Source organism: Drosophila gunungcola, chromosome 3R (assembly GCF_025200985.1).
Source record: "Drosophila gunungcola strain Sukarami chromosome 3R, Dgunungcola_SK_2, whole genome shotgun sequence".
Taxonomy (NCBI): Eukaryota; Metazoa; Arthropoda; class Insecta; order Diptera; family Drosophilidae; genus Drosophila; species Drosophila gunungcola.
This window is the reverse complement of record NC_069139.1, coordinates 4296604-4347924: the sequence shown is the minus strand read 5'-3', so window position 1 is coordinate 4347924 and position 51321 is coordinate 4296604. Positions and strand designations below refer to the sequence as shown.

The 51321-nt window shown below is 39.1% G+C and overlaps 7 protein-coding genes across 11 annotated transcripts; 3 read left to right on the top strand and 4 right to left on the bottom strand.

The window, feature by feature from the left end:
* Window positions 1–1955: 1955 nt before the first annotated feature.
* LOC128266323 (uncharacterized) lies at window positions 1956–19027 on the bottom strand. 5 transcript variants are annotated; one of them, XM_053002768.1, is made up of 8 exons: window positions 18612–19027; window positions 17750–17992; window positions 11600–12223; window positions 7619–7873; window positions 6945–7122; window positions 6614–6720; window positions 2842–2919; window positions 1956–2780 (listed from the first exon to the last, which is right to left on the bottom strand). In XM_053002768.1, exons 3-8 carry the CDS (start codon window positions 11969–11971, stop codon window positions 2646–2648), a joined length of 1125 nt encoding a protein of 374 aa, XP_052858728.1. In that variant the 5' UTR covers window positions 11972–12223; window positions 17750–17992; window positions 18612–19027; the 3' UTR covers window positions 1956–2645. The 5 variants fall into 5 exon arrangements, with proteins under 5 accessions (XP_052858728.1, XP_052858730.1, XP_052858729.1 ...); XM_053002770.1 differs by having other exon boundaries at window positions 17750–18077; window positions 18656–19027; XM_053002769.1 differs by having other exon boundaries at window positions 18656–19027.
* A 6401-nt stretch (window positions 19028–25428) lies between these two features.
* LOC128258153 (uncharacterized) lies at window positions 25429–26717 on the top strand. The gene is given in 3 exon segments (XM_052989615.1): window positions 25429–25537; window positions 25606–26145; window positions 26147–26717. Coding segments are annotated over 3 exon segments (1017 nt in total). The 5' UTR covers window positions 25429–25507; the 3' UTR covers window positions 26594–26717.
* A 663-nt stretch (window positions 26718–27380) lies between these two features.
* Window positions 27381–28412, top strand: LOC128251824 (uncharacterized). The gene is made up of 5 exons (XM_052979016.1): window positions 27381–27440; window positions 27497–27652; window positions 27707–27880; window positions 27941–28093; window positions 28332–28412. Exons 1-5 carry the CDS (start codon window positions 27381–27383, stop codon window positions 28410–28412), a joined length of 624 nt encoding a protein of 207 aa, XP_052834976.1.
* On the top strand, window positions 28353–28949 carry LOC128263758 (uncharacterized). The gene is made up of 2 exons (XM_052998928.1): window positions 28353–28460; window positions 28539–28949. Exons 1-2 carry the CDS (start codon window positions 28431–28433, stop codon window positions 28875–28877), a joined length of 369 nt encoding a protein of 122 aa, XP_052854888.1. The 5' UTR covers window positions 28353–28430; the 3' UTR covers window positions 28878–28949.
* Window positions 28950–30002: 1053 nt separating this feature from the next.
* Window positions 30003–31244, bottom strand: LOC128266483 (uncharacterized). Its single transcript, XM_053003032.1, has 2 exons — window positions 31043–31244; window positions 30003–30599 (listed from the first exon to the last, which is right to left on the bottom strand). Exons 1-2 carry the CDS (start codon window positions 31067–31069, stop codon window positions 30093–30095), a joined length of 534 nt encoding a protein of 177 aa, XP_052858992.1. The 5' UTR covers window positions 31070–31244; the 3' UTR covers window positions 30003–30092.
* Window positions 31245–34486: 3242 nt separating this feature from the next.
* LOC128260073 (uncharacterized) lies at window positions 34487–38734 on the bottom strand. The gene is made up of 2 exons (XM_052992776.1): window positions 38543–38734; window positions 34487–35088 (listed from the first exon to the last, which is right to left on the bottom strand). Exon 2 carries the CDS (start codon window positions 35075–35077, stop codon window positions 34580–34582), a length of 498 nt encoding a protein of 165 aa, XP_052848736.1. The 5' UTR covers window positions 35078–35088; window positions 38543–38734; the 3' UTR covers window positions 34487–34579.
* A 1425-nt stretch (window positions 38735–40159) lies between these two features.
* On the bottom strand, window positions 40160–41178 carry LOC128264967 (putative mediator of RNA polymerase II transcription subunit 26). The gene is made up of 3 exons (XM_053000718.1): window positions 41065–41178; window positions 40448–40984; window positions 40160–40367 (listed from the first exon to the last, which is right to left on the bottom strand). Exons 1-3 carry the CDS (start codon window positions 41148–41150, stop codon window positions 40193–40195), a joined length of 798 nt encoding a protein of 265 aa, XP_052856678.1. The 5' UTR covers window positions 41151–41178; the 3' UTR covers window positions 40160–40192.
* Window positions 41179–51321: the final 10143 nt, after the last annotated feature.

Sequence of the window (51321 nt, the reverse complement as noted above, 5' to 3'; positions counted from 1 at the left end):
CTCTGCTGTGCTGCATTTAATTAAATTTAAATAAAATGATCACCGAGGCCTGGCCGGGTTAATTGCACGTTAACACTCGCTAGAACAGAATCGAATAAAAAAATGAAATATTAAATGGCTGCCATGGCAGCCGGAAAACTTCGTCGAAAGTGGCATGGTATTTTGGCATTGGGACAAAGTGCTTAAGCTAATTGCAGTTTTCGGCAACAGGCGACAGACGGAACCGGAAACGGGCCTCCAAATGGCCGCGGATCCCTTGGCAAACGCACTCACGTAGCCGCTAAATGTTTCAATTTTCTGGCAGCTCAACGCAATGCCGCAGACATTTAATAATAAACGCAGCTGCAGCAAACGAAATGGCCAGCATTTTCCCGAATATCTCCCTGTTTTTTCGGGGTGTTGATGCTGGCTGGGAAGGTTGAGTGGGTTTAAATTGGTGGAGTGACAAAGACAACCGCGAGCAAATGGCCATCGACCATTTTGATGCCTTTTGGCCAGAGAGCAAACAAAATTAAAAACGAATTTCAAATGCCTTTGCCTGGCTCAAAAATGCAAATCGCATTCTCTGTCTAAAAAATAGTGATGGGAAGTAGTGATGGGAAGTTCTATAAGGGAAGAAGGTCCTTATGGGAAAACAGTTCTAGATCCTCCTACATTAACCAAAGTTAAAAGTTTTCAAAATTTTTTTTAAAACAGTAAATAATGCAAATCACATCTCAAATATAACGATGAGAATTGCACTATTTTTAAGATAGCTTACAAACAACAGAAGGTAGTTTTAAAAAAAAGTTTAAGGTACGACCAAACTTAAAGTGTACATGTTTTTTAAATGATTTAGAATATTTAATAACGCAAATGGAGTAAAAAGTGTTTTAAGAAAAAAAAATAAAGATATACATATTTTTAAAATATGTTTTAAAAGAGTAAATATTTAATAATTTTTTTTAGCCACGAGAAGAAAAGCAATGTACAAAATACATTGTAGGGTAGATACGAATTACAAAATTAAGAAATTAAGGACTTTAAATTAAGCACTTCTATAAAGACTCCCCGTCTCTATCAACACACACATGGCAAGAAAGAAAAACCATTCCACCTACACACACACACACTGGCACAAGCTAGACAAGTTGCATACTTTCAGGCGCAACATGCAATTAAAATGCAAAAAAGGCAAATGGCAGAGCGTCCATTTCGGCTTCAGGTTGGTTTTGCTGCTTTCGATGCTTTTGGTGCTTTTGCAGCCTGTAGCTGCAGTCCGAAAAACCAATGACCAAAATCGATGCACTGCCAAGTTGAAACGGAAATGCCAGAGCCGCATCCGCTCGTCTGGCAGTCCGTCGGTCCGTCTGAAAATGTCCAAATGTCCTTGTGTCTGTGCAACGTCTGCGGTTAGAACAAGTTTGCCATTCTGCCCCTGCATGTGGGTCCAAATGTGCGAGTGTGCGTGTTGATTTAGCGTTAAGCTTGTTGGATTTTTGCGTTTTGTCAACATTTCCCCCGGCCAGTTGTCGATTCGCATTCGCAATCGCATTCGCATTCCCATTCGCAGACTGCTGCTGCGGCGGCTTTCTCGGTGTGTTTAAATAATTGCCGATATACTTCGGGGCAAGAGCATTTCGAGAATGAATCTGGTTTGGGTGGGAGTACGCACACAGAGAAAAAAACCTCACCAAATAATATTGGTGTTGTTATGGAAAAATTCTTTTTTGGATTTTCTAGAAATTTCTTTCAAAATAAAATTATTACTAAAAGTGCACGCCAAGATTCTAAAATAACTTTAAACGATTTTTAATATTTGAGAATGCCCATTAACTAATTTAAGAATTTAACAAATATTTTAAAAATAAGTGTAGGAAAAAATCAAATAAAATTTATATTCTGGTTAATAACAACAATATTAAAATTTAAATTTGAGCATTTTAGTAATATACAATCCGGAATAAATATCACCATAAAATGATGACGTCTTTGTCAATATTAAAAGTGCACACAAAGACTCTAAAATAATTTAAAACCTTTTTTAATGTTTGAAAATGACCGTTAATAAATGTAAGTGCTTTATAAATATTAAGATAAGGTGTGCACTTCCAAAAAAAATATATAAATATTTATCATATTCTGCATATTAAAAACAATATTCAAATTTAAATTTGACCATTTTATCAGCAATATACAGTTTGGAGTGACTTTTTTTTTGTTTGGTAGTATAGTATTTTTCTCTGTGTAGTATATATAAGTAGTAGCGGGTCAAAGGAGAGGTGAAGCGCTGCTTAAACTAGGCTTACTGTTCATTAATGGACAGGTGTCTATACAGTGGGTTCGGGTGCTGATCAGGTTGGGTCTGTCAATTAGTCCTATAGGTAAGTTAAACTCAACGCTTGTAAATATTATCCCTATGGCTAATTGTCTTCCTATTTGTAAGTTATGAGTGCACTGCTATTGTTTCGTTGGCCTGATATAATTCATTTCCTATTTATTAGCCTCATCCTTTAGATTATGATCCTGTCGTTCTTAAGATTGTGTATCACCTGATTGAGAATAATGATTGATTCAACAATTTATGTAAGTGAGAGTGTGTTCTTTGTGTTTGCTGGTTATCCTGGATGAAGGATCTAAGCAGCTGCGCTGCCTAGGGCCGAATCCTAGGGATGCTTCGTGTAGTTATTGAGCGGCATCTCGTTCACAAGGGTGTGGGCCACCTCTTTGTTCCTTTCGTGCAAGGCCATTTCCAAGGGGGCACTGGCTGGCTTCTTTTGGGCCGCCTTCTGTGTCTTTAGCTGAGGGAAAAAGGCCAGTTAATATGCGTGTATTTTGGATAAAGAAAGGTCTCAAATTTACTCTCTGTATGGTCTTTTCAAAGTCCTGATGCGGCTCTGGTCGCTTCATTGTGCTGCAATTTCTCAGGCGCTCGTTTGTCTGTTAGATATAAAAAACCACAAGAAAATAGTCATCCCAGCTGCTTATCATTGTTTGTTCAATTTCTATCATTAGCTTATTTCTTAAAGGAAATATATAGCCTTTTTTAAGAAATATCTACATATGTATGTAAGAGGGACATTTAAATTAACTTATCCTACAATTAAGATAACCCTTATAGATATATTATAGATATAATACATACAAAAGTTTTCCAAAATATAGAAATAGAAGTCTAAAATATAGAAATGTTTTACAGAACATAGAAATCAAAAATATAAAGAAACTCATTTTCATAGCCTAACTAAACCTAAAAAATATAAATGTTAAAAAAAAAACAAAACTATATTTTCTAATCACTATTGCTTTATTATTCTATATATTTATTTATTCATTTGCAGATGTAAATCTTCCACTTTAGCTTTTGCAACTATTAACACGGCAAAGTGAATTCGTTCTCTACAAACCAGAATAAATGGTACTTTCTGCTTCACTGTGGTTAAGCAACTGCAGCCATATTGCCCACCCATGATTACTTCATTAACTTGAACCAGACACAACAAATCGACACCTCAAAACGACCGCAGTCAGAACTTCAAGTGGAAATGGGAATGTCAAATGAAAAGCGGCGGGCAGTAAGTGTAATGAAAGGCCAGCGCTGGATGTTTCTGTTTCTGTTTCTGTTCCTGTTTCTATTCCTGTTTTTGTCCCGGGAGCAGCATTTCCGCAGCAGACCGCATAATGAGTGCCGTTGAGGAGCTGAAACACACGCTCTCCGGGTGACCTTTGACCGGGACAAAAAAGCATAGCCAAAGCGGTCGAATCGGGAGATTCGGGAAATTCAGGAGCCGTGGAAACGGGAAGGTAATGAGTGCCAGAGGACACGCCGCGCACACACAAAAGAAGTTGTCCCCAACACGGAGCACAATTGTCGCCAGTGCTTTGCCCAAGTCATTTTCAAAATTGACCGCAAAACTCGGGAGGAACCGGAGTGGACAATCTGCAGTCCTCGGCAGCGGCAAATTGTGCTTAAATATTAAATGAACAGCCGGCGAAGGAGCGGGCATATACACAAAAGAAAAACCGGACAACAACCGTAAAACACGAAAAGTTATAAACTCTCACCGGACCGAAGGACCCCGAAAATACAGAAAAACCAAAATAAAAAGACACAAAAATGGCAAAAAAAAAAAAAAATGAAGGGAGATGGAATGGAAAAGTGCACGGCGAGGACACACAAAACAAAACACTTTGGCACGCCTGAAATAATAAAAACAAATGCGAATGGAAAAAGGACAATTCGTATGTAGGGAGCCCCGCCTGAGTCACCTGAACCCCGCCAACATCCTCCGCAGCCTCCGCATCCTTCGCATCCGGCATAACAACCGCAGCAAAGCCGAATCACGCCAAGGTGCAAATGACCAGGTAACGTGGAGTTGCCGGAACGTGCTCCCCAGATCCTTAACAGCGCCCCCGACAATGCGATTGGCGCCCTCGTTCCCAGTTTTTGTCCTTGGCGACTCCAGTTTTTGATGCACTTAGGAAAAAACATGTTAAGTAAAAAGAACCATCGTCTCATATAGTTTCTGACCAGAATAAATGATAAATACTTTCTAAATACTTGATAAAACATTTTGTTAGCTTTGTAACACAAAAAATTGTTTCCCGTTTTCATAAGTTAGCTTTTATTTAAAATATCAAATTTGCAAAGATCAAATCCTGGTTTTGGATAGTTAATTTCTTAAAATTATATATAAGTACTCATAAGGTATAAAGAAAAATATAAGCCTATTCATTATTAAAATTCAACTGTGAAACGATAAGTAAATTTATTTTGTTATATAATAGGTATGTAGATATAAAAGTGCTCATCTAAAATAAGGTGCATATATATTATTTACAATTAAGGGAGCAACGGTTATATTATTTTTTAAATTGGCTATAACCTCTAATTCTTAAGCTAAAAAATCATTTTATTAGAAACCAAAACTCGAAACTTTTTAAATAGAAGTGATCTACTTTTATTTTTGTAGTGCATGCCGCATTTGCCATCTGTATCTGGCACTTGCACTTGCAGGACCCGGGACACCACCGCCCTCATTGACAGTTCATATCACGGAGTCTCTGCCATTTGCAACCGGCACATGTCCTGCTCCATCCTGACCCCTGACCCCTCACCCCCGACCCCCGACCCCCGATCCCTGATCCCCATTCCGCCGTGCTCTTTTCGCTACGGCTGTGTTGTCATTGTCTGGTCTCGACCGCTCGCTCGCCCGGCGCAAGTCAACGCAATTAACGGTAATTGCCTTTTATCGGCTTAGCCTTGATAAAGTTTTCCACCGCCTCCGGGCTTTTCCGACCCGCCGTGCCCCGCCTTGCCCCGCCTCCATTTTTGCCGAGAACGCGAACTTTCCTAGTTATTGCTGCCATTGTTGTTGTTGCTGCGGCCATCGTTGTTATTTGTAGGTTTACGCGGTTTTTATATTTTAATTTAATTTTATAAGTAGTCCCAGGCGCTCCGCCTTTTGCCTCGCCCACCCCCTCTCAAGCCAGCAAACTTGTCCATGGCAAAAATTCGACATTAAACAGAGAGCGGGAAAAGTTTTTGTTTTGAATGCGGCAAGGAAATGCTTTGAAGTTGGCTCCGAATTATGGAACTTTTCATGGCTTTCCACAGAGATTGGAAGCGAGGGAGGAGTAGGGCGAGGACATTCCCGGTCCTGAATTAAGGAGCCGGGAATTAAATTGCGACCGAAATGCGAAAACTCTTTCCATTTTCATAATTCTGGAGCAGCTTAGGGAGTGTCTAATGCTCAACTAATGAAAATGTCACTGGCTATATGGCGCTGAACTGAAGTGCCGAATGGAAACTTCACATTAAATAGTTTATTAATGCTCTTTATCACTTTGGTCATACAAATGAAACAGAGCAGGTTTAAAATTTACGTTGAAAATTATTTATAAACTGATAAATAGTTTAGGTTCCTTGCAAATTATTATGTTTCTTAAATGCAATTAAATGAATATTTACTTAATTATATATATTACACAAAATAAAATAACAATTTTTGCCATAATAAAGCTGGACAATATTTAAAAAGCAATTATAGAGATGCACTCCTAAAATAACCCCTAAATTCTTATGTTTCTAAATATAGGTAAAATAACATGTGTTATATTAACATGTGTTTTATTATATACTAAAAATAAATTACAATTTTAGCCATAAGAATGCCTGAAAATATTTTTAAAATATTTATTAAGTTAATCTTCTAAAATAACCTCCCAATTCTTATGTTTTTGAAGTTTAGTTTATAGATTATATCTTTTACCCAAAATTAAATATCAATTTAAGCCATAAGAATACCTGACAATAGTTACAAAAACAAAGCTACACTTCCAAAATAACTTCTAAAAGAATTAATTGTTTCAACTTTTCAGACATTCCTTTTTTAGGTGGCTGACATTTTCTAACCCTTTTTCTGCTGTCCTTTTTTCTGAAATTAAAAAGAAACTTAACTTTTACCCACAAATAAACACGCAAAAGACCTTAGATGGCTGCCCTAAAAGTAGGCAATAAAAATGGTTTCTTAACCGGAAATGACAAAATCACACACGGGAAGTGGTTTCCAAACAAAAAAAAAAGGTTTACCCTCTTCGTAAGTGGCACCCAATTTGTGACCTCTAAACTCACCTTCAACTGCATGCCCTCCGTGGCGTTCAGCTCATCTCCACTCTGCCGGAGGCCCTGCAAAAACCTGGCGAAGACCGTTCTCCGCTGCTTGTGCTTATTCCGACCCTCTAACCCATCCAATCCAGATATCCACGTATCCACATATCCACATCCAAATACGAGGCAGTGAGGCGAACAATCAAACCGAGAATCAAACAGACATTCATTTGATTAACCAGCCAGTCAAAGTTTAAGCGCAAGCCAATTTAATTGAATTAAAAGCCATAAAAACCGAAGAGCCGCCAAACTGTCTCTAACCACAGCCCGCCTGCAAATTTAAGCCGCTCCTCACCTGTTGCCGAAAAGTCGTAAAAGAAATTGTTCCTCGCTCCAGGATAGCTTTGCTGCATCCCGTTTAGATTCAGAGCCGACTTGGAGTCGATGGCATTGCGGGCCATGCGATTGGCCAAATCGTTCTGCGTGTAGCTGTAGATCTCGTTCTCCTCGCGATTTGACAGGCAGCTGGAGGGCTAAGCGTGCACGGGAAATATCAATTTAGATATCGAATACAAAATATATATGTGTCTAAAACTTTTAGGATTAATAAAAATTAAGTTACGGCCTTTTACTTGTTTTACTTGTTTTTTTACTTCTTTGGCCACGTTATGTGTTTGTATGTAATCACCTTAACTATTAAAAATATAATCATGAAACTATATATATAAATCTTTTGAAATATTTTAAATCAAGCTTTTTATCGTTTTAGTCTTCTCTAAAATAAAACCTTTACCAACAAAGTTTAGTCAAATCATAAAATGTACAGAAAGGTGGTACTTAAAATCACCCGTCTAAAGAGGCCCTTAATATGGTGGCCATAAACTTTGTTTCAGTGCAAGCACACATAAAAGAGCACACACATGAGCATGCATAATAAACGAAACGGAACGGAACGGAAATGAATTAGAGTCTGATTAGCTGGAGGTCGTAAAAGCCACTCCGGCCGTAAAAGTCGACGCATCTGCTTACCAAGTACTTGCCGGGCACATACAGCGGCTGGCTGTGGCTGGTGGGCATCACCGAGGAGCTGACCAGGCCCGTTCCGCTGCAGCTGGGCCCGGCCATCCGGCGGGACAGGGTGTGGCCCGTGGAGATGCGCACGTGGCGCTCCTTCCACTTGGACAGGCGCACCTGCTCGATGGCGTCCAGCACGTCCTCGTACGGCATGTTGATCTGCTTGCTGTAGTGGGCGGCCAATCCCTCCAGGTAGCCTCGCTTGCCCTCCTAAACAAAAAGAAAAAAAAACACTTAATTAATATAAACTAATCAATATATGTAATTTGAATTTATTTAATTATCTTTTTAATAATCTAGACCTTTTAATACAAATTGATGCATTTATTGGTATATTGAATCTTCAATTGCTTAATTAATTAATTAGTCCATATACTCACTAAAAAAAACTTTGAATCATAATGGGAATATACAGTATACATTATCAAAGCAGTAAACTAAGGAAATGTTAAATCTTAATTTTTTTATTTCACTTAATTTGGTTTTGCAAGTTCCCTTTCAAGTTTAATTTGTTATGGACATGTCCAAAAGTAAACAAATATTATATCAGCATTTTTATCCGGCACTGAACTGGAATCTTTGTAAACCAAATTTCAATTTTTGTTAGGTAAATACGACAAGTCATAAAAAATCTTTTTATTTATTTATTGAATCTAAGTAAACAGTTCTTAAAATATGCTCTTTAAGCAATGACTTTTTGTGCGCCTGCTGGTTATGTATTGTTTACATTACATCGTGAAATGTTAGAAGTTGGCTCATGGGACCCGTGGTTCTTGTCTAAACCGCACTCCACTAAGGCCAGGGTCAAAGGCAACTTCTTAAGGCGGTGGGCGGGGCAACTGGCAAGAGGTGAGCGGGGCAGACGAACAAGTGTTAATATCTTCCGGTAATTAGCGTTAGGTTGCCACTTAAATGTGTCCTGTTTGACATTCAAAGCGGTCACTGAAGCGGCAGCATGGTGCCCGTGCTCCTTTATGCAGCTCCATCTGCGTCTGCATCCGCATCTGTATCTGCATCTGCATCTGCATCTGTATCTGCATCTAAGCACGGAGTAAACCTAAACCCAACCCACCGAGCCAGGCAAATTCATTTAGCGTCGCATTCATGTAATGCACATGCAAACATTTGTGCTGAAATGCAACTTGTCTGCAGCTGTCAGTCAGTTAGACACACACAGATAGTATACTATAGTATACTATACTTTGTACCCCCCTAAAGCACCCTTTCACCCTTTCACCCTTTCGCCCAGAGGGCTGTCTGTCTCATCAGCGCAAAGTGCAATTAGTTGAAGTTGGAGCCCGCGCGTCAACATGGCCCAGACGAACGGGGAGTTGACGGCCCAGAGAAGCCAACAAGTCCTGTCTAACTACCTCCTCCATTTAAGAGACCTTTCTCCGGTGTAATTCCATTTCGAGGCTTTAAGTTACATTTCAATTTGCAGTGCCACAAAGACAACAATCGTAAATATTTAACCACATCTTGGCGCTCAAACTATGCCGAGTACTGAGCCATAAACTTGCGGCAGGGAGTAAAAAAAATAACGCTAATTAAAATGCAAAGCAGCAGAAGCTGATGCAGCCTATGACAAAGTTTTCACACATAGCCACGGTGCAGTCTCAACACCCTTTGACAGGAACAGGAACAGAAATAAAAGTGCTAATACACAGGAAAAAAAAAACTATTTTTTAAGCTATCAAAATTATTTTCTAACAAATTACTCATATATGTATGCTATTATCTGCGTGCTAGTAAAACCAAAGCGATTTATACAAAGTTTATAATTTAAGAAACCTTTTAAAAACAATGCCATAGAAATCTCTGAGATGTATTCAATTAAATTGATTAATACAAAATAAATATAGACTATCGAAAATAAATATCATAACCATTTCAGTTAGTTTTGGTTGCTTCATAATAAATAATCGAAAATATTGCTCAAATACACAAAAAATTAAAATTAATAGGCTTATAACATAACTAATTGAAAGTTCTATTTCAACAGCATGAGAATGAACTTTATTAGCTGTTGCGAGAATTTTGGTTGATACGATTTGAATAGTGAGAACAAGGGGTATTCAAATATGGGCTATATTTACCCTGATTTAAATCTTTGTTTTATTTTTCTCAGTTGAGCAACAAATTCAGCAAACTGGAGCTGGAGCGGAAGCCAGAGAATCGCGTGGCCTGCATATTAAGCAGCTGCATCATCGGCATCTGAAGAGTGTCTGGCAAACTGTCAGCACTACACTCTATGCGTGCTCAATAGGCATGCTTGCCACGCCCCCTAACACCACTCACCGCCCCCAGGGCTGAAGCACACCTCCACCTTCACTGCTCACCGCTGAAAATAACTTTAAATGCAAAAGGCTTTGCATTCATTTGCATTGCATTGGATTGCATTTCTTTGGCGGAATGCAGACGGCCCTGAACCAGTGACATGTTTTCAGATACTAAGTACAAACAACCTACCGACAAAAACGTGGACAAAAGCACCAGAAGTCATCACAGCAAATGAGGCTGGCAAATGCCTTTCAATATGCATTTCTTTTTATACGGAAACTGTGGTTCTGGGATCTACAAAACTAGATACAAATTCTCTTTTAAAACTTTGAAAAATTACAAATCTTTAATCTGTACCTAAACTTCTGAAAATGTTTTTTAATACTTAACTTTATTTAAAAAAAAAGTTTATTGCTTGATATTTTAATGATCATTGATGACTAGAATTAAATCTGAAATTGATTTTGTTATAATATGACTAATCCGCAATTATATTTTTTTTCCAAGAAATTTTCATTTATTTTAGTTGCAATGCTTACTGTTTTTATCCACTGTCTGTAGCTCTCACGTGTGTTACCATATTTATAAACACAAAGCAGTGTGTCCTGCTGAAACTTGCAATTTGCTGGCCATGCAATTTTAGCCGCTCATTTAATTGTGCCCCCCTTTGCCTTGTCCTTTCCCCCAAAAACGTAACCACAATGCAAAGCTTTATCTCTAGGCCCCAGAAGCAGTCACCAAAAAATACGCGCCAAAATAAACAAAATTAACGCAATGCAAAATCATTTCCCGTCCGGGGACCAAAATGCATATAATAAAATAAACAAAACAGTACAGAATAGAACAGCAGGGGCGGTGGGTGTTGCGTGGTGGGTGGAAAGGGGGGGGGGCCATAGTGAATGTTGAGGTGGCCCAGCGGGACTTCGTTGGTTGGCCACTCGGTTTAACTAAATTAAAATCGTGTTAATTTCACATTAGAGCGCACACAGCGCTGTTTCCCCAAACGACTGTCACACGTTGCATCTGCCGCCATACGCCCCCCCTTGCCACGCCCCCCGGGTTGGCAACATGCAAATTGCCCGAGTCCTAAACAAAACGACCAAAGATAAGAGCAATCGCTGGTTGGTTGCTCGCCACGCTGGTCAGTTTGGCTGGGCACCAGAGATGCATAGTACACCAAAAAACCATAAAAGAACAACAGAATAACACAACTGAAGGACAGTTTAGTAGGTATGCTGTTTAAAAATAATAAACAATTTAAACGAATTGCTTATAAACTTTAAAAAATATGTTATTTATAAAAAAATAGTATACAATTTTAACGATTTCATACGAAAAATATTTTTTAAAAACTAAAGCGGAATTGGCTTAACACTATTATTTGCAGATCCAAGGAATATTAAAAATTTTAATTAATAATTCATATTTTTATTTTGTTCGTGATAATTGTTGCTTTTTGAATATTCTTAATATCATTAAATAGTTGTAAGTTAATATTGTAAAACGCAGTAAAAAACAATAAGTGGTTGGCGAATAAATAAATAAATCATAAGAGGAATAAGAATTTTTATTTAAACTATACAGCATATAATTTAATGTTAAATAAGTTTTGTAAGACGCATATACTGTATTATTTGAAGCATAAGTTGAACTCACCGGCGTGGAGTACGGGTGGGCGGTGAGCCGGATGCCGTCCGCCTCGAGGTGGCGCTTCATGACCGCCTCCAGCTCCTTCATGGTCACCGGCGTATCACAGTCGGAGGCCAGGATCTCGTTGCTGCTGCTCAGGGCCTTGGGGTCGTTGATAAGGACGTAGACGATGGCGGCGCCCTTCTCGCGCAGCATGCGCACACTCTTGAGGAGCTTGCCCCGATGCGAGGGGTTGTCCACACCGATGGCGTCCAGGTCGATCTCGCCGATCTGCTTGCAGATCTCCAGCTCATCGTAGCCATTCTCCAGGAAACTCTCGCCGTAGTGCGCCAGTCCGATGGTGCGCAGCCACTCGCAGACGATGTTGTGGTGCGGCATGGTGGTGCTGGCACTCGCATTCGCATTCGCGTATCACGTGGCCCCACTGGGAAATGGCAGGTCCAGCGGTGCGAAGGACACCTTGGTCAGGCGGTGCGGCTTCGTCGAGGTGCTGGCCCCACTGGCACCACTGATAGCTCCACTAGCACCACTGGATGCCAATATGGCAACGGCAGTCGCCAGCGGCTCCGGTTGATTGCAGCTGCTGGCGGCACTGCTGCAGCTGCTGCTGGAGGTTGCCTTCATAGTACTCTGCCAGAGAAATAAGTTTAACAAAATGTGATTATTACTATACATTTTAAATTTAATGACACAATAAAATGAATTAAGAACGGAAGTAGCCATGTTTTATTTAAACACAGAGTAACTAATACCATGGTTTACCTAAAATTTGTTTGATTTTTAATGCTTTACGAAACGTTTATTATTTTTAAGGGAATTTTAGAATATATTTGGTTTATAAAACTTAATTTTCAACTTAAGCATAATTTTTTGTTTAAAGTAAAGATTTTACCTATATGATTTGATAAACTTAAAACAAAGTTATATGGTGTATGCCATCTTTATCATTTTAAAGGTATTTCTAAAATGTATCTGGCCATGTTACCTACATTTACTTATTTTTTGAGCATTCTATGTGAATTAAAGGCGATGATTTTTCTGAACATTTGAAAAGTTTGGTTTTTATTAATTTCGAAAAGTCAATTGTAATTTCCACTTAGATAAAAATGCTTTGAAACATTGAAACTTAAAACACCAATTCAATTTATTTTTTCACAGCTATAGTCCCTTGCCAAGTGCAACAGTGCGTATGCATAATATGGTTTTGACTACTTCCGCTGGCTATTAAGCTCGCCTGGCAGGTATAGGTCAAACGAGGGGGAGGGGCCAGAATTTGGACAGTCGTGGGGTGGCGGGGGGTGGGAGGGGAGTCAAGGGGTCCTGGCATATCAATTTGCGTTAATAGCAGTCATTGTTCACTCGCAGCGAGGGAATGGGCGAAAGCACCGGCCCAGTGCTGCCTATAAGCACTTAATGATAATGCTCGGTCATGTACACGAGCCACTAAAACACTTGAATATGCTTAGCCCCGGAAGCCACTTGCATATGAATAAGCCACTTAAAATGACAGATGGACCAGTGCAGACGGAGGAGACTCAGCCCAGGGGTCGCAAAGGGGCGGCGATGGTCAAGAGGGGCAGGGCTGGATATGGCTGAGCCCTCGGGTCACAGACAAAAGACAAAAGGAAGTCGTCTAACTATTTGCAATGCCCTTTCCATTACAGAGCGACCCCGATCCTTGTTTGTTGTCTCGGCCAAAGTGTGTGTGTGTGTGTTTGGCTGTAAAAATATTTTTGCTTGTCGAAAAATGAAATGCAAATGTCTGCTGGCAGCAGAAATATTGTCCAACCATTTCATCCGTCAGGTGGCATGCCAATCAACCCCCCGAAAATGTTGTGTGTTTGTGTGTGGTCCAAGGAGGCAGACAATGGCATAATGAAAATAATGTGGCTACAGTTTGCTCACACAGAGAGCTGCAGCTGTCATTGAGTGTGCTAGATTGAAGTGGCCCGGTCTTTCCTCCCTGCCCAAAATCATCATCTCCAGCCCGTGGATTTACCATATGTATTATACAAGAAATTCAGAGCTAAAGTGAGAGACAACTAATTGACTCAGCTTGACTTGCCTTCGCATACCTTTCATATTGATAAACACATGCTAGACAAGATGCCAAAATGCAGGGTCACTTTCGCCGGACAATGGGGCGTATGAGTGACCTCCGGCTGAGGGGATGAAAGCGAGGAGGCTTTTAACAGATGAAAGGCTCGGAATTGCTGGAAGGGTCAGAGTGGAAGAGGGACTTGAGCAGGATGAATCCGATAGCCCAGGCAATTCAGAGCTACTTTGATATTGAAATGATTTAAGATATGAATTGATAAGGACAGAGATTAAAACGAGGGTTCAAAGAAAAACTTCACCTCAGGTATCAACACATTTGAACTCGCCCTTAAGTGTTTTAAAGTAAAGTGTTCTTCTATGAAAATATCTTTGAGCTTACTTTTGTTTAAAGATAAAAAATTAAATAGGACTTATGTTAGGTCTCAAAAAAATGTAGAAAAATTAAAGCCCGTGAAATAATGTGAAATGAAATCTTAAATTGTTGTTCGTTAAAAAAGGACTTGTTAAAACTTAAACTTGTTGTTAAAATTGGGAGTAACTAAGTAATAATGTAATTAAACAATTGGTTATATAAAAAATCAGTAATACATAATACAAAGCAATTTTTTACCCTAATATTTATGTTATTCCCATTATAACATTTCTCCGAAACATGAGTATAACAAAGCAAGCTTAAACACAATATTTTTAGTCTGTAATCCAGTTATGAAGTGTATATATATTTATCCCCTCTTTGCCAACGCCTCTGGAGCTGCAGCAGCTGCAAATATTTAACCACAACCACTCCCGCATCTCAGTCCCCCCGGAAAACTTTCGGCACATTGTTAGCATAATAAACACATAATAAAATGCAAAAGGCAAAATCAGTAAAGTCAATTTTGAAGATGTTTTGCATACGCAGCCGTTGCAAACAGCTTGCCAAAGTTTATTTACGAGCTGGCCCATAAAGGTTGCAATTCTTGGTTAATGAATGTCAGTGGCAGTCGGTACATAAGGCATTTACTTGAAAATACAGAAAATGTCATATATAATATGCTACAACGGGTCAGATGTAATTACATGAAATACGGAAATGGACAAAAATTTGCATATGCCGCAAACTGACTACGATAAGCGTCTTAAATTTTCAATTTCATTGTTTATTAAGTGCCAAATAATTGTTTGTGTGCAGTGAGCTGAATTTGTGATCAAAGGTGTTTGGCCAGCCCACGTTTTCCGATTGTAATTTGCTATTTCCTGGACTCCGTCACCGCCTTCCCCCTCACAGAGATGAGATTTCCTGCGAAGCAATTATGAGTAGATTGTGACCCCTGTAGCGTGTGAAAATTCACAAATGTGCAACGCGCTTTCTCTAATTACCACCATCGATTATTGCCTTAGCTTTTTAATTACACAACTTTGGACTTTCGAAGGGGATTATATGCAACTCCTCTGCAACCACTGTGCTGAAATAAAACCGAAACAACACTCCACATGCACTCAGATAGATATAAACCTGCGCGACAATGGCCCCATTGTTTATCGCTTTCACACAAATTTTTATGCAAAATTTCTGCCAGAGTAATTAATTTTAATATGAAAGCCAAACATGCGCGCTCTAACAATTGTCATATAATTTGCCGTCTAGACAGTGGAAATTTAGTATTTTCAATTAACTGCAATGGCAACTGAGTGCGCTGCAACCTGCCGCCGCCTTAACCCATGCCACCCCCCATTTAACACCCCTCGGCAACAATGCACACAAAAAGGCGCGCACACTGATGATTGCCATGATGAGGGGCAGAAAGTGGAAAAAGCTGTAGCTGGAGCTCTGCTGGCTGACTGCCATGTTGACATTGTTGGCTCAAAAAAACAGAAATAATAAAAACAACTGAAATACGAGCAAGTAGGTAAGCTTTTAAATACATTACGACTATCATATACTTTTCTGATTTAAGACAATATAAATAAATTTCATAGTTTATTTAAAGTTTAAGTGGCTTTCTCACGTGTATAGATAATATGATAATAATAATATACAAATGTACAATAAACCATGTTATTTTTTAATGTCGGTATACATTTTCTAAATGTGAGCCTAGTCAAAAATTTAAAAAAGCACAATATAAATTGGTTTTTGTTTCAAATTCCAAATCCAAATTGAAATGAGATGATGAAAATTGTCAGTTCAGGTCATCAGATGCAAAAAATGTCTGCCTTCATGTTGGGCTTCCCTTTTTTAGGACAAGATTCAACCCTTTGAGATGTGATTTTCTAGCCATTACAATTTAAAATATAACATCAAGCCTTTCCCCCATCATTTTGATGTTTTAAAGAACAAAATCAGCTGAATGTCAGTATATCCCCTAGAATCAAGGGCACCCAGAACGAAGGGGAGTTCGGTGGCAAATCGGCGAGAACGAGTGGGGAGCCCCTGCATGGACGCCCCTTGCAGCCTTGACTCGGGAATAGCAGGCGTTCAGCAGACGGCAGAGCGACGTCCTCAAGGTTGGCAACAAAATTGCACCGCCAGTCACTCGAAAAAGGGGTTCGTCGGTGGGTAAGGGAGTGGAAGGCGGGGGGTTCAGGCGAAACAGCCTCGTTCGTGAGCCAATGTCAGTGCACCTGGCACTGCCACTGCACTTGGCACTCGGCATTCACTTCGAGTCGCAGCTCAACTCAACCCAACTCAACGCGACACAACTCGCTCCCTTTCCCAGGCCAACAGTGCGTATTGCGGTGGCCAGAGGAAGCCCTACAAAATGAGGGAGTCCAATCCCCAAACCCCCGGATACCCACCCATGCATGACCAGCTTCGATTTCACTTATTTAATGCCCCGGCTCGCACTCGTTTTTTAATTGAAATTTCATTTGCCGCGTTTGTTTGCACATAATTACGATTCGGGGGTCTTTTGTCGCTTGTTATGCAAATTTAAGACCAGCTCATCCTGATGATGAAATGAAATGAGTGTGAATAGAAGGGAGATGCCTGTGAATGGTCGACTGGAGCTCATTTTTCATATTTTTCTTTTTCGGCTTCACTGCGGTTTTATTGTGGTCGCTGGCGATGCCCCAAAAAGGAATGTTTTTTAGCCTGACTGAAAGGAAGATGCCAGCCTGCAGGCAGCTGCAGTTCCATTCAGCACAAAGTATGACTATGCTGCACAAATGCGCACAAAACTAAAGCCCATTCAAATAGTGAAGTAGTAAAGTACTGAAGTTGGCGGACGGGGATAAACCAAGAAGCTCGAAAAGTGTGCAAAATGCATCACTTAAACTGTGCTACTGGCAGCATCCTAAGTAGCAAAAATGTTTCAAATTAAGGAACATTTCAATGAAGCCGAGAGAGAAATTAGACTAAATACTAGTTATTTGGTTGCTGAAAGCATTCGTTTGAATAAAAGTTGAACAAAATATGGCCACAGCTACAAAAAATACATTAATTTATGCCACCTCAGCTTACCTCTTTTTATTTTACACATTTAAACTTCTATCCATAAATTTGAACATGTTTTTAATGACATAGGTATATTTCTATCTATTACATTTTTTAATTCTTTGGTTTTATAGTTTTAGTCTCTATCCTTAGTAATTAAAAATACTCTTAATTGCATAAGATGAATGAACATGTTATGCAATTAAACAAAGTCAAACTTAATTAGTTATACTTTACAAAGTTTACATTACTTATTTTATAAAATTGTACTCCCTTTCGTTTAGTATTTAAAAATATTTGTAATCTTTCAAGTTCATTTTTTATATCTTTGCTCAAATAAACAAGTCATTCAATTAAATATAATCATAATCAATAGGTACAAAATTTTAAATTATGTGGCTTAGGTCTTAGTTCAACAGTACGTAGTGACCAAAATAACCTGAAATTTGCATAGTTACCTGCAGGAATACCAAATTAATATTAATGCCTATTAAAGCAATCAACCCAATCAGAGCCATCGATCTGCCATCAATCCAGGCATTAAGTCCAGTCTAGGATTAGCAGTTCCCCCAGATTTAAGGCGCCCACTCCCCTTACGGAAGTCCGGCAGTTAAACCCATTAACCGCTGATTGAGTAATCAACGAATCGAGCCCGTAACTCCGCCACCCCGCAATTTACTTACATTGTGAGCCGTAATCAATAGGTGAGCCCCGTAATGTCCTGCTCGGAACGGAACTCTCAGGACATGCAAGCACTCTCACTCACGTTCACAATCACTCGCGACTTAAGCGGTTCAGGAGTCGCTCGCTATTTAATCAAATGCTGCGGCACTTCATTTGCCCGGAATTGGCCGACTGCCCCGTGCCCGCAGAGACATAATCCAAAATGCCGCCCACTTGTTGGGGACTCGACCGCAGCACAAATGCTACACGGAGGGAAAACTAGTCATTACGTCTCTTGGCTTTGTTTTGGTATAAAATTCTGTTCAAAAACTCTATCATTTGAATTCACTTGCATAGATATAAAATGTTACGTTGAATTTACATTTACATTTGTTCAAAAATTCTGTCCATATAAAATCTAATGTATAATTTACATGAACTTGGAATTTAATTCTTAATCTTTATTTATTCTAAAAAAGAAGGCATCCATATTTTTATTTTCTCATTCTTATTCTTGAAATATAAATGGCCTTTTTAACTGTTTTTTGTTTTGTTCTTAGTCTTAAGAGACCATACAATGCGTAGACTAACAATGCTGGAATTATAACAATGTTATTACTTATTTATTTTCTTAACTTTGTTTTTTACAATAAGTTAATGGAACACATTTTACAAAAAATTGTATTGCAACAAAGGAGCAGAAAGTGTTTTTTAATTTTCTTAGAAATTTGACTAAAACCTTTTTAATTTTATTAATTTCTTTCCTTAATTTAATTAAGATAATTATGTTTGCTGGTACTGAGCTATGAATCTAATAGGTGTATAAATAATATCTAGAGATCCTCTCTTATTTTTAAAAATGATTGAGTGATCTTTTTATACATAAAAACTATTGAATCTTATTAAACTTTCGCTCGGTGTAGCACCTGACCGATCACACACGCACAATTGCCGGTCGTTTGATTTACGGCATCAGATCCGTGGTCTCCGGCCGCAGCCTGCGTTTGCTATTTTTTTTTTTTTTTTTGGCGCCAGGACAATGACTGGTCGAAAAACGGGCGCGAAAACGGTCACCGGAAGCGAGGTCACGAACCGGAAACGCGCAAAGGTGCAAAATGGCGGGCAAATTACGCGACGAGCGGCAGTTTGCTGCCCGGCTGATTGTGAAATGGCGTGTGGGGCGAACTGCAGCCGTGCAACTGTGCAACTGGCAACCAGGAGCGGAGTGAAAAAAACGAAACCAAAGTATGCAAAGCACGCGAGCGTACTGTTTGCAGCACTGCCAGTCACATGGCCTCCTGGGCCTGCGTTTTTGCCACTGCCACTGCCACTGCCTCTGCCGCAGCAGTCGCTGTTGGAGAATCGAGAATTGAGAATCGGGTAGAGCTGAGCTGAGCTGAGCTGAGCAAAGCAGAGCAGAGCAACTGAACTCCTCGAGGAAGGCCGCGCCGTGAACATTAACGCTGGCGTTAACGCTAACGGGAGGATAGGGGAGCAGGGGTTGAGGGGTTCACTGGCTGGTTGCAAGTGCCCCGTTGTAAGCGATACCCAGGAGGGAGGTTTTTTCCCAGCTTTTTTGTTTTATTTCTTTTTATATTTTTTACGTTTTTTTTTCCCCCGTCGAGCCGTGCATTCTCTTTTTTATTCTCGCTGCAGCCACCCCGAAGCGGAGGCTTCAGCTTCAGCTTCAGTTTCAGCCTAAGAGCGGAAAGTAGGTGAGGCACATGAGCCGGGCGAAAAAGAAAAGGATGAGGGGCAGTAGCAGGGGCAGGGGGGTACGCGGAGAGTGTTTACCCCGGCTTAGACGGCTCTGACAGGCCGTCTGGGCTCCAAAGCATGAATGAGTTGTGGAAGCAAATGAAGTGCCGCGCCAGACGACGTTGCAACCCGCAGCGTGTTTAAATATAGCAGAGAACAAGCAGCGGCAATGCAACGTGTGCAGGACGACAGCAGCAACTGCGCAGCCAGCAGAGACCAACGCAGCTGTGCACTTAGCAAAAAAATGGGATCAAAATCAAGACAGTAAATATTCCTTTTGGGAAACATGACAAGCACTTGCCTTATTTTGTAGTGAATATAAAACTACGATGTCTTAAATAACTCAGGCGAAAATGATTTAATAAAGTAGTTGATTTTACATATTTAAATAGGTCAAAAGTAAATCAATAAACAGTTGTTACTGAAGATTTCCATTCTTGGGTTAAGTTTCAGATCAGTGATACAAAAAAACTCCCTCAAAGCTGTTGAAGCGTCAAAAGTAATTTAAATAAAACAAAGTTTTTCCCTTAAGAGCATATTTTCAAATTTGTTTTCTCTCTGCAGCCAAACTAAAAGCTAAAATGTTCGTTTTTTAGGCATAGCTGCTCTATTGAATACAATATTTTATAAAGTTACCTTAAAGGTCTTAAATAATAAAGTTCTTACATGAATACATACTGATCCAAATAAGCTTCAAAAATAAACCTAATGCCTAGTAATGTTACACCTGCAATAAGAATGTACAAAACTCTCTTTGTAAAACAATGTTGATTGTTAAATGTGATTGTATTAATTTAGGTAATTATAATTATTATGGTATAAATTGCTATATGTGCTATATTTAAAATTGAAGAATATTTTTCTTACTTGTATTTTTTAATGTTGAAAACAAGATGTTGACCCATTTTATTTCTTAGTGTGCCAGGACGGTCGGCAGACGTTCACAGGCTATCATGTCACCGCTGGCGTCCTCATTTGTCTGTTTGCCTGTGTGCTTGTGCAATTTTTATTTTTTTTAATTTCTTTTTTTTTTCGACGTAGCAACGTAGCGAAACTGGCAGTCAGTCAGCGAGCGAGCCTGGGCATATTTTGTGCTTCATCATCTCGGCCGGTGATGATGACACATGCGAATGACTGCAAACAAATCTGGGAAGCTGATGCTGATGTTGCTGTTGCTGTTGCTGTTGCTGTTGCCGTTGCCACTGCAGAATGATGTTGCTGCTGTCATCAGCAACTTTTCTCTGGAACTTTCTCGTGGAGCGGGCGGCTGATTGCTGATGCAGCCGAATGGAGGGAATGGATGGCGCCACCGCCACACCTGCCGACCTTGGTGGGTGGGTCTAGACCGTAGCCTCTCCGGACCAGTACTGTCCCAGCAGCTTAATCAGGGAATTACGACGGATTGGAGTGTTAATAATGCAAATCTATAGATTGCAATGCAGACTAATCGGAATAATTGCAGAATCCACAGCCTTTCGGGGAATGGCAAATGAGATGGGTTAGGAAAATTGAAAATTCATTGAAATTGCTAGTTGCTTTTGCGTTGCTTTTTGAAAATTGCTTGAATGCTAGGAATATAAAATCTTTAATTTTTACAAAAATAAAATCTTTAATTATACAAAATTGATCCAAAGTTTAAGCGTCGAACAACATACAATCTATCTATTTACAACATGAAACCAACAATGAGTACATTTCAAAATCAGTCTTGATGTAAAATACAAAAAATAAAATGTTTACATTACTTAAACGTTTTTCGTTGCAAGCTCGAGATCATGTTTTTGTTGTGAAAAATTAAAGAATTATTTCATGCATACTTAAAGTCATCATCAAAATATCAATTTCCTTTTACCAATTTCAAAACATAATTCAAAGAGTTTTAAAAAAAGTTTAATCTGTGTTGGAGATCAAAAATAGAACCAAAGTCTTGCTGTAAAATACAAAAAAAAAATATAATCAAAGGGAAATTAGAAAACAAAGGCCTCGAGAAGTTGGGTTGGCCATAAGACTGGGAATCCGCAGCAGAGTGATTTTGATTCTACAGCGGAATCCGGGCATGGCCTGCTTACGGTCTGTCCGGGGCACGTACTTGCGGTGGCACACACACCACACACACACCAAACACACACCACACACACACACCCCACACACACACACATAATGAGAGCTGGCTGCGGCACAAACGTGCCATAAACTGTGGCACGCCCCCTTAACCACCTCTCGCCCCCGCCTTAAACCGAAACCCACCGATGAATATTCCATGTGGCATGCGTTGACAAAGCATTTGAGCCGAGCCACGTCATCTGGAGCATGAGAGCATATCATATAGGCAAAGTTTTTCCTTCAGCCCCCGTGCATATGGGACTATATATATATATATATGGTATGCTCATCGTATATCAGGCAGGCATTGTGCCGGACTGGGGCTCAACTTTTATCGGCCTTGTTTTGATAGTTGACTCGCTGCTAAGCCTATTAAGGCGCTTGAGTCGACCAACAAGCCAAAGGCTTTTGCACCAAGCGGGTTTCGCAACCCTTTGGGTTTTCAGTATTTTTTTTCTCCTGTCTCCCTAGGAAATGATAGGCCCCACACAAGGGAGCTAAGCTCTCGTTGCCGTGTCTGTTGCTCTGGCTCCTGTTAATTATGGGTGGTGTGAGTGTTGTGAGTGGTTTGGGTGGTTTGGGTGGCTGCTCGTTAGTGACGTCCTCGAAGGGCCTGAATCTCTCCATAGCGCTGTTCCTAGCTCTTTCGCTATCCGCTCTGGCAGCAATTTTCTCAAGAAGCCGCACTTAAATGGCTTCCTATGCGGGTGCAAACAAAAGCTGCCAAACACACATGTCTACGCCCGCTTTTGAATGTGTTTGTCTGCGACAGTTGAAAAAAAAAACAAAAAAAAAAAAACAAGAAAAAAAAGAAAATATGGCAGAAATCGCCGCTTGAAGTGGTGGTTGAATTTTTATTTTTTTTCTTCTTGTTTTTGTCTTGCAACGTGCAAATGGAAAGAGAGTTGCAAATTTGTACTGCTGCTGCTGCTGCTGTTCTGCGCAACACATGCGCCATTATGCAATTGATTTTTCTTCGTTTTATTTTGCCAGTTTTCCAACGCTGTTGCATTGTTTGCTTTCTTTTGCTTATTTTCCTTTATTTATTTTTTAAGGTTCGCTGAGCTGCCAAAGGTCATTCAACTTGGCTGCTACTAATTTAACGCTGCCCTAGCAGGTGCGCCTAATTAAGCAGATTCCCTGCTTGCAACTAAAGCCCAAAAGTCGGCAACAAAGCGGCTAGCAAACACTCACACACACACACACACACTGAGGCAGGTGTCTAAAGTGACGCTTTGCATGGCGAAAAATAAACTGTAAGAACACGCACACATGCTGGCGAATGAAATGCACGTGCTCTATCTGCTCGTAGGTTGCAAGCAACTTTAGCTGAGGCTCATAACCCTGAATGCATGACTGCAATGAATGCAAACAGGCTGCAAAGACAGACAACTCACAGACGCACCCACACTACACATGGAGAGGCCACTACACCAGTCTGCCAGCCCATTACCCACTCAACCACCCACCCTTTTAAACGGCTTGACTGCAGCATATTGCGTATACGCAGCATTGGCCACTTGCATTATGAAGCGCCTCCTGCTCTCGTGTCAGCCTGATAAGCCACCGCGTCTCGGCATCTGCATCTCCATCTGTGACAGCTGCCCGCGTTTTGTGCGTGCTTACACTGGAAATAAAATATGTAGCATAATTTATGTTCTTAACAATTAAAGCTAGCCCCATTAAAACATTATTAAGTTTATAAATATAAAGTTTGTCTTTGGAAGTTTTGTAGTAAAGGTACAAATTAAGGGTATTTAAATAAAATAGAGTTCTTAGTTTGTGACACCCTTATTTAATACTGTTTGTGTGAAACAACTTGAGTGCAAACTTAAAAATTTTACTTATAATTCATTATGATGTTTAATTTTAAAATTGACTATTTTTATATTTATTATACTTGTAGTATTTCAAAGTTTTTAAATATTTAAGATATATTGTAACAATTATCCATGAATAAATCTCATAAAATACTTTTTAACAAAATGGTTTAGAGGGTAAATGCGAACAGCTCTTCTAACAAATTTTAAAACTTTTTTGACTTCGATTTAATATCCAAATATTAAGGTTATAACAATATTAAAGTGTACCAACCCCACCAGGATCTGCTGCTTTCTGTGATCCCCGCTGCATTCATGGCGAATGTCAAGTGTTGGCAGTTGGCTTGCCAAGATGTTTTGTTTGACGCCGTCGCAATGCCAGCAACATTTGCTGTGTCAAGTGGCAGTCAAGTGCATTTAACAGGGCGCGTCTTTGATTGACATTAGCCCGCGTTTAGAGCCACGGCAAAGGACGAATGGACGAGGGACGCAGGACACAGGACGAAGGCAATTGCCAAGGAATTGTGCTGCAGGCGAACGGCGAATGCTGAATGCGTGCAATTGTCAAACGGAAACGCAGAAACAAAGGCGATGTCAGCACAGGGCAAATATCAAAGTCTGGCTTCCTTTAATGCTCCAGAGCTGAAACATTTCTGGTGCGTGTCAATCGCTTAATCCGGTCGAATGGGTGTTGCAACATATCGATGCCAGCCAATCAACTGGCTTATTGCTTATTTATGAATACGTCTGGTCAGCCTAATTATGTGAGAAACGACAATGAAAGATTGGGCTAAGCTTGCACATCTGGCCGGTGTAATGTTACAGCACAGCCGATCAAAAAGGCAGTTTCTCCTTTCCTTTAATGAATACATATTGCCAGTAATCAAAGAGCCATTATATCTCCCACATCGCACACAATCACGTTCTATTTGTATGGTGTACATCAACACTTATGGGAAAACAAAATTACATTGAGTCTTTGAGGAACCGCACCCAAAATGGATTTAAATTCGGTTTATGCGATTTTTATAGTTCGCCACTTGGGCAAGTCGTTTGCAAATTCAGCTTTAAATACAAACATATATGTGAGTAGTATGCCTGCGTATTTGAGCCAAGATCCAACTTTTACTTTTTGCCGAGCTCAAAAACATAACTCGCTTCGCAGAAAGCCCGGCCAAATGATGCGAAGCAAATTAAATTACATATAACTTGGCCAAAGCGAACCGAACTGAAGTGGCTAAAAGCGGAAAGGTTGAGCATATTTTCACGGTCCTCAACACTTTGAAAAAAATATAGTTTCTTTCTTGAATTTAGTCAAAAATGTACGATGAAAAGTAATAAGTAAACTTTCAAAAAGATTTAAGAGATCTAGGCACCGAAATCTATTAGAAAATCAAAATAATAAAAATTATGAAATAATATTTTAGTTGGCCCTGTTTAAATAACTTTTTTAACATTTTAAACATTTTTTAGTTTTTAAAATTGTTTTCTAATATTGAGGTTTTAAAGAAAGTTTTGCTCCAAAAAGTTGTCTATAGAAATACAGTTTTGTAAACTAGGCCCAGAAAATGTTTTTCAGTTGGTTGTATGTTGTACGCACATTTTTCTGAAAAACTCTTAGGTTGGTTTTTAACAATCAAGATCGGTTTGTTTTTTGTGTTTTTTTTTGTGTATTTTTCCAAGTGCGCGGAGAAATGCAGACAGACAGAAATGAAGAGCAGTCCGAGCAGCAGAGCTGGCACTTTAATTATGACAAAATTTGCGTGAGTGATAGTCAAATGATGCCGCAAGCAGCGAACGATTGGTCGAGTGTCGGAGTGTTGGAGCGGGAAAAAGGTAAACAGATGGAAAAATAAACGAATAAACGATGCAGAGACAATAAATGGGAAAGAAATTATGAAATGTGTTCAAACTGTTACAACAAATCAAAGGCAGTCGGCGGCAGAAGCGACGAGTTGGCCCCAACCAAAACCAAAACCCGTTTCTGGAGTGATCTTCTGGCGGGTTGGCATTGCCTGTGTCTGCCCCGCCGGATTTCATTTAGCTTCCAGCCGGCGAAGAGTCCACAACGCGCCGAGTGTCCAAAAACCAAGCAAGATGCCCTCTCTCTGGCTGTTCATCTCGATGGTGGGTTTATCAAGGGATTTTCAAAAGGATTAACCTATTTAATGGATTATTATTTATTCAACTTATAGCTGACTTTGGTTGGCTGCCAGGAGTATAATTACCAGCGACCGCAGACCCCGTTTTTTGTGGAAACTGCTGGGCGGCAGCCTCAGACCACCAGGTTTGTGGTGCAGACTTTGGGTCGCACCTACGGCCTGGAAACGCAAAGGGCTCCGGCTGTATTCGAGGATCATCAAACGCAGATTGTCCAGGTTTTGGAGCAGCGGCAAGTGCCGCAGTATCATCATCATCATCAGCAGCAGCAGCAGCAACAGTATCATCATCATCAACAGCAGCAACTACACACCTCTAGCTATCCGAATCCCCTGCTGGTCAGCACCAACTACCAGGCTCCTCCACCAGTTCCTGCTAATCCTGCCCAGCCCTTGAACTACTATGAGCCTCCACAGCCAGCTCAGCAATCTCAGCAGCTCCAGGCTCCCAATTACCAACCACAGCCTCAACAGCAAACCCAAGCTCCAGCTACACATCTGCCACCCCAGCAGCCTGCCCAGAAACTCTTCTTCGGCAATCCCTATCCGTATGCTCCGGTTACCACCGGCTCGGGTACAACAGGTCCTGGATGCAGGACATGGTTCCGGAGTGGCCCCCAGCCAAGTGCAGGTTCAGCTGCTACAGGCAACGGGATCGGCACAGCCACAAACGCGAGTGGGTGACCAGGTGGGTCAGTCCCAGAGCTCCCAACTGGATGCCTACGACTACAAACAGACTGTGCCGGGTGATACCAGGGATTACCAGAGGTTCGTGACCAGCTGCCCGGGTGGTGGGCAGTGCCAGCAGAAGCAGCTGAGTCCCGGCCAGGTGGACGACAGCCACCAGAAGGTGCTCCAGACGGCCAGGGCCTCCACGCAGCCCCGTGTGGAGGGCTGTTTCAAGAGCCCGGTGGTCTATGTGCCCGTCGGAGCTGCCGTCAATCCTCAGGGACAGCTGCGACCAAAGAATAGACGCACCTTTGAGCGCCAGGAGCAGATCCTCTCCAGATATCCCTACAACTAAGCCCTACTCTCTCTCTTTCTGTAAACACTCACCGAATTTCACATCGAATTTATTAGTTGTTATTACTTAGTTGCCAGTTTCGTTGATTGTTGTAAATAAATCGTTCGAAGTTTAAATTTTAAAACATCAAATGTTAACCGATTCGGCGGCTGATTTACTTAACAAGCCCAAAAGTATACGAATATGGGAAAAGCAGATATTTCATTCACCGAACCTGTTGGCTATTGCTCAATCAGCCTGATGGTGATATTTTATTGTGGGATTGCGTATGGACAAGCCATCAAATGCTAATTAGGCAAAATCAAATGCACAGCAAGAAATTAATGAGGTCGATTGGTCAAGCTAAAAATGCATATGCTTATGCGTATATGCAAATGTTTGAAACACGCGCCAAACAATATGGAAATCAGTATTTGTAACAAAGCACTTCCAACGCAAAGGAATCAAAACAAAAATGTCAAATAAATCAGATGTTTCTTTATCTATTAGGTTTTAACATGTAAAGATCCAAATTATAGCCTCTTCACTACTTGAATTTAAATAAGGAATTTTATGTATTGCATGGTTGAAATTTAAGTTTATATATCTAGAGCTTTTTTATTCGGAACAGAGCTTAGAAATTCATTAATCGTGCTAAATGAGGCATGTTAATCACAGATATCAACGGTTTCCGGATCAATAAATTATAGCAATTAAAAACAATACAAATCTCATTAACGATTTTTGGCGAAAACCTAGTTAAATGTCAAAATGGTGATAGTTAACGTTGACTTGTTAAAGAGCACAAATGTATTTTAAAGGAACTTTGTTGTTGTTGCTCTTAATATTCTATATTAATATAACACAAGTAAGGAAATAAAAATAAATGGAATTTACAAGCTAGTAATTGTTAATTGCCCTCAGATCGATTCCAGAGTTGAGTTCACCAATATTAAATGCAATTCAAGGGACAAAACATATTTTGATTTCGAGTATTGTTACATCAAATCTGTAAATCGGAGTTATAAGTACATATCCTTGAAGGCCAACTTGCATGAAGTACCGATTATAAATGTATCGGTAGGTAACTACATTTTCCAAACAAGATCCCTTTTCTTAAATTGCATTCATTAGGCAAACCTACAAATATTTAAGAGGTTTCGGACCTATATGCCCATAACCATGAACATCACCTTCGATGTGTGCAAATACATGGAGACTAAAAAGCATTTTGGAAATCCCATGCTAAAGCTTTTTGAGAAAATCTCGAAAAATTACACCAACATCAACCACAAATGTCCGTATGATGTGGGTTTACATTTAAAATATTTATTATTTTTTTTTAAATTAATTAAATGTGTTTTGCAGCACGATCTGTATGTAGACAAGCTTCCCGCCCAATTACTTAATCAGCATTTCACCGATGTTCTGCCACTTCCACCAGGTGACTACGCTTATTATAGCTCCTGGTACACCAAAGGCATCGAACGAGCTACTATCTGGATATATGCTTCGTTATCAGTAAATACAAATAGTGATTTTAATAATTTTAAAATTAAAAAAACCATGTGTTGCGAGTAATTTGATTACTAAAACTTGTTGTTATAGTTAACCTTTTATAATGGAAATAAAGTTTACCCAATATCTCTTTGTCTGCCCTGCATATGTTGCAAACAAATCGCCAAGAACAGCTAACAAACAACTGGTTTCTCTTCATGCTTAGATTATGTCCACTATCGTTTGCATATTTTCATAATAGGTTCTAAGGGCATTAACAGATGGGAACCAGATTCTGCAAGTTAGTCAGTTTTTGGAGCCCGAAGCGAAGAGACATATTTAGAATCCGAATCGGAGAATCATGAAGACGAGTTTGCTGCTAACTTTTCTGGTAATCATTGATCAGTTCTCGGAACAAAGCATAACTTGTTTTCAAGCTAATGACGTCAAATGCTTAACCATCCGTTAGATGGTGATGCTTGGAGTGACGTTGAGTCTGGCGCTGACTGGTGCAGATGATGGCTATGCGTATGGACCACCATCGGGTGAGCAGCTGCAGGAAATCCAGGCGGTCACTCGTCCCAGGAAACACCGCCTGAAGCCACGTGTCTACCCAGAGCATCCATCCCAAGGTTGCGGAAATTTGGAGGAGGCGGATCACGCCGCTGCCCTGGCCACCTACCATGCCAATCGCCCCCAACCGCGTCGTATTTACAGCCACCAGGAAATCCAGGTGGACAGCTCGTTCTTCGAGCCCTCTCCCGAGAGGATCGAGGAACTCAAGCGGATTCTCTTGGATCAGCAATAAAGTGAAATTTCTTTAAAAAAACATTTGAATTTAATTAGTTTAGTAAACGAAGTCCAAAAATCTATAAACGCATTATAGCTGTATGCAATAAAAATAACATGACATGCTTAAAATTATGTCTGTTGATCCATAAAGTGCCTTTTCTGCAAAACAAATTTTATTTTTTCACAAACTCAATTTTTTTTCACAAACTCAATTTTTATTTAGTGATTGAAGCCGAAGGCCTTGCTGCCAGCGCTTTACCAACTAAGTTAGTCTAGTTTTGTAAACTTCTCTATCTTTAATAATAATAATAATAATTTAGTGATTGAAGTCCAAAAACCTTTAAACGAAATATACCTGTATGGACGTAGAACAACAAAGTTTGCTTAAGTTTATGTCACCTAATTTATGAAGTGCCTTTCCTCCTTATAAGGTTTCGCTAAATTGTATTCCGACCACCCGCACAATTTTATTTTGAATTTTCAAATCATTTTTGGTCAACAAAAGTGACTAAAAATATTTAAGAAGAGTTACGACAATTCATTTCTTAACTGATTCATACCAGTAACACATTTGTGTCCAATTTAGGAAAGATAAATGTTTGTTTTTACTGTACCAATATTTAGGTTCAAGACTATGGAACAAAAACTGTTAAGTTGGGCAACATTTTTTTTTTTAAATCCATTGTTTCGCTGTTTGTTAAATAATTGAATATTTAAAGATTTTTGATGAAGAAGTTTTAAAGCCATAAACGTTGTTTAATTATTAGCCCATTGGTTAATGAAAATTATTTTTGATACTATTGCATTTTTTTGCAGTAAATCTTGTTCTTAGTTCTTAAAATTTTAAACATATTTTCTGATGAAAATATTACAAAAAAAATATTTATATTTAAAAAAAAATTTTTTTTGAAATTTAATTATATTTCTATCAGATATAATATTAATCATTTTAAAACATACAAACCTAGCTTAATATATCCACTCCAGTACCATCACTGTTTACGCTCTCCAGAATTGGCCTGCTTTCGGCGATAAAGTGAATGCTAATGGTTTTCGGGCCAATTAGATAAAATTAGATGGCAGCAGCAAAAAAAGTGGCTTGAGCAGCATTCCAATCGAAATGACGAAAATCTGAGTGCAGTTAACAATAAATAAATAATTTATTTGTGAGCTTAAACCGAGAGAAAACAAAAACATAAACATATACAGTCAATCTAGTGGGGAATGCCGTCTAGATGTCGTAGTTGTACTTCTTGCCGTTGCCTGGATTAATGCTGTACAGGTCGTAGTCGAACTGGTCCCATTCCTGGTGATCGGCTCCCCTGGGCTGGGTGCTGCCCTTCTTTAGTTTGCGAAGGGCCTTCTTCTCCCGGTTGATGTCCACATGGGGCACCTGCTGGCGTGCCCTTTTCTCCTGAGGACTCAGCGGCTGAGGAGCTCTCACCGGAGTGTTGGCCAAGAACTGGGACTCCTCCATGCCGAGATCAGATTCGGATTCGGACTGGGCATCATAGAAGTTGGCAAAGTTCTGCAGCTGCATCGACTCAGCGGGATGATGGTCATAGTAGTCGGGCATGATGAGGTTGTAGTTCCCAGTGAGGGTCATTGGTTCCTGGGGACTGGAGGCATAGGCGAAACTGGGGGAACTGGCAGCGGTGCCCAGATCCTTGGTCCGACTGAATCGCGGAAGTGCCTCCGAGATACTCAAAAGTACAGCCAAACTGCAGCTGAGCATGATCTTTAATAAATGTAAGAAAAAACCAAATTGTTAGTTAAAGACAAGATAAATATTATAAAGAAATGATTCCTTATAAAAAAAATTTCTAATCAAGACAATCTGTGCTAATACTAAATTTACATAATGATTCCCATATATGCAGTCTTTATTAAATTTAAGAAAAAACATAATTTTTATTCAATCTGCTTAAATTTGAAATTTTACATAAAGATTCACATATTCCCATTTCATTAATATGTATTAAAATAAGACAATGTTAATGACAAATTATCATTAATCCATTTAGTTTAAGTAGCACAAACTGATTTAGAAAACATTAGCAAGTACATATAAATTCAATTTCAAATATATTATTTTTTAGGGTACACATTCGAAAGACAATTTTAAATTTGAAATTGAGTAGTCATATTAGTATTTTTAAACTATTCACTTTAAGTGCTTACCATATGTGTATTATATTTGCAAGCCATTTTTAATATACGACTATAAACACCGAGAATGATTTTATTAATGAAATTGAGTTTAACTTTAGCACTTTGGTTGCTTGTTCACACTTGTTGGAGGATCTTTATGTGTTTTCGGTTGACGTCTGACTTTATTCCCCGTCAGTGCGCTTAATTCGAGCTCTTAAACCAGTCTAATGTTCTGAGCCGTGCGATTTTGTATTTAAAGCAAAAAGCCAGGCGAAAGCCGAAAGAATTTCATTTCATTTCGTTTCGTTTGATTTGTTTTGTTTTGTTTGCCAGCCTCGGCTTTATTGGCATGCAAATCCGGTTTCAAAAACTTTGATTTCTGATGGCGATGGTGATGCTGAGGCTGAGGCTGATACTGATACCGATGCTGAATCTGAATCTGAATCTGAGGTTCGCGGAGTGAGTGACACACGTTGAGGCGAGGAGCACAGGTCAGGAACACCTGAGGGAAGCCGGAGATTCAACGGCTTTGAAGCGGCTTTGAAGCGACTTTGAAGCGGGTTTGTGGCGTCAGGCACTGAGTGGATACAAAGGAAATGCAAATCTGGACGGGATGCTGGAGATGGAGATGGACTATGAGGCGCTCGCGTTGACACACATTTGATGGGATGATTCATGGAACGAGCGCGGCAATTAATACAAATTATACGTAATAAAAATATTAATTGCATTCGCTTTGTACCACTGAACTTGGGTTTTTAAAGTAATTGAGTCGGGAAAGGGGGGGGATATGTTAATTGGCATATTACAAATTGGCACATCAATCACTGCTTTTTATTGCCCCGCATCGATATGACATTTCAATTTCAGTCACCCTCCTGTCACCTACTGAAAGCACACTGATAATCCTGCAGCTCGGTTCAATAACATCTCGCCACATCCCATCGGGAAAATCCCAGGCAGTGCCTTTTGGAAGCTGAACCTCAGTGCTCGGTTCCCCGAGATGATATCTTAATCCAATGCAAACAGGTAGCTCTGTTGAGCTCGCAAATAAAACAAAAAGAAATTAGAACGGACTTCAAAGTGCGCTCTTTTAATTGGCGGCTTTTTACGATCACTTAAGATAAGAGTTAGGAAAACCTAAGCCAAACATGGGCACTTAAAACGGACGCTCGATTAATTGATACCCAGTAACTAAATTTAACAACTTCAAAAAATAATCATTGAAAAGTTTATTTATTAACTTAAAATTTCAAATGTTCAATTAATAACAACACCCAAAAAAAAATGTAGATTGAAACTAATATATTCTTTCATTGATTTTAAACTATTGGGTATGAAAAAAAGAGGAGTATTAACTGAATACAACGAAAGTATCAAAATAAAACTTATGTGGTTTAAAAAAAAGACCTTAGACTACAGTTTTAGACTCTTCGGTATAGAAATGAAAATGGTTTTATTATTTAGTACGGAACTAATACCCATACTTTAATACTGTCTGTAGTTTAACTTATTTTCTTTTTTTTTTTGGTGCCCCTCTTTTAATAACAAGCAATATCAAATTATTCTAGTTAATAAAGTTTCTTGTTTATTTTATATGTCTTGTGACTACTGGGGAAATCTAGAGCCCCAAAAATAAGTCAAATATGATGATTGCCATCTGGAATCAAAGATAAATCGTTCCACATATCTTAGGCTTAGCCGGAATGGTCATTTGGGTTTAACCACAGTTTATTTACAGAGTTCGATGGGAAGTTGCTGGCAGCCAACATCGATGTTATTTCCCGCAGTTCAAAAGTAAATTAGCATGTTCCAATGTTTTATATTTTTGGTTGGAATGTCAAGCGCACACGCTCGTGAGTGTAGAAAGAGAGGGAGGAAGGGGGCCAGAAAGAGACAGCAGGCCACCCCCTCGATCAAAACGAAGGCATAAATAAGTTTTAGTGTCTCGGGGAAACCCGTTGTCTCTGGTTTCAGCATTTCTCGGATTTTTTTGGGGAAATATTTAATGCCTCCAGCAACGTCAGAACTCATTTAGCTTTGTTTTAAGCACTTACATTTCATTTCATTTCATTTCGTTTCGTTTAATTTGTTTGCAATTTGTATTTTGCATACGTGAATATACACAAAGTTTTTATTTCTGTTGGCTTTTCGTTTTCCCTTTTGTGTGTAAATTGGCCCGTTTTTAATTTTGTACTTTTTGTTTTGTCATTTTTGTGCACATGTTTTGGAGATCAAAGACATGCTTTCGCGCAGCAGAGAAAACAATGTGTTTCTTTTTTTTTCGGCTTTTTGCGGGAATTTATGTAAAACATTTTGTTGGGAATTTGCGTCAGAGTTTGAATTTTATACTTTTGCTTAAGCCTGGCATAAAATTTCAATTATTTCAGGCAGGAGTTTGTGTTTGCGCATAACTATTTGCCAAAGGCTCACACCACAACGCCGTTCGAATTGGAAGCCTCAAAGCAACGTGCCCCGAAATACAACCACAAAATTACTTACTCGCCAGACAAACCCTCGACCCTCTGGAAAATCGAAGTACACTCCGCCGACCCTGCGGTTTCCTAGACAAACGTTGCCTCCCAATTCCTCAATCCTCAATCCCCCATTCCCTATCCCAACTGGCAAACCAAACCAAACCAAACAGCCAAGTGTCGCCTGGGGCATTGCATCATTATCGATGCAGGCAGCGGCGAATGCAAATCGCATTAAATCTAATATGCCATTCGACCACAACAAACTGTGCACATCATTTGCCATCGACATCGACTCACCTACAAGCCACCCACAATCCACCCACTGACCACCCACCACCCAGCACCCCAAGTCCGTCACCCACAATTCAATCACCTGCATCTGGTCGCTGGTCAAATGGAAACCTCAGTCAGACTTGAGCATCGGGTTCATTGTTTTCCTGCTTATGTCCAGATAAAGTCACTGTGGCCGATAAATAATCACCTCTCGCAATAATTTACTCGTACTTTCCTTGATGAAATTATGATGCCTTGGCATTCCACATATAAACAAGGATAAGGTTAAAATTAATATTGAATATTGATTTGCAATAGTTTATGAGGCAGCATTAAATTTTGGAAATGTAGCTGATTGTGATGCATTTTACCAGGTTAGAGTATAATCAAATTAATTTCAAGTTAAATATAAAGCAAAAGCTTTGCTTTTAATAAAGTTTTTAATGTTTAGATTCTGGAAAACTTTAAATTAGTGTACAAGAATTTAATTCACACCTCCTACGATTTTGGTTTAATTAATACATTTTTGTTTGCATTTTGCAGATGTTTCAAAAAGCAGAACATTCTTACTTCTCATAACTCAATTTTTATTTACTAAAATGTTAAATAATTGCATTAACAATATATAAGAGAAAAAAATGCTGATAAGCGAAATTTATAGCTTAGAATCATGCAAATAAAAATGTAAAGCGAGCAAAAAATGATTATGAATGACAATTACAAAATCTTAATTTAAAACTAAACTCTTTAATACATTTGTGGGATAATGCCCAGCCTAAAAACAAATCAATTTTGGGCATTGACAATGGCTGCCTTGCTAATGGATTCGATATATCAGCCGAGGACGACGATGGTGTTGCCGGGTGATCACTTCCTGAACGTCCGTCGCCATGGACTTGACGAAGGACATCGCCATCTCGCCGTACATGTACCACGCCCTATACGGACACTGGTCGAAGCGGATGAGGGCCTGCTGGATCACTATGCCGTTGGCCAGGACATTGGCCACCAGCACGAGGATATAGGCGGATGTCACGCCCATGATGACCAACTTCTGGGCCGATGGATTCTCGCGCGGCTCGTTCCACTTGGAAAGGGCATAAACTGTAGCCGCACTGAGTGGAGCGGCGGCCACGGCCATGTAGGTGTCGAAGCGGTAGCCCAGCACCATCACCGCCGAGTACTTCACACCCAGGAAGAACGAGTCCACGAAGATGTTGAAGTTCATCTGCGGACGGACCAGAGCGGCCAACAGCAACACGTACAGCGCCACAAAGGCTGCCCCTTGGCGCAGGGTCACCTCGAAACGGGGCATTGCTAGTTAAACTGTGGAAAGATCGGTAAAAACAATTTAATTAAATATTCAGTCTCGTGCTTCCATAATTATTAATATTGTTGGAAATTTGTAATCAAATTGATGTATAATACTGGGCATTCATACTTAAAACTGGGAGGGGGTTGGTAAAAACAGTTTAATTACTACTTAAATAAATTTATTATTCAGTTTTGTATTGAATTATATTTTTATATTTTATTTTATTTTTTATTTATCATAAAGTAGAGGAAAATGTTTGATTAAATATTATATTATATTATGTGCATAAATGCAATTGTATAAAAAATGATATAGCACTTTACTAACTTCTTTGGAAATTAACACTTGCAATCAATATGTTTACAAATCCTACTTAACGTAATATGTATATTAAAGACAGCATTAATATGGTTAAACAAATTTGTTTCAAATTCAATTTTTTTTAGAGCAATTATAATGTGAACAAATAAAAAGAGTAAAACAGAAAAAAATGTGACATATTAATTGCATTAATTAAATTGCTTAATGTAAACTGTGAGATATATATAAAATAATTCTCCCTTGCTTATGAGATAGTCACTAAATTAAAATTGGGGTAGCACTTAATAAACACAATAAATATTAAAATATGTTTTAGATCTCGACATGCCCCTCCCTAATTATTATTTTAACCTGACTTGAAACCAATCTATCAATCCGATCTTGCCCAAGTTTGGCTTACCCGCGTAATCTGGCTTTTGTCATCGAAGGCCCGGTCGTTTGTCTAACCAATACCCTAATTAAGACCCACTCCCCCAGGCACACAGTCGTTGCTTATTCAAAGTGGCCCCAAACATCCGACCATCCGACCATCTGACCATTCGACCATCCATCAACCCAAATAGACTTCAATTAACTGCAGTTCATCAGCCTCCGCAGACGAGTGCTTTCCCTCTTCCCGCAGTCTTTGGTTTCGACGACTCATCGAAGCCTTTTGCAATTACTTAACACATTCGAAATGTCATCACAAATGCACTTGCAATCGCGAAAACTCAGACGCGCAGACATGCAGACAAGTGGACTGCAGTAATAACCTCATAATATGGGTCATTAGCGCAGGCGGGACACGCTGCCACGCCCATTAATTACTTGCATTTCCATCGATACGACTGAATCTTCACACAAAATAAATAAAGAGGGAATAAGGAAAACGAGAAGAGCGAAAAAGTCAGTGCGGCAGCAGTAAAGCTTAATTATTTGTCAATTTTCCATGCTGGCGTGCTGTAGTGGAAAATTAACTAACATGTAAAGTGGGAAAATTAAAAATGCCAATAGGGAAAATCGAACGGAGCGCAATCTTTGCGACAACGTCAATAAATCAATGCAAATGCCCTAACAATGCCGGCTAATTGCGAAATGATTAAGCGAAAGTGGCCGAATCACAATTCAAAATTCATTTCCATGTGCCTGTAATGGCTGTGTGCACTTGTGTGCGTTATGGTGGGCGGAACGGGGCGTGGTTGGATGGCGGGTAGGGGGAGGAAAGCGAGTTGACATTGTGGACCACCCGTTGACAGCGATAAATCAGCAGGTGTAATGAGTCAAAGTTATCGTTATGCATGGATCATTAATCACACACGCATAACAAATTAAGAGTACATTATTCCATTGCCACACAAACACGCACACCCACACAACTTTACCTACATGTGTGTGTGCGTGAGCATTATTCCTAGCATATTTTTAGGATTTTTAGTTGACAGTTTTGCTACCCTTATGACTTTAGTTATAATTATCAAAAGAAATACTCTTCACATATTGGACTGAGATATTTCCAGTCTTCATTGATGTACATTTGTATATTTCATATAATCTAAGAATAGTTATTAATTTAGAATGGGTTTTCTTTTCAGTTCGTTAATTCTTATAGTGACTTATGGTAATCATAAAGAAAATTAGTCAAAAAGAGTATTTGGAACCCCCATGTAAATATTCTTTGGAATACCTTACCCCTTTCAATACTTAATTATAACCTTTTTGGAAAAAAGAGGTTTCTAAATCCAATATCCTATGCAATAAAGGATTAACGTTAATCCGCAAGGGTGCTTTCAGCCACGATCCCCGAAAAAGGTCTTCCGTTTATTTTGGCACCAGTACTTGGAGCATTCTCGCAGCATCTCTCTGTTTACCCACTCGCTAATTGTAAATGCCAATCAGGACGGTGCCAGGACCCAGCTGAGAAGACAAAGCCAACTGTCTCCGAACTGCTCCGCCAGTTGAGTGCGGCTGAGTGCTGGGGGTGTGGGATTGCTACTGGGATTGGACTCTGGAGCTGCAAGCGGGCCAAATAGCTGAGTTGAGCTGCCTGATTGCTCCAATTGCCAGGCGCCCGGGCACGCAAGGCTGCCTCATACAAACTTGCAACTAAACAGGACGACTCGAGGACTCGAGGACTCAGGGACTCCAGGATACCGGGATGCCGGGACGCCAGGACTCACTCGGCAGCAACAACAATCGCTTCTGTCAACGCACAAAAGACAGCGCTGACGTAACGAAACGGTTAATTTAGAGTACGACAACGACAACGACAACGACAATAACAACAACAACGAGAACGACAACAAACGAAGGCAGTTCAAAAGCCGTCAGCGCGAGATGAGATGAGGTTGCAGATGGGCACAAAGAGAACAACACGAAGCAGCAGCAGCAACATCAAAACACTCAAAAAAAAAAAAAAATGAGTGCAAATTCTCATTTAACTATAACCACCCCCAAAGCAAAGACTTCAGATTTTGTGATTTAGAACATCGAAAAAAAATATTGGGAACAAGAAAAGGTTATTTCTGTACCTAAAAATATTTTTAAACTTTAAATGCTTAAGCTTTAAGGTAATGTAACTTAATTTAAATGTTTTTAAAATCCTTTTTAATTAATTGTTAATTCATGGAAAAAACGCATTGCGGTAAACAATTTTGCAAAGTGCTTTTTATAGTAAAAATAGTATTTATTTAGTAATTTTCGTTGTGAGTGTTTGTTTTTACGAAAATAAGAATCAGCAGTGAAAAGATTTTTTTTTAGAATTTAAAAATATTAATCTTTTAAATACCAATCAATTTTCTTAGTGGAGTGGCAGCAAGAACAGAAGCAGCAGCTATGTGCCATTTGCATAGGGGCGTGTACGAAGTCCGGGATCTGCAATTACAAAGCACCAGCTCGAGATTGGAACGGAGGTTGGGATGGGGTAGGGGTAGTGAAAATAGGGGATGGGGTTCTAGATTCTAGCCATATAAAACATTTTTTAGTGCGCTGATGCTGGCGAATGTTTAGAATTTAATTAGCCACGCTCCCTGATTATGCGTGCATGAAATTACAGCCCTCGAATGGGGCCCTATAAAATGGGTTCTGAAGTGCCGATGACAACAAAGGAGCCACCCCCACGCCCCTCTGACCCCCTGCCCCGCTGCCCCTCTGCCCCTTTCAACTCACATCTGCAAGACGTCAAAGGGTCGGGCCACCGGCACATCCAATCCAATTTCAGTTTTATTGTCACTTACAGCGAACGGATAGTTGAACACAAATTTTAAAAAGTTCTTCTTTAACATGTTCCAGTACACATTTTATACTTTTCGAAATTTATTAAATTTTTGACTTGTGTTGAAAGGTTAACTGCGTAAGGAACAATTGGTAGCTTCTGTAAAAGGGATTGTTATTTATTTCACAAATCACAGGTTTCTTTTTACGAGACAGGGGGTCATTGTATAAGGGTCATGAAATTAAAAGGCTCAAACTAAAGCTTATCTAAGAAACAACTATTTCGATTTTTAAGGCTTAATTAATGTTTAAGGAAATGTTTAATTTATAATATTTTTCTTAACGATTTTAATAATTACAAACTTACTTTGGACTCAAAGTTAACACAACCAAGCTTAAATAGTCAAGCCATTTTGGTCTTTTTGGCCTAAGTGTCTCAAAACTGTAGTCTTATACTTACGATTAAAATGCAATGCACAAAAACCCCCAAGAATTCTAAAGATCTCTCCGAGTGCAGAACTCATCCTTCGCACGTTCGCAGAGTATCCCGGTCATCAACTCCTTTGCGGCCAATGCAAATGCAGGCAGCTGCTTCGTTGACAGGACAAACAACAAATAACAAACAATGGGCGACACTTCAGCACTTTCATTTTCCCGCTCGAACACTTGCAAAAAACACTCCGCCGCAGACTCAACGCTCCGCCACACATAGCTCATAGCACATAGCGCATAACACATACATTTTGTGGATTTTTATTTATTATTTTGCTTCTTTTCTGCGGTGGTGCCGGTGGTGCAGCTCACTCACACAGACGCCCCACAATTTGCGAGTCGCACTCAACATGAAGTGTTTTGTGCGGTTTTTTCGTGTTGCCTGTTTTATACGCTCGTACGTATATTTTTAGAAATTGTTTTTAGTTGCATGTTTTACTTTTATGTTGAGTTCTGTGACAGCTCGAACAGATCCTGGTGGGTTGAGGACCTGGGTGGCTCAGGTTCAGAGTGCACTACTGGCGGGTGGAGACACGATGACAGATAAGTCACATATTGTTCGGGAAGTTTCCGCGCAGCAGAGGGTGACAACTAAATCGAGTAAGGAGTTTTCTCTGGGACTAAATAAAAACAAATAGTGAAAAAATAACTTAAACTCGAACCACGTAAAGCTTGCGTTTATAGTTATTTCCCTTGTAAAAAAAATGATTTTACATTTTATGATTGGGATATAAGAAACTACATAACTACATCGTTTAAAGTGATATTTTATCGTGGAGTAGATAAAGGCAATATAACATGGTCTATTTGTCTGAAAAACTTGTTCTATTAAGGTCTTCAACTGCATTCGAGTTTTTAGTAAAAGTTTTCAGTATTTTTACCCATCAATAATCCCCATTCCAATTAAAAATAATACAGTACTTGCAAGTCGTTATTCCTTTTTCAAAATTGAATCTGGCACATCTGCTGCTGTCGTATAGATGAAAATTGAATGCACACATATGCACGTCCACCAATACACTCACACGATCGGCCAACCCCAAAAGTATGCAACACTTTGCCCGACTCTCTATGCGCATCTTTATTAATTATGCCAGCGATTTAATTAAAAACTTAACCAGCTGTCGCCTTGAGCACCATGGCACTGAGCAGTGGGATCGTCTCGTGACCGCCCATAGTGGGCGGACAAGGCGTGGCAGTGGGTGTGGGTGTGGCACTTGCAGCGGCAACTTCCGATGGATAGCAGCAGAGTTGGCAACTTGCTGGCGCTGCAGTTGCCGGGGATGGGCTAATTAAAATGCATTGTTTAATGCAAATAATGGATTATATACTATAGTTGGTAGTTTTCAGTTTTCAGTGTTTACTTACGGCGGGTGGCCCTTGAGATCCGGCGCCCAAACGGCTGCTGCTGCTGCTGCTGCTGCTGCTGCGGCTGGCGGCGCCTTAACGATTTTTGGCCCTGGTTTGGCTGCTGGATATTGTTGTCGTTGTTCGGTCTGAATTGGCTTTGGCAGTTGGAGGCGCAGTTGCTGCTGCTGGTTGGCTGGTTGTTCAGGTTGCCCATTGACGCCATTGAACCCGGCCAATATTTGAGGTTGTTGACCCACGCCGTTTTCATAAACAAAAAAGTCTTGTCCCTGCGGTTGCTTCGGTTGATTTGTGGCCTGTAGTTGCTGTTGTTTTGGTTGGTGTTGCTGCTGCTGTTGTTGTTGCTGTTGTTGTTGCTGTTGTTGCTGGCGGTGATGCTGCTGCCAATTTGGCACAGTTTGGCCTAGTAACTCGTGCAACAATGGCGCCAACGCTTCGCTGCCCGTGATTTGTTGCAAATGCTGCTGCAGCGCGGCTTCCTCAATCTTCTGTCCTGCCGATTGTTCGATGCTCAAAATACCGGTGCTGTGTTGCTTCCTGCAAGCAAATAGTTTGCTCAATAGATTGACCCGCTAACCACCACACCCACTTAGCCTGCCATCCACAACACGACCTACTTTGTCAGCGGCTGTGCAAACATTTGCGAAGCAACTCCCAAACAAACCAGCGACAAGTGGAGCAGAACGAGCCAATTTGGATACATATTTAAAGTCTTATTAGTGTGCTAGACCTTCCAGTCGAAACTCTCACGAAGAACTAAGCCCCGACTAACTAACTTCACACATCAAATATTCAACGAAGCCATGGATTCTCATTAGGAGAAGCTTGCTTTTAGCCTTCGCATTCGATTAGGTTTCTTGTTTTCGGGCATTAATTATTTTCAAGCTAATTATACATGCACATTAATATGCAAATATTATGAAGTGTGAACATTTTGATATGCCCCATTGGTTTCGGTATGATAATTACCATTTTAGCTTTACAGATCCAAATGGAGGCCCGGCAGCGATTCTCGAGTGAGTGGATCTCAATTAAGTTAGTACAAAAAATACTTGATAATTAATTGATTTAAGCTAATAATAAATAAGACCTGCTTGTGACTAATAAGTAAATTAATAGCATAAGTATATTACAAGTATTTAGACTGAAGGGGTTTTTCTTCATTAGGTAATCCTACTGTTTGTTATGCTAACGTAAGTCCAATATTTTTAGCAAATAAATATTTAAATCGTATGATTTATTTTGAATTTGTTCAGTTTTTTCTTAATTGGAACTATGCTTTTATATTTGTCTTATCAAAATTCGTTGCTTAAGAAAAATGTATGTATTTATAAGTCCTAAGCCTTCCTTCAGTTATAAGTAACATATTTGGACTGAAATGATTTTAGTTTTACCTTATTGCTTGTTGTGGAAATGTATATTTAATATTTAGACCAAAGAAATATAAATCTATATAATTTGAACTATGAATTAATTTGACTTTATTAAGCTTTATTATAAATATTAGTCTATTAAAAATTCTTCGCTGAAGAAGAACTGAGTATTAAGTATTAAGCCTTGTTTCAGTTATGTTAATCGTATCATAAATTATATGATGTTGTACCCTCAACTAAAAGAGCTCTAAAGCTCAAACCCATAAAAGCATGAATCTAAAACTGTTGCATTAACATATTTTCATAGAGACGGGCTATAAATCCCAGCTGAAATTTCAACCATGCAAGCTAGCAATTCCTGTCAAACTGTAAAGTGGCCCTTAGCTTCAGCTTCCATTTCTCCGCTCCCCGTGGATGTGTGGCAAAATGTTTTTCCATTAAATTACAACCCCCATCCCTCGCTCCTTCCATCTAGAAAACCCCCTTGTCATCAGTGGCCTTCGTCTGCGTGTTGGCTCGACCAGCAAAGTCATGAAATTTAGTGTTGGCGGCATAATTAGACCATCAATTGCGGAAAACTCATGACAGTCATGAATGGCCGACTCTGTGTTTGTGTGTGTGTGTGTGTAGATCTGTGTCTGTGCTGGAGGGGAAAACCACAGGGGCGGGGGGCGTGGCCAGGGGCTAGGCATACTCTGGAATAAAGTAATATGGGCCCCAAGCATAAACTCATCAGCGTCGGAAATGCTGACAGCGATGAGGGCCACATCAGCAACAAGAGCAGCCTCAGCCTCACACAGTGAAAAACATTATTTAATAATTATATAATATCCAAATATGCATCTTTCAATACAATTAAACAAAGATAGTTTTATCATACACCATAAGTTCCTTACAATAATTTTAAAAATTACGAAATATTGCCTTTAAGTAACTTAAGGATTAAAACAAATACAAGAGAAACGTATTGCAAATATACGTTAACAAAAATAAGGGAAATAAAATACGTTCATTGTTAGTGGTGTAATAGTACAAGTCTAAATATTATTTCATGCCTTTCGAATTTTTTAAATGTTTTGATTTATTTTTAAGACAAGTTTCTAGAACACAAACGTCATAGAAATAAAAATTGATAAATGAAATATTTCAATGTACATTTTTTTTCAGTGGTTAAACAGCATCAGAATTTTGACGATGGTAGGGATTGTTGCTCACAACAACTAGTCCTGGGTACAACAACTATGCCCACAATAAAGTCGGAATGTAAAGCACAAACGCTACTTTTGTTGCTCATAAATATTCACTAGAATATATTCGGTCTCCTCCGCTTTTGGTTGTTGTCCTTGTGGGTTCGCTTTCGTTTTCCACCGCTTTTCGGCCAAAGGCGCAAAAGTGTGAAATGGCCGAGTGCGAGTTCGAGTTCTCATAGCCATAGCCATACATATATTTTCTATTTTTATGACGATTTTTCGGTGACTGTTTTAGCCAGCCGAGTGTGAAAGTTAAGCACATAAATTACCGGCGAGCCCTGCGAGTGAAATTAAAAGCGCAGTGCACAGTGGCCGAAAAACCAGAAAACACTTAAAATATGGCAACAACCTCTCACTGGGGATCACCCCCTATGCTCCATTACACCTGGCGTCAAAATAATAGGGCAGAAAATAAAAAAAATAAATAAAATTTCAAATCAATTTGGTCCTAATTCTTGGCATATTACTTTGATATTTTTGAGGAAGTGAAAAGTTACTTTTTTATAATATAAATTTTAAATTATTCAATGGTAAAAATTTTATTTGCTGTGCTGTGAATATTATAATTGACCTGACTCATTTTTATTGTACTTGTATCTTTTTAAAAAGATTTCATATTCCAACTTTTAGAATGTCTTGGACTATTTTAAAGTTTACAGCATAGCATTTGTTTAGTTTGTAATAAAATAAGTATAAAAAACTTAATATTTATAGTACTTATATGACATAAGGCGGTAAAAACAGAAGTAATATTAAATAAAAAATGTATTTATAATTTGTTCGTTTATTAAACATTACATTACATATAAGCATATTTTTCTGCTATTATACTGACCACAACTGCTACCATGTGTGTGAAGTGCGGCTCGTTGGCGCTTTTTAGTAAAATTACACGCTCTAATCCACATCTTTTGAGTGGGCCCACACCCCCGAAAAATGTGAAAAAAAAAACAGAGAAAACCCGTGCCGAGTAGGATCTCTCAGGGATAGATGAAAGGCGACTGCCGAGGGCATCAAGGGCTGCAAGAATGCGCCAGACAGCGCCACAGACTTAAACGCAAAACAAGCAAAGCCCACACAAACTCAGGCTGAAAGTATGCAAAACATAATTCATGCTGATGGAATTGTATGCATGAATATATGAGGAAAGTCCCCAAACTCTAGAAAGCCAGAACTCAGACCCCTAACCTCTGGGCTGGCTAAAAATCATATGCATCACGTGATTAAACGCGTCATGCATGAAAATGTAAAATATTGTGCAACCATATAGCTCACAGACACCGACGGGGGAAAAGGCGAACCCCCTTTTGGATGGGTTGACTGGCTGGGTGAAAAAAAAATATATAAAAAAGGGACAAAAAGGGGAAAAAATTAGACCCCGCACATCATGTTTACTTGACTTGACTGCCAGTCTGGTTGGTATCCGTGACCAAAGCAAACGAGAGCAAACAAAACGCCTCGGTTACAAATTTTTCACAATTTTTCCTTGGCTCGATTTAAATGGAGAGAAATGGCGGCGGAGATGGAGTTCAGAATCTGACTCTGGATCTGAATCTGAATCTGAATCTGATGTTGATGCTGAGGCTTCTACGCTGACGTAGATGAATCTGGGCAGCACGTGCCTCAGACGCCGCCAGACATTTGGCTTGAACTTGGCCATAACCAGACGTTGTTGCTATTTGTTTACACCTCCCCCCACCTCCCTCTACCGCCACTTTTTGGTACACCAGGGAAAAAAGGGGCGTGGTCCCGGCTGTATTGGCAAAATTTTGCGACTTGAATCGAGTCCACAACGTTGGGTGAAGGTCAAAAGCGCATGCCAAAAGTGAAATCAATTATAAATTAAATTGCATACGCCATTTTTTCAATCGTTTACTAATTTTTCGTTTTATTCATGCTTGCAATGTAAAAATCCTCTTTGTGTCACAGATTAAACAAAATTTTTTTTTTTTTAAATTAATTTATATTGTATTCTTTTTTCCTGGCAGCTTAAACATAAAAGCCTTTGAGTTGGGCTGAAATGGCCAATTTTAAAAGCACACATTTATTTGCTAATTGGTTTTTTATTTCTCTTAACATAAAAATACATTTTAAAAGTAAATCGGGTTAAAGTTTTTCCTACAATTAATTGAATCAAATTGAACCTTTTTGATGTTATTAATTAATTTCACAAAAATTTAATATTTAGCTTATTTTATGTGAATTGAACTGATATTAAATTACTATTATATACCTTTAAGTATATAAATTTGTCTTACGTAAAATTTTATTACATATTGTTTAGCTTTGTTTTAAGGTCTGTAATCCCTCAATCTAAAATTAGTTGCGACTTACTCACAATCCGCAATGCAATGTGCTTATTGCAATTGCGTTCTTCTGTACCCACCCAACCATATGGAAATATAAAGGTTCGAAGCCCTTTCACATATAGAAGGACTTTAGCAACTTTGGCATACTTTGTGGCATGGCTGGAGGAATTTATTACTACCACTCGGATATATCATTCAGTACTGGCGCCGGGCGCTCTGCTCGCGAATTATGTCAGCGAAAAAAGGCAGAAGTTTAACTACTTTTCTACGACTTTTTTGCAATGTTGCTGGTTGAAACAGAGAAAGCAAAGGGGAAAGTGGCGTACGAGAGCCCGAACTTTCTTCATTTGCCGCAGCACACTTTGTCGCAGTTGTCGCACTTCGCTTAGTTGATTATTTAAGTCGTCTCTTTAGAGCTCCTGCTGCAGCCTACAAAATGTGACAAATCCTTTCTCCGGCCACGCCTGACACATATTCGCCTTTTTTTTCCCAAGCTTCGAGTTCCACTTTCCCACAGCAATGCGACCAAATTATTGCGGACACGTCGCATCCACTTGCAGATAAAAGAAAAGCGGACCAACAAAATCAAGACAGTATGCCACTTATGGCTGCAGTTTTTAGACTTGGGAATACCATTTAAATTGAGATTTAGGCAAGCTATACATTCTCCAAGAACGCAAAATAATAAGTTATTATGAAATAAATAAAAATGACACATACACATTCAGGCATTTCCCTACAAATCACTTTACAATTTTGTTTAATTTTTCACTCTGACTTACAAAAAAAATCCAATTTTTAATAATTCAATTAAGAATTTATAATAGCTGAATTGAATTAATTTACAGCTGTTAAAAATCATTAAATAACGAATACACATATAGATATTTTCTAAAAGGTTTTAGATATAAAGGGGCACTTTAACCAAACAGCATAATATAAATGTTTTATTAACTTAGTATTAAGGCATTAAAATGTCCTAAATATATTTCTCACCAGGTTAGATAAATCTGCATGCATTAAGCATACCCTTGTGACCAAAACGAAGCATACAAAAAAGGAAAAGAAGGCCCGACATGAGGCGAACTACTTGCGTATTAGGGGCAGCCTGTCTTCATTAGTGAGTCCTTTGAAATTTAGCATGGTTAGGCACTGGGCAATGCATTGCATACTTTAAGACCTCCTTCTTTTTGGACCAACTCCCAGACCGGCGGTAAGAAAAGAAACTTTGCTTTGCAGCAAATCAGCGAAAGCGCCAACAAACTATTAAAAACTTTCGCAACAAGAAAAAGTTGCAGGACCAAGATTCAGCCACCCGCTGCTCCTGGTCCAGATTCTTTTTGCTGCTCCTTCTCCTGCTCCGGCTCCTTCTCCGGCTCCTGGTGATGGCATCCATATCTGACGAGTGCCAAAAAGCAAAAGTTTGCACCGCCAGTGCTGCATACAATGTTTGTGCTGATTGCAGCACAGCAAATGGCTTTTGATTTCACAAATCAAAAGTTTCTTGTGCGGAGCGCACGTGATTTATGCCTGCGGCAGGAGCAGGTCCAGATTCTGGAAATCTTCTCGGGTGCAGGATGAAGGACGCTGGCTACTAGCTGGAGTGGAAGCTGGCGAGGATCGCCGGCGACATGCACGAGCAAACAGCTGTAAAAACTTGGCTCTGTCCAGCCCAAGGGGAAAATGAAAAGAACCCAGTGGAACAAGAAAGATACAGAGGAAAAACATTAAAGAAATGTTTTTACTTTTCAACTTTTCTTTGAAGAAACACAATATTTCAATAAAGTCTGGATATAAGGAAGTTTTATTCAATAGAATAAGAAAAATTATGCTTATCTGAACTAAAAATCTGGCATAGATTTTATTTTTAAATAAATATTAAAGGGAAAAATGTGGAATAAAAAATATGGAATATCAAAAATATAATAAATAATAAAAATAAAATATAACATTTATAGCTAAAACTCCAATTTGTTTCTCCGTGCATCAAAAAATCCAATGAGCAATTCGGGCGGAGTCTCCAACTTAGTTGCCCATTTGGCTTGCAGCTTAATGCACATTTAGATTTCGCTCAACGTCCTAATGGCAGCTCATCAGGCAGCTGAAAAAGTAGCAAGAAAGTGCGCCTAATGAAGGCGGAATCGCTAAAATCCCTAACATCCTTAACACCTTCTTCTAATTGCCGGGTGAAACTTGTGCCGCGCAATGAAAATAACATGGAGAACCTAATGGAGCCAACACAGGTGAACAACTGCGGGTGTTGCATGTAGCAATTTACGTCTTAGCGACTGCAACTCATAAATAACATCAAATAATAGCCCCGCTCACTGTTCTGGCCTGTTCTGCTCGCTAATAAAGTGGCGGGAGTAACAAAAACATAGCCACTAGAAACTAACAACTAGCAGCAGCAACAGCAGCAACTAGAAGCATTTGCAGCACCCACCAGCAACTAGCAACAGCAATCGTGTTGCAGGTTGCCAGCTGCCACCCGCAGCCTCCAAAAAGTTTTGTGGTCGTGCATCCGCTTAGCGGTAAACGCAGCACATTTAACTCTTTATGGCAGCAGCTAGTAAACGGAGAAATGGCATCGAAGTGGACACACCCTATATATTTTGGCATAAGCTCAACAGGAGTAACATTTTCATTCAGCTTTTCTCTGTAGCTAAAAATCAATTATTTTAAAACCACATTTTTAAATACATTGCCACATTAAGCTTAGGATACCCTAAGCCGAAAAAATGATATTAAATATCACAAGCATTACATCAAATTCTGTTAAATCTTAAGCCATGTTTAAATGCTTCTATATTAAAATGATTCTCCTCTAATGAGCAACATAAAAATTAATTTATTTTTACGTTATATTAAAGCTTAAACCATGTTTAAGTGTTTTTATGTTAAAATGATTTCATTTTACTGAACAAACTAAAAATTAAAAATATTTTTAGAAGTTCATTTAAATAAAACAAATCCGAGTTAACATAATTTTTAACAATTTAATAAATATTTTCTAAAAAATTTTATGACTAATAAATGCTATACAAATATATTTTAAGGCATTATATAATATACTAAAAAACATATAAACGTCAATTAGAATTTTACCATTAAACGGATATTGGAATGTATTTTATTATCTGCCGGAAATATTTGTTTTTTACATTTTACCATTGTATACAGTTTTATATGTATTTCAATTTTTGCCTGGTATATTTATTTTTAACATAAGATTGTTCAACTTACTTTATTGTTGCTACAGTTACATATTTGGAATTTTATATTTTAATATTTTAGCTAACAACTTTAAATTCAGAGCTTTCGTTGTCCACCATTTCGCCCAATAAACTTCACATACCCTGTACAAGTTTCGTTTGTTACCCACTTATCAGGTGGCTGCGTAGCCTGCTACAAATTTAGGCTAATTAGTTGGACTTAAGCGGACTTAACCCTTTCGCCCGCAAATGGTAAGCATACTTTTGGCCAGACGAGCATTTAATATATGTAATTGCAGTTGTTGTTCTTTCAAACCCACAAAAAATACCCTTAAATGTTGAAAACAATTTTTCGGGGACAAACTCAGAATTTTTTGGGGGCGGATATATGGAAGCGTAGTGGGGGAAAACACAGGCAAATTGTCAGTAGACCGCAAAACATGCAAACGTTAAGGCCACGCTGGAACGCACTCACACCCAATTCTGGCTCATCTGTTTTGCCATGTCATTGAAGCGTAAATGAGACATTTGCGACGCTTGTTTAATTAAAATAAATTTTAATTTAATCAAAATTTGTCTGCCAACGGGGGAGACAGCATGCGATACACCGTTTTGGAATTTCGCATTAAAATTGTTGGCATAGTTTCAAGGGGTTTCTAAAATGGATTCTGTGCCATCATCGCCCCTGACAACTGTCGCTATTGCGAGCTTTAAAATGCCAACAAACTTTTCCAACTGCCTTTTCGGTTAGCACCTCTGCACCTCCTCCCCCGCAATATTGTAAGTGCCTAGCTCCGTGTCATGTCGTACAGGTGTCAATGTGGGCGTGGCACTTAATTAAATCATTGTGTCAACCTTTGATTAATAGTCATAGAGCAAAACATTTCGAGGATTGCGATTGTGTGTGACGCAGCGTCAGTTTGAGTTTCAGTCACTTAAAAATTTAGATGGAATATTGAATGAGTACTTTTAATTGATTGAGTTCTTAAATAGTCCCTTCATGGATAAAAGATAAATAGAATAGTATAAATGAATATCTGACTATTGAACTAAAAATGCATATTAAAGTGCATGGTATAATATTATTTTTATTTGATGAATGAATGAATAAATGAATTTTATTTGATTTTAATATGATTTAAAATTATTTTATATCAAATTCGAAATTTAAAAATTATTTAATATTATTAATTGTTTTATCTAAAAAATAATTAAACACATACATATGTAACTCAATTTATTAGCAGTGTTTATAGGCTTAACACATTTTCGCATATAATTCAAATTCCATTTAAGCTTTGTTTATTTAAATAAGTGCTTGGCCAGCAGGCAAAAAAGTTCCTTCAATATACACACTTTACAACTAATATTTTACGTTTTTTTTTAATATGGAATGAAAGTGCAAGACCATAAGGTAATTTAATTAAATGCTTTGGCTTGAAAGAAAAGTTGTTCTAATTTAATTGGACGTTTTGTTTGCACACGCCGCGAGTATTTTTATGAGGCTATTGTTTTCATTTACATTTGCGGAATCCGACTTTTTTATTCGATTTAGAAAGCCACATGGCGTATGAGTGATATGCGTATAATAAAAACGTAAGCGCTAATTGCCAAAAATGCTGGTAAATGCAATTTAAGTTTTTGGCTCCGACAAATGTTATTGCAATTGAAAAAGGAAAGCAGCCGGATGATGCAGAGGATGGAAAGTCCGGCGGGGTCATGAAAAATGCATATTTGGGTTTAACCGAAAAATAAACAAGGCCAGAGTGGAGGGGCAGTACTCAAAGGGGGAGTGACTGACTACACATGTATGCAGGAAAAATTCATTTCCACACCCCCACATTCTTGCCTTTTTGCATGCCACGGGGCGCTGAGCCGAAAAGTATGCAACAATAAATTCTGCCACGACGGGAGCTTTTCATTTATTTGAAACACCCACCCGCAAAAACCACACCAGCCCGCACACTCCATTTTAACACCCAACAACGGTGTGCGAGCTGGCCAAAGAAAGGAAATAAAATCGTGGAAAACTGTTGCCAAACTAAAAACAGCTTGTGCGCCAATTTTCTATCAATTTTCATTGGCGTTATCAGAGGCCACACTTGGAAAAATATTTTGTTTTACCTTTGAATTAAAAAAACATTCTGTTACAAGAAATCTTAGGCATGGAATTTTTTAGAACATTATTATAACCGATGGCAAAATAATATTAAATAAATAAAAATCTGAGATTAAAGTAAATTCACATATTATAAAAGGCAACCCCATCGTGAATGCTGACAACTATTAAATTATTTACATTGTTTCGTTCAAAATTTAATTTAATTTGCTTTCGTAAGTGATGATTTTACAAAATGAATCTTTATTTCCTTGAGACGTTTAAAATGGTGCTCCTTTTTTCCAAGTGCAGAAAGAGCGCTCTAAGTGCCAGGAAAATATTTACAATTGTACTGCATTGTGTGCAGCTCAAAATGCCAGCCACTTTGATGACCCCACAGCGAAGACTGCAGCTTCTCGTTCTGGCCACTTTCGGTTTATGGGCCATAAATTCTGTCGCCTTGCCGGGCTCTTTCCCCAGCTGCATTACAATTGATTTGCATGCCTGCTTGGCCGGCTGTTAGTTAACAGCCAGGACAACTGTACCCCATAAATGCCAAGGAATTTATGGCCGTCCAATCGAAACAATTGCCTGACTTCTGGCCGATTGCAACCATTGGACTCGTTCTCCAG

Coding starts and splice junctions, on each gene's coding strand:
- LOC128266323 (XM_053002768.1), bottom strand. CDS start 11,971: ATGCCGCACCACAACATCGTCTGCGAGTGGCTGCGCACCATCGGACTG. Junction 7,123..7,618: donor ATGTGCCCGGCAAGTACTTG/GTAAGCAGATGC, acceptor GTGCACGCTTAG/CCCTCCAGCTGCCTGTCAAA. Junction 6,721..6,944: donor TTACGACTTTTCGGCAACAG/GTGAGGAGCGGC, acceptor TGGATGGGTTAG/AGGGTCGGAATAAGCACAAG.
- LOC128251824 (XM_052979016.1), top strand. CDS start 27,381: ATGTATTTTAAAGGAACTTTGTTGTTGTTGCTCTTAATATTCTATATT. Junction 27,441..27,496: donor TCTATATTAATATAACACAA/GTAAGGAAATAA, acceptor AATTGCCCTCAG/ATCGATTCCAGAGTTGAGTT. Junction 27,881..27,940: donor ACCACAAATGTCCGTATGAT/GTGGGTTTACAT, acceptor TGTGTTTTGCAG/CACGATCTGTATGTAGACAA.
- LOC128263758 (XM_052998928.1), top strand. CDS start 28,431: ATGAAGACGAGTTTGCTGCTAACTTTTCTG. Junction 28,461..28,538: donor GTTTGCTGCTAACTTTTCTG/GTAATCATTGAT, acceptor ACCATCCGTTAG/ATGGTGATGCTTGGAGTGAC.
- LOC128266483 (XM_053003032.1), bottom strand. CDS start 31,069: ATGGCTTGCAAATATAATACACATATG. Junction 30,600..31,042: donor GCAAATATAATACACATATG/GTAAGCACTTAA, acceptor CATTTATTAAAG/ATCATGCTCAGCTGCAGTTT.
- LOC128260073 (XM_052992776.1), bottom strand. CDS start 35,077: ATGCCCCGTTTCGAGGTGACCCTGCGCCAAGGGGCAGCCTTTGTGGCG.
- LOC128264967 (XM_053000718.1), bottom strand. CDS start 41,150: ATGTATCCAAATTGGCTCGTTCTGCTCCACTTGTCGCTGGTTTGTTTG. Junction 40,985..41,064: donor TTTGCACAGCCGCTGACAAA/GTAGGTCGTGTT, acceptor ATTTGCTTGCAG/GAAGCAACACAGCACCGGTA. Junction 40,368..40,447: donor GATCTCAAGGGCCACCCGCC/GTAAGTAAACAC, acceptor CATTTTAATTAG/CCCATCCCCGGCAACTGCAG.